We start from the raw sequence: 60,663 nt of genomic DNA on the forward strand, positions 1-60,663 counted from the left end.
CTGGTGCTTTCATTTTTCAAAGCAATTCTTTGGTGAAAACATTTTGATTTTCAGATTTCATTTTTGAAGGCAAGGAATATGTAACTTGCTCTACCACAGCCCACCCTGCAATGGAGATGTTCTGCTAATTCTTTGGATTTGATTTTGGTTTCTGAGAATTGCCTCTGAACAGTGAACTGTACTAGGCTACTCGCGTTATTTTAGTGAGCAAGTTCTATTGTGTAGACCCAGATTGTAGCCTTCCTCACTTGAAGTTTACTTCTGTTTTGCCGGCCGTAGGCTACACATTCTGTCAAATGTTTCGGATTATATTTAGATCAAAGGAAACATTTGCTGCTTTCTTTTGTGGACTTCTGCGTCTCCCACTATTTTAGCAATGCATGGGTGATATAACCATTATTCAATAAAAGTGAATCCCTTTTTTTCCTCACTGAAGAATCATGTGTTAAGCCTCGTTAAATCGACCCTTCATCTTGACACCTGTGAGGAAGCAAGGAAGGCTTTGTCATTTAAGACCCTCCAGGTGACCACCGCAGCCATTGCATGACTACACCGCTGACGCATCTGCAGAGGGACACGGCTGCTACAATGGAAAGTATATCAAATGAAAGTGACTTTTGGCAATTCAACGAATCCTGGCGGAACTCAAGCCTCGGTAACGGGACCGGTGGGTTGAATCAGACGAACCCCCTGAAGCGGAATGAGGAGGTGGCGAAGGTGGAGGTGACTGTGCTCGCCCTGGTGCTGTTTCTGGCACTGGCGGGGAACCTGTGCGTCCTGCTGGCCATCCACACCACCAAGCACAGCCAGTCCCGAATGTATTACTTCATGAAGCACCTCAGCATCGCCGATCTGGTTGTGGCGATATTTCAAGTTCTCCCTCAGCTCATCTGGGACATTACATTTCGCTTCTATGGGCCGGACATTCTGTGCAGGTTGGTGAAATACCTACAGGTCGTTGGGATGTTCGCCTCCACGTACATGCTAGTTCTGATGTCCGTGGACAGGTGCTTGGCGATTTGTCAGCCGCTCCGCTCTCTGCACAAGAGAAAAGACCGTTTTTATGTCATATTCTCCTGGGTTCTGAGCTTGTTGTTCAGTACCCCGCAGATGTACATCTTTTCCCTGAGGGAGGTCGGGTCAGTTGGATCTGGAGTGTATGACTGCTGGGGAGACTTCGTGCAGCCTTGGGGAGCCAAAGCTTATATCACTTGGATCAGTCTCACCATATATATCATTCCAGTGGCCATACTGAGTATTTGTTATGGATTAATAAGCTTCAAAATATGGCAAAACTTTAAACTGAAAACTAAGCGAGAGCAGTGTATAAGCCTCACGCCCAAGACCTCCAAGGGTAATACTCTGGCCCGCGTGAGCAGCGTTAAGCTCATCTCCAAGGCGAAAATAACCACAGTGAAAATGACATTTGTGATCGTCTTGGCTTACATCGTCTGCTGGACCCCCTTTTTCTCCGTTCAGATGTGGTCGGCGTGGGATCCAGCAGCGCCCCGTGAAGGTAGGTTGAATTTTAAAGTTTATTATTTACCGCCAATGCATGCGCACATGCTAAGGTGCCCTGACACCTTTTAAACACCTAAACACTGTGGTATGTATGAACTCACACGACATTCCACGGACAAAATTTCCACGTGAAAATGCTTGATTGAATGATTTATTGTCTGCCGCATCCTTCTTGGTGCGCGTCATTGCTCGCTTTACGCACGACATTTGCGAAGATGAAAGTAAGCAGTACGCAGGCTGAGCAAACAGACTACATAAACTGATGCAACAAAAGCAGTATTTTGGGCACTGCTATTCTGTTTGCCTCATTCATGCGCGTTGGACACTTGGGTTTTACGCTTGAGATGTCGTGGCCAACTTGAGGAGAATCTGGTTCTACTGGTTTATGGATTTAGTATCAGAGAATGTAGACTATCCGACCAATGATGGGGTGCAGTGCGGACTGATAGTGAGGTTACAGATGATTGAGCCATTCAAGCTCAGAACGCCAATAGGCCAACTGTACAGGAGGCTGCACCAGAGTACCAAAGCAGGATTTCATGTAGCTTCTAAAACACAAATGCATGGTGCGAGCAAATAGAACTCATTAGATCACATTAGACAATTTTAAAGCGAAAACTCGAATTCCTAAATTACCCACGATTATTTTCATGAATGAAAACTGGATACAGAAATTTCCAAGTGTCCTCTAACACCTCACAGGCTTCAGCGAACCCCGTGTGATGGCTAATCATTAATCAAATTAGTGTGCGCAACAGCGCGCCAAGCAGGTTTATTTGTGCCTGTGAGGCAGGTTGGAGTGTGTCTTTGACATTTAGCCACGATAGGCTCCTAAGTAGACATGAATGTGTTCCCTATATCTATTGATCTCTATACTGGGCTATGGCCACACCCGTATAACAATACAGCATTTAACACGGCAATTTCAATTTAAATTCTATTTACACATTTCGGAGATTGAGCCTCTGTGCTCCTTCCATTCTTCCATGTAGGTAGGTCTAATTAAAAGGCACAAAAGGCTTTACTTGCCCTTGGTAAAGGGGAGGTTGAACTTGTGTTAGCCAAATTATTTTATGCTTTTTTATTCTAATTTTATTTGTTTGTTTGTTTGTTGGAAGGACCATTGTTTTATTGGAAAAGTGAACTCAAGGGCAAATGTAATTCTGTCCATTCTTTGGAGGACTTTGCAGAATAATATAATGTCTGCATCTCCTTGTGAAAGAAAATATAAACTTTTACCACAAAGAAAGAATAATGACAGTATGTTTTACAAATAAACTTTCTACCGTTTTCAGCTTTCCTTGTTGTTCCTCAGACAAATACTTTTTGGGGAAGTTGGAAGCTGGTAAGTCCCCCCACATACAGGAAGAATAAAGGGAAGCAAAACAAAACGTAGTTGAGAGGAAGAATATGAACAATAATGCAGAAGCACTAAAATAACACAGTAATCTCAGGATGGCTGTCGATGAGGGGAGAGTAAACATACTTTGGTATTGCAGGCCTTTGTCTTGCTTCTCTGGGTTTGTGTGCGAGGTTCCACCAGACTGCTTCTGTGTCGTTGTCATCTTCCTCGAGCAGCACTGCCTCGCCTGTTGCCCTGGGATGACAAACTCTTTGGAGCTGAACAGTCTCATAATACGCATAACTCCTCTAAAATTGAGGGCAACACCTCAACATTGAATTAGTGAAGTATTACAAGAGGAGCTGTGTAGCAAGATGCAATAATGCAATAAGGATTGGCTCTGATGGCAGAAATGATGTAACATGGCTCAAAGCGGCTCTGTTTTGTTCTAAGATAGTAACCCAGAGAAAAGGGCCAATAATACTTTGTCCTTTGTATGGAAAAAAAGGATTCATCCATTTTATTTTGCAGAGCCTCGATCAGTGCAGTGGAACATGATGATGAGGCCAGCGCTCTGATGGCTTCTCTACACGTGAACAGTGATCAGAGAGAAAGGCTAGAATTGGCAGTTACACGTGCAAGTGTTTGTGTACAATAGATAGGCTGAGTGTCACCTGTGTGTGTGGAGATAAAGTGTCCATTAGACTCAGCAGAGTGAGCCCAGCCCAGACAGCCTATAACAGAAAGCTGTTTCCAAACAGAGTATCAATACTTTGTGATATGCTCCTTAATAAATAATCAGTGTGATATCACCCTGATTACAGGTGATTACTGCTTATTACAGACATTACATTCAGATTACATCCCTCACATACAGATTATATTAATTGGGTGCTTCTGTATCAGACCACATGATTTATTCTATTGTGGATTATTTCCTTAACCTTTTTATGAAACCGAAGTGAAATGCAACCTTAGTTAAAATGTTTAGATTCATGAACACTGATTATTTACTTTTTTTTTTTTTTGCCATGGTGCAGGACAAAAATGTCCATTGTTCCAACATGTTTATGATTGATTGTTTCCACCATGGAAAGTTATTACCGTGTGTTCCCTTGAGATCATATCCAATAAAGATATCTTTTTGTTCCACTTTCACCATGAATCACACTGACAGATTAACATAAGTTGAAGTCTCCTACTTTCAGCCTCTGTCTTTCCTGCAAAGGGCACTCTCAGCAGAAACAGGCTGCACAAACAGCAGCACACAGCAGTATCCATGACTGAAGCTGTATGTGGAATTCCTCCACCTCGATACATTACACTACAATAGCTCCTATAGTCATGGGATTTCATGATTGTACTGGCACGGATAATAAAATTTATACAAGTAAATATATCAAAATCGGATCAGTGGTACAGCAGTTATGGCCTTTCAAAGTTTGAAATTATGACCATTAATTACAGCATCCGCATCAGGCCAGTCAGTGTAATCAAAGCCAGCCCTAGGCTTTTGGTGGCCCTAAATAAGAAGTGTTTGTGGTCCCAAAACACTCCAAGCATAACCACCAAATTACTCCCACCATTAACAATAATGATAATTCCATTATGTGGCCCTTCTTAGCGGTTGGGGCCCTAAATGACGGCATAGAATGTATAATAATAATACGGTCCGGCTCTGAAAGTCATTTTTTAAACGCCAGAACACAGTGTCAAAATATATCATCCCTCCAAGTTTTGTCAGACCAGTGGAGTCTGAGTTATCACCTGAGATGTCACATTTGATGGATGGATGGACGGACGGATTTCATCGCGTGGGGGACAAAACACCCTGAATCAGACATTCATACAATCTCCCAAATCTCCAAATACAAACATTTCTCCCCTGCTAAGCCTTGTGCCCTCGGCCTCGGATGCTGACTCACCCTCTGTGCGGTATTGATTTGCATTAAGTACTTAATGGACACTAAGCCCAGTTTCCAGTCTCCAGGTCTTAAATATTGTTATAGACCAGATCATATCTCTGTAAACGATTTTATTTGTAAATATTACTCAATATTTATGATGTAGAAATCATGTAAAACAGTCTTAATATTAAATTGAGATGATCATAAGTACTAATAAGCAGAATCAGCTTGATGTGTTCTCATTAATGAATTGCTAAGGAGCCTACTTTGTCTTTGGTAGCCATTTGTCATCAGCTCCGACAGTCAGGCAGATTGACCAGCCAGCGCATGGTTATTCTGTCTTCCTTTATGCTGTATGATTTATCATTCCCTTGTGAAAGGCACCATGAGCTAATTGAGTAAAGATTTTTCCTCATAATTCCCCCTCATAATTCAAATTAGATCCAGGCTCTTCTCTGCTCTCGTCCACCCTGATAAGAATGCTTGATAGTCACTAGTTAGTCTGGTGTTTGGAGACCTTTCGCAGTTTCCTCAGTGGTGTATTTAGCATTTTGTTAGTGCCACATATGTCATCCAGCATTATACCCTGTAGTACAGCAAGTCGATGCATGGATAAAAGTTTATTATAATATTAATTTTGCAATTCTGCAGTTTTGTGTTTTTAGAGAACTGAGGTCGTTATCCGGCGAAGTCACACAGCAATGAATTCTTTTGGCTTGACTTGCTGTGGGACATTTGATAAATTTGTGTTTTCTTGCTCAGATAAAAATACTCGCAGTATTTGCTGTGTACTCTTGGCTTTTACTTTTGTGCATCTGAAAGGATAAAATGCAGCGTGCTTAGTCAAAAGCAGATTATAACACCTATGACACTGTAATAGAGTAATGAGTTACACTGAATTAAATTCCTCTTGTAGGCTCATAAATCAAAACCTTAATGGCTGATGATCAATTCTTATCAATTATGCGTGCGAGCTTTGTGCCCTTCCAGAGACCGTTTACACTGAGCAGTTTTCATCAGAGCACAGGGACAGTCATTAGAGACATTGTGAGAACGAGCATAAGCACAGACAGGGAGAGAGAGATTATCAATCAGCAAGAAGAGGTTAAATACGGGATATGAGCCAATTACATTAATCCGAAAGTCATTTGCCAAATGTCAGTTGGATGGTGGAGTCGACGTCGCGTAAATGTCACCCAACGCGCCACTGCAGGTCGCACTGAGTGATGTACATAGCATTTACTCTTCTCTCATTTTAACATTTAGAAGTGTATTCTGGGTATTAACTTTGTTTTTGAAAGTGTGGAATTTTATTTTGTTGCTTGTTTCAACTGGTCTACCTTTGTTTGTTTGATTTATACCTGACCAATTTAGTCAGTGCTATATTTTATAGGTAGATGAGAGAGAAGGTAACCATTTAGGAATAAAACAGATTCCTTATATGTGGTATTATCACAAAATGAAATATATATATGTATATATATTGTATATGGAAATGGAATGGAAATACAATAATAGATGTTTGCTCACAGTGTTTTTTGGTCCTTGGTTTTTGCCTAGATCAATGGTGACTAAGAAAGAAAGTATGTGAGCTTTCAAAGTAATTCAATGGATTTTGTTGCCTGAAGAGTAAGTATTTAAAAAGTGTCGGTACGTGTAAGTTTGGCTTAATAGTATGAATAAGGTTAAAAGCCTGAGTAAGTTGACGTGAGGATTGAGTCTGAAGTAATACATTTATACATTTCAGGAATGTGTGAGGGAGAAACAACTACTTGAGAATCCTTTCAGACAACAGTGCATTTTGGAGTGCTATAGACTTGAATACATTTTATACTCATTCATTCACTGAGAGCGGCAGCTAAATGTCTAAAATTTATTTTTCTTAAAAAAGTAAATGACTTAGTTAGAAATTCAAAGGATGTTGTGAGGCTTGCTGGAAGTTGTGAGAATTGCAGTACTTGCAGAACACCACACATGACATTTTGTAATGTGAATGCTGTTTGACTGACCTACAAGTGCAATGGATGTTAGGAGAAGATAGTAAGTGGGTAGAAAAGGAGGCATAAATTTAAATAAACTTATACATTAATAGGAATAAAAACACTTAAATATGGGTGTGCATAACAGCAGTGCGTTACCTTTCAGCTACAATAATAATTTTGTCATATTCATGATGGGAATAGCAGTGGATCCCAGCTTTCAGCTACCCACTAACATCCTCATTTGTTCGAATCAAAGCTTTCAGGAGATGCGTCTGGTCACACCCAGACTGGGTATAACTCTTAAGTCTTGTGTTAGCAGTGTATCAGCACAGTAAACCTTGTCTCTCTCCTCTCCCTCAGCCATGCCCTTCATCATCTCCATGCTGCTGGCCAGCCTCAACAGCTGCTGCAACCCTTGGATCTACATGTGCTTCGCTGGGCACCTGTTCCAGGACCTTAGGCAGAACTTTCTGTGCTGTTCAGCGCGCTACCTCAAGTCCTCCCAGTGCCACTGTGAGCATGACTTTGACTCCAGCCACAAGAGCAACTCCTCCACCTATGTCATCAAGAGCACTAGCAGTCAGAGAAGCATCACACAAACCTCCACCACATAAGCAACCCCCCCCCATCCCTCCCTCCCTCCCTCTGCCCTCCTTGTCCCACTGCCCATACAATACCCAGCAGTGACAACTCCATCAGATACCTCTCTCCCTGAGGCTTGCTATTCACACCCAAACGGGGAAAGACACCAGTCTTGTATCTTCAATTTGCAGTACTTTCTTATGGTGGGTTAAAGTGGAGTTGTGAAATGGATTACTGTTGTATATATTTGGTGGCATTCTTTTGTTATTTTACTCTCACCAGTCAATTAGTTTCTCATGGACCATGCTGAGCAGTCGATTGAATGTCTGCTTTTTTCAGATGTATATTTACATGTTTGATCCGAAGAGGAAGGAAAAGCATGGAGAATAATGGAATGAATTTATATGCACGGTCAACCTTGGCCACCCACACTATTGATTCAGTTGTTGGTGTCAACCAGGTGAGAGATTGTGGATAACGAGAAACCTTATGAATCCAGTTTGTCGGTGTTACAATGAAATTGCTCACCTGTTATAAATATTGTGTGCCATGTTGTTCACTTTTGTTGTATTTGCAGTGGATCGGCTACATTTAAACTGTTACATACTTGAGATGATGTGAGATGTTATGGCTTCATGACGACAAAATAAAGTGTCCTACAGAGCTTGTCACAACTGGTAACGATAGAAAAAAGCTTAAAAATATAAACAGCAAAAATACACTCAGTGACCACTTTATTATGCTCTTAGTTAGTGTTAGGTAGGACCCCCTTTTGCCTCCAGAACAGCCTGAATTTCTCGAGGCACGGATCCAGCAAGGTGCTGGAAATGATCCACAGGGATGTTTGTCCATGCTGATTCAATAGCGTCACTCAGTTCCTGCTTGTTGATTTTTTGGCAGCACATTCATTCTGCGAACATCCTGTTCCACCTTATCCCAAAATTGCTTTACGGGTTGAGATCTGGGGACTGTGCAGGCATATGGAGTAAACAAAAGTGACTGTCATGTTTCTAGAACCATCTTGAGGCGATGCGTGCCGCGTGACATGACATATTTCCTGCAGAAATTAACAATAAGGGTAACCTGTGGCCATGAATTAATTCTAGCATCCTTTGTTGCAAAGCTAATTAAGGCTGAGTTTGTTGTTTGGCCAGTTTTATTTCTATTCACTTTCAAGAGCCATCAAGGTTGTGAAGCATCTGATATTCATTATTTTCAGATTATAAAGCATCAATTGCCTTTGCGAACTATTTACCCTGGTATAGTGTGGATAACATGTTTAACTAATAAAATGTCAAGGTATTGATACTTGGGCAAAGTTAAATTTGCCTAGAACCATAATTGTACCACATTATATTAAGATTATATTATTTCGACTTATCAAGTTTTTGCTCGCTTACAGCCTTGATACCGTGACATTTCATCAGAATAATGTAGTTTGTGCTATTCCAGGGTTAAATTAATAATATCAGGAGAATTCTTTAAAAATATAAATCTTTCAATGTAACAGCTGGCAGTGAAGGCTTGCCAGACCATATCAAAGATGTATGCTATGAATTTCATGATCTAGGTGGGTTGTATTTGTACAGGTTATCTTGAATTTTATGTGAAACAACAAACTTCAAACATCACCGTGTCAATAACCGAAGCAATGTTCTATTTTTTTCTGGGTTGTTTTAGTATTACGGTTACAGCTGTTTACTTGTGAGCTGTTTTCCATTCTTCATTGGCTTATCTTTACCAAGGATGCCAATTGGTAATGTAATGGAGGGTAATGTATTTGTCTGTTAATTGTAAAAGTTTACTCATCTTTTACAGAAAGCCCACAGTTTCTCTTGAGGAAACAAATAAAAACAATCATAAGATGTGTATCTGTTGAGAATGTGTTGTATTTTGGTAACACCAAACATATTTACATATTCTACAAATTCACTGTCTCTGTGCAGGTTTTGAATGCTAGGTCAGCCTCTTCAAACCATTCGTTCCGAGATACTGTAATAAGATCGTCGCTGCTTAGTCTGAAAACATCTTTCGGGAGGTAAAATATGAATACCTTGATTCATCATCTATGTGCAGTATATGTGTTTCAACCTGCCTTAAAGATCACTCTACTTGAAACAGTTCCTTGTAAAAAATCACAAACATCAGCATAAAGACAGGATTTTTCTACAAAACTGGTTTCTCCTTTTATGGTCAATATTTTTCCCCTTAAGGCTACTGACGGCATCTTAGAAAACACTGATAACATATTTGCATTTAGAGTGTTGTATTTTGGAAATATACATATGTATCTCTTATTTATTTGAAATAAATTGTGCATCATATCAAGAGAGATTTTTTTTTTCATTTCTATGGAAGATCAAAACATTAAAAACCTCTGATTGTATCCACATTCTACTGAAGTGAAAGTGATTGAAGCTCTTGCTGTAGTTTTTATGGAATTTTAGAATATACCCTGGCAAAGAAAACATATACTCAGTAATTACACTGTGCAGCACTGTACTTAGTTCATTAATGACATAATACAATGACAGTGTACTGCATTGGCAAAAGCATATGCTTATTTTCCAGCACTAGATGAAGGATTTGAATAACTGCTGTGGAGCGGCCTGAATCAAGGCACACAATGAGGGCACACAGAAAAAAGGTGCGATGACACTAGACCACCAATAATGGATGTGAGACACTGAAGAGCTGCATATATGAAACACACACAATAGCAACCTCTAGTGGGTCACAGTGCCTATAGGTCACTGCTGCCCAGCTGATTGAAATCAATATCATAAAAGTAAGGTGAAGATGGTTGTTAAATCTTCATAATGAGAATCACTTGAAGAATAAAAGGGCCACAGAGTAATATTAACTTTCTCAAGAATGCTTTGAAATAATACACTTTTTTTCTAATCTAATCGAATACACCCTATTAATGCCATATACTAATTATAAGTACAATCTCATAAATTGTAAAGTGTCTTTAAATTAATTTCAGCTTACATTTAATTTGCCCTACTACACCATATAACAGCAAAAAGTAGTTTTCTTTTCTACCTAGATCAGAATAGAAACAAATTTCATGGGTCTCATTGAGAGGTTTGCACACTTTACTCCAGCAATAGGTAGACCTGTACTTGTTCACGCATACTTGGCTGAAATATCCAAACATTCCACTCATCACCCTCTGTTAAAAGAAAAATAGATCATCTGCATATTTCTTACAGCTGCAAATCTCCAAGAAGTCTGTTGGTTACTGTAGAGCCATCAGAAATTAAGAGGAAAAGCTATCGGAATAGGCTTTTAAAATATATAAAGAAAGTAGATCCATAGGCTGAAAACATTCCTAATGTTTAATCAAAATGATTCAGTAGAGAAAACATATTTCCAATTTCTTTGTTCTGTAAAAGAGTTTCCAATCATGATAAATCTCTGTGATTATCTATCTCCATCGTACAATATAAACTAAAACAATATCGCACACAGCAACATACAGTATCAATATAAATTGGAAATAAGCCAAATATAATGCATACAGGCAGTATTGTCCACAGGTGCAGCAATGGTGGGGAGTTCGTTTCATGTCATGTGAAGGGAGGAGCCATTGTCTGAGCATTTTGTGATAGTGGTAGACGAGGCCAGACAGATCCTCCTGATGGCAGGCAGCCCTCGGTTCCCTCCGCGAGCAGCACTGAGCCCTCCGTGAGTGCCAGAGCTGTCACACAACCACGCCGCATACTGCAGCTGTCACAGAGCTTCTGGTGGCAAAAAGGCACACTGGGCATGTCAGGACTAGAGGGGTGGAGGGGCAGAGCTCTGAGCTTGAGGATGGGAGGGTGGGGGATGGCAGGCGATGAAAGACAGGGGGTGTTTTGGGAAATAAGGATGATGATCCACTGGTGTATAAAAAAGATACCACATTTTACGCAATCACATTGTGAAAACTACTGTGCGAGTTTTTAGACTTCTTTGCGCAAGGCCACGCGCACGCTGCTGAAGATCTTGCCCAAGGCCTCGAAGAAGGGGTCGCAGAAGGTCTGGATGCAGAGGGAGTAGATGCGGCTGATGCACTGCGACTCGATCAGGCAGCTCTTGATGCAGGGAACCACAGCCCAGATGTGGCAGAAAGAGATGCAGGCGAACAGGAAGCCCCACAGCAGAGCCACGGGAATACCGAAGACGGCGGACAGGACGCGGTAGCACCAGTACTTGGACACAGTGAAGGTGGTGTAGCTGAGCTTCCACACCCCATCCAGACTGTGTGTACCATCAGGCTCTGCAATCACATCCTCAAACTCCACCTAGTGAGAGATTCAACAGAGGCTATCACTACAATGCATCATGGATTCTATCCTTCTACCAATACCAGTACTGCAAATCTCCACCCTTAAGGGAACATTTAAGAAGATTTAAGAAGTAAGATGATACCTGCAGAGTGATAGGAACAAATTTATGCAGAGAAACCAATTTTCTGCTGTAATTCATAGGATGAAAAATACACCTGCAGAGAGTGGCTCTTGATGTATATGTTGGGTCCAAACCTTTCTACTCGCTCCATTCTGACACACTTTTCAGTAACCGAAATTACCTTCATGTAAAATGCATGAGAGCGACTGTACAATGATCCGATTGTGTATTTGCATAGTGCGTTCAGTATCTGGCACCTGGGCTTATTCGAAAAAGCTGGCTGTTGCCTAGTCAGCTTAAACTCAGTTGTAAAATGTTAATTAACTCAGTGATCATGGCAGGTGGATGTTACATTGACGAGATGCATTGCAGAACTAAAAGTTTTTTTCAAGAACACTGGATAGGATCAGTATGGGAAGCAGCCACTCTCCATCCATTTCCAATATAGATAACAGCCTGGAAACCTTCCTCTGAATGAATGGCTAGACATGCATCATTTTAAAATGTCTGGCTTCTCTGAATTCTTAGGCGATTGCTAGAGTGAAATTCTGAAATGGACGATCAATGTTCTTTCAGAAACAATAGATGGAAACCGATATGGCCCAAAGCTGGTCAGCCTCATTGTTCAGCAGCTGAGATTCCCTGGCTGATTAAGAACAATGCCTTATATTTGCGGCAAATCAAAATTTAAATTAATTAAAGAGGAAACATTAACAGAAAATGAAAAGCATGGAATAGAATTGGGAATGTTAATTTGTCAGACCAGACTGTTGTAACCAAACTTAACAACCTTTACAGTTTAAAAATATATCAACCATTAATTTTTATCGGCTTCTTGTTAACTTTCTGAACATAAACAGGAGTATAAATCATTCCAAATTGAAGTGTTACCTCTAAACAAATGCTGTATACATAAATCACAATTTACTGCAGCCTTCATTGAAAATGTTTATATGAACCTCCATTTAGTCAAACAGTCATTAATCCAGTTGTATATGCTGTCCTGTCCTTAGAGTAAATATTTTGTGATGATATGTACACATGGCAACAATCACAGGATAAACAGTGGCCAAACCTAAATAAGACATGATGATACACTATATCAGTTTCACACCCTTCTACCCCATTCCATAAATAAACATTGTGTTGAGCTCAGGCAGCAGGAATAGCTCTTGGACTATTTAGGGACCTTCCCAACAGTATAGTAGTAACCTGTTCTTCTGTCTTTGCACCTAGCAACCAGTTTATTTATTTTCTCTACATGTTTCCATACATGCTAACATAGGGGTTACACTCTTAAACCTGTCTGTGAGAGAGCGGGGTCTCCATGCTGCACAAACCTTCACCACGTCCTCATTGATCTGCTTGGGGTCTCTGTTGATCAGGTCAATCTCTTTGGTGTGGCTGTCCTTTAGGATCTTCTCTTCATTGGTGTTATACTGGTACTGGTCCGCCATGGTGGGGCTGCTAGTCCTGGCTGGGGCAGAGGCAGGGAGAGTGGGGCGTTAAGGGCCGGGCAGGAGACAGTGAGAGTCAAGCCTCCTGGAGCAAACTGCAGGCAGCCGCCTCAGGACTTCTGAAGCCCCTCTGACATGCCAGTGGACAGCTGCTGCAGACGTCCTGTTGAAAATGAATGCCTGGCACGCGCACGCACACACGCACACACACACACACACACACGCACACACACACACACACACACACATGCATGCATGAACGCACACACATGCGCACACACACACGCACACAATGTGATGCACGCAGACAGAGAAGGCATGCCTTAAAGGGGAACCCAGGGCTGTGTCACATTTCACACAGGGTTGTGGGGTTAGCTGGGCAGGGTTTGCATGGTGGCACGAATTTCCACCGCAGAGTGAGGCAGTAAGTAAAAACTCACCCTCCTACTCTGACTCTAGTTCGGCCACACAAGTCAAATTCCACCACTGAATTCAGTCTACAGAAAGGAGGATATTCGATATGAATATGTTTTTACAATGGAATTGCACAATGGAAACAAAAGTCATGGCAAAATCAAGTCAGTGGTTTACAGGGTTTACATTGTTACTTCAGTAACAATTGTAACATTGAGTAATGTGGATGTGTACTATGCCTATTATTCATTAAAAAGTGAATGCAATCCACATTAAAATACATTTCATTGAAGTGGAACTCATCAACTCCTTCATAACACATGGTAGGTCAGCAGGTTTAGTGGCCCAGGTGTAAATGTTAAGGTCCACACCTCTTTGAATAATGAGTTATTAAATCTAATATAAAAATGAACATCTTTAGAAGATTTTGCCTAATTTCTGCAGGGACAGGCTGGTTTGAGAATCAATAAGTTCATTTTTAATAGTTAATGTTGATCTACTGTATCTCTACTGACACTGAAAAGCTACAGTTAGCAAGCACTCTGTAAGGTAAAAATAATGTGCTCACTCTGCTGAATTGCAGTCAACTTAGCTATTAAATGGTTCGGTTTGATTTATCAGCCAACATCTACAGGCATCACAATATTGTTTTGCAAATGTCACCATGTCAAACAGATCCTCTGTTATGTTTTCTTTTATCTATATTGCATGGTAAGTATATTTGCAAAAGTGGTAATGTTTCTTGGGAGAAACAATGCCATAAAGCATATGAAAGTGTAGACATGCTAAGTAGATTACATGCAATCTAGTCAGAGGGAGAAAAATGAAAATATAATTTATTATTCTATTCTCATCAAATGTTTACTCTTTCAATGGAGGTGAAATTGAATAATTCAATGGCTTACGCTGTGTGAATGTTTCACAGTCTTAATACTACACAGTAGTGAAATTTCATACAGGGTGGGTCTTAAGGCTCTTCAGGCATTTCTGATTTTAGCAAGGCCTAATACTATAAAATTCAATACTTGCTCAAAATAAAACTCTGATTCAGTCTTCCTTAAGCTGTGCAGTTGTTCCTATCAGTCATAGCTTTCTATATCAGCATGTTGCATAAACAAACTCATAGCGTGTGGTGCTGCCAAAGTGAGGGGGGAGAGGAAGAGGAGTAGAGAGAGAGAGAGTCCCTATACGAAAATTAGTACGAGGACTAATAGCACCTCCAGCTCTCTGTTGCTATTTATCTGGATCACTGCTCAGCGGGGTGTAAAAACGGTTCACTTGGAGGATGTGTGACTTTCGGGCATGGCTTGGTGTTCCTGGGTTTGGTTCCCTGGTGGCAGACACAGGGGGAAGGAGGGAGTGGTGGAATGGGATCAGAGTGCATGTGACCAGGAGCCAACGCAATTAGAGGAGTATTCTTGGAGTGGTGGTGGAGAGAGGAGAGGCCGGTTAGGCGTGGAGGGAGAGCGACAGAAATAGCTCTGCAGAGAGTCATGGTGGGCATGCCTGTGTCTCTATGGGTGTCATACATTCAACTGAGGCTGCACCGGCTCCGCTCTTCCATGTCATGGAGAGAGACGCATGCATACAAGGCTCACTCAAGGCAGACTACCTGCATTTAGAGTCCGGAAGAATGTAATATTACAAATAGGTATCAGTTACACCTAATTTGAAGGATAAATGTTTTCATATGTTTTCAGTTGGGGATGAAACATCTCCAATGTCTTCATTATCTTTCACAGGGACCAAAACATCTGTTGATGGACCTGTGGCAGTTTCTCCTGTTTTTCAGAAACAATGTTGTATTCCCAACTTAAAACTCATATCACTTTTGAATTCCTTTTTTTTTTTTTTACTTTTGTAGACTTGTAACTCAAAAATATGCAAATTTGCTTATTACTTGTTACTCATTTAAAAAAAAAGATTCTAAGTAGTGGGAATACTTCCAACCAGACAGTATTTTTTCTCATCCATTCCATTCCACTTCTCATCTAAACTAGCTTAGTGTTTGCACAAATTTCAATCAGATATGTTGAGGATGATAAAAGTAAAACCTTTTTTCTTTGGTAACTGTTCTTGGATTCACGCACTATTTCTGAAATTCAAAAAGTAATTTGTTACACCACTCATAAAAATATGGATAATATTGATGCATTACTGATTAACACATCACCACCCAACATTGCAAACAACTATAAAGACAAATGAAAGGTATGGTATTATAAACACAGCCCTCTCACTTGACTCTCAGCTGTTCCTTTGCAAGGTTTTGTCAAAATATCTGTAGAAATTTTAATTGTAGTTTTACCATAGCAGTCATCATCTAACAACAGCTACAATAGCTAATGTAAAGTACATTTTTAACCTTGAAAGTTACTGAGGAGAATTACTATTCCAGTGACCATGGAAACACTTACTTGAATCCTGAGTAGTATATTACTGTACTATAATTCCAATGCAGGGAAAAGTATACAAATCCTTTACTTGTGTGGAAATATCATGATAATTTAGTACTCTGGTAACAGTAAAAAAATTCTATTAATTTAAATTTACTGTATTTAAAATTCTTTCAAATTTGAAATGTAAAAGCATAACACTACAATAACCCGGCCCCCTGAGGCATTTGAAAACAAGATCATTTACAAATGGACCATAGAGTATTAAGACTTAACCAAAAATACTTGTAAACAATTTATAAGCAACTTATGAGACATTTATAATCTGTCTATGAATTATTAACAAAAAGTTAATCAAACTTTACATGTAGACCTTGTAGACCTTGAATATTGTTATTGCTGCTGTTATTTTTATGACAGGTCTGTGGTTCTTGATGATTTTCTTTAACATGTGGCATCTTTTAAACCCTGACTACAAACAAATGTGTCAGTCTTTAATGTGGGACAGTAGAGGTTTCAGTTGAACTGGACATCAATGACAGACAAACAAACTTGTAAATTCATTAATGCAGTTTTATTCAACATATTTACAATATCATTACAGATTCTGTTATTTCCTTAGACCAGGAGAATGTTGCCAGTGTTTTGCCAGATATTAGGAACAGTCAGTGCTTTGGTGTCCTCCACCTAGCTTACATGTACTAGAACTTCTTCCACCTTCCCCATAGATACACACTGGTCCATCCAGGTACTTGTGGGGCACAGTTAACTTGCTAGCAATACCATTAGCCTCTCTCAGTGCCTGTTAGCCATGCCTGCATTACCAATCAGCCATGCAAGGCACACACCCTGGGGCCCCAGGCCACCAAGAGACCCTACAGCCCTGGGTTCACCCGTAGCTAATTTTGTAATTTAATTGCAAATTTGTACTCTCATACAAATTTGCATACTATCTTGGCTATCTTCAATAGTTGTGCACTGAACAATTTTTAGGATTGTTTGCCTCATCTAACTGTTCAGAACATGCTTGCTCTGGGACATCATCACTATTTCCTACAATTTTTCACAACAGGGACAACTGGGTTTCTAAAAGTCAACATGGCTATATCATGTCAATATCATGACAGGTGAGAAAAGATACAAAATAGATCAACAAGCATGATTTAGATGGAAATCTACTTGTTAGGGATTAACAGGGTCATCCCTATGTTCCCTCAGCCCTATGTGTTTAGGCAAGGAGCTCATATGGTTGAGGTTAGGGGTTCCAGGGCAGATGAGGTGGTTGGGTTGAGGCATGAGGTCACTGAGGTTAAGGTTAGAGCAAGCTTGCGGTCAAGGCTGTCAGAAGGTAAATTGGGATAGGGTTGAGGGAACATAGGGCTGAGGGAACATAGACACGCTCCCGGATTAACATGTACCCTGTTACAATTTTTTTTTACCTGTTTTATTTTTCACTTAAACCCTCTCTATGTGTATCTCTAATTCTCGATTCATTCCCAACCCAGCTAAGTGACTGTTGCAGTTGGGTGGCAGGCTGCCAGGCCGGGACAGCCTGGATTAGTCTCTAGCCAAACGGATGGTGATGCTACCACAGCACTTTCCAACACTGGTAAAGAGGGGCCCGATGGCAATGTTCAGCATGCTGCCCCACACAGTCTGGACCCAGTGCATGTTGATGAGGCAGAGCTGCACACAGGGCATGATCAACCTGGGGAAATACAGGGAAGTGGATACAAAATGAGCTCACTTCATTAGTAATCAATGGTAATTGTTCAATTCCACCGCATATACTGTTAAAAGTATCTTGTTAAAATCTTGTGGCAGACAAAAGGTAGTGTTCTAGTTCATCATTGTCTACCAAGTGATCCTTTGATCTTGTGTTTGCCAGCCACAACAATACACAACACATTAAACTATTCATTCTAGCCTAAGTCTATATCCCTCGTCTTCACTGTAACAATAACCCTACCAGATGTGAAGGCAGCTGAGGACAGCGAAGAGGAGTCCTGCTGCCAGCGACACTGGCACTGCCAGCAGGAGGGAAATGAGGCGGTAGCACCACAGTCTGGACACCTCAAACAGGGCGTGGCTCCACAGCCACACCTTATCAAAGCTCCGCACCGAAGGAGGCTCTGCTATCACATCCTCAAAGGTAACCTCAAGAGACACAAAGGGACACCTTAAGTGAATGGTTGACTGGGACTATTTTTCTAAAGTGTGTAAAAATATAGCAGTGAGAAATAGGAACTTTGATGTATAGGTATGGGAGCTATAAAATATAATATTATTACATACAGAATGTGAAGGATGTGTGAGGCACATGAATCTATTGCATTGACAGAAGGGTTTCCATCACAAACAGTGGTACTTTCACATTAGTTGATACACTTGGTGTTGTATAGTATAGGCTCAATTGCAGTGGAACAAAAAATATAAGTGTGATTATGTCCACATGAGGTCAGTATTGTGCAGCATGTTAACATTCAACTGATACCACAATGCCTTACTGTCTTTCTACTGGAGAACAAACGTCATGAGCTGTAAGGTACTGCAGACATAAGCTTTTACTTACGCAACTCCTTCACAAATGACAAGTTGAATTTTTAAGTTATATTTATCATCAATATGATGATGACCAAAATTCCTCTCCCATAAACTCAGCCTTTTAAAAAATCAAAGCATGGCTGTAACCAGATAGATTTAGGCTTCGGTTCAATTTTGCATTCCATATATGTTATCTGGAATTCAATGAAGACAGGAGGAGTGGTATGTAGAGTATGTGCATTTATTTCACTGACCTTTCACTCGCTCTCCAAACTAACACTTTATACCACTGTTTGTGGCCTGTGTTGTGTCTTCTATGTTAACGTTTGTGTGTGTTTTGTGTTGGGTGCCTCACGTGTGAGTGTGCTTGTTAGTTACCCTCAGACACTTGTTGACTCCTCTGGGATCCCTGTCCTGAACCAGAGGCCTTGTGTCACTGTGGGTGGAATCCAGATCTTCAGATTGTATTTCCACCTCTACTTCCATCTGTTCCCCTGCTGCTTTCTTGTGTGGCGCTCCCAGCGAAGACCACAGAGTGCTCTCTTCCTGCTCCTCCATGTCCTCCAAGTTGAGCTGTGTCTCGGCTAGCTTGCCCTCCGTGGTCATGGTGTTTGTGCCTCAGAGCGATGGAAGAATGGAGGATGAGCAGGACATAACTGGAGGATGGCCACAGACCAGTCCTACTGCTCTGGCCTCTGCAGGCCTGTCACTGACACCTTGGTGGAACATAGTGGACTGCTGACTGCCTTGCCCCTTGTTGAGGAATGCCTTTATTGGCTTTTAGAGGCCCATCATTCATGACATTCTCCATGTGTCAGGCTAAATGAAAGGGCTCATTTAGACCTGTGTGAGAAATGTCCAAAAGCACGGCAAGAGCTGGCAATTACTAACGGGGGGAAATTATCCTGTCACTTTCTGTGTTGTAGGTACAAATATCAGAGGCGTGATGACGATCTGTGAAAGTATTTTGAAAACTTCATGATGATATTGATAATGCTCTCTCATCAGGAAGACGCTGTCAACAGTGTTGGTCCATTAATAACAGGACTACTCGCCACATTAACAGCTTCTTCCCAAGAGCTGTCACCCTAATCCTCCATCCCAGCTGGAGCTCTACGCCTGTACACCGACACAATCTGCCCCACCGCCTCCTCCCCCTGTAGGAAGTGACTGCAGTCCCACTCCTGTTGTATTCAGCCCATCCTGTTACTGTCTAGTCCATTCTGTTTATTGTTACCTTGTGTTGTTTGCACAACTTGCACTACACATAATGCCTGCATACATTCTGTGCACACTGTACATATTATCATTACCTAGTGCTGTTTGCATAACTTGAACTAATGCCAACACAAACCATTCTACACTCTGATACAATATGCTCCACAATGCTTGGAACTATTTCATGCATCCCCAACCTACCCAGAACAAGTGTCTTTCAGTATGTTGGTCCTCTGCATTGTCGGACTCTTACCTGTGTGCCACACTGTCTGAATGCACATAGTGATAGAATGTACACATGTATACATGTATATCTGATATAGTGATATACTGTATATAGTCTACTGTCTGTTGTATGCCATGCACTGTCCTTATGCACTGAATGTTAGGTCCTGTTGTCTCCATGTGTGCCAGTATGAACTGATGTCACTACATGAGTTGTCATTATGTTTCTGCACAAATGTCACCATGAGGAATTCTTGTGCATTTGTGCATTATATTACTTATATTATATTACATTAATTATTACTAAGTGTTTTTGGTTCTGATTCAAACTGTTTTTATAGTGTGATGAACTGATCTATTTTGCAGATGCAAAATTAAGTAAAAACCACAAACATGCACAAATATTGTTCTTTATAAAATTGACTCCCTAATGCTTTGGATCACGGCATGTTTGCTACCAGTTTTCAAGGTACAAATGTTGCCTCATCAAATTGTTCAATACATGCACCATGGCAGCAGGACGGATTCTTTCCCAACACTGTGATCGTCACTAACCAGCCACCAGCCTGACCGCCCCCTATACACACAAGCACACAGTAAACATGCTCCCCTCACCCATCAATTACGTCTGCCCTACCTCATCGACAAGTCTGCTACCGAACCTTTACATTTTACTGCTGATATCTGCATCACAGTACAACAGTATGTTCATGCACACTGCACATCTTTGGATTGTGTATATTGCGTAAAATCATTTGTCTCCTACTATGTACAGTGTATGCAATTTACAAAATTCACCAAGTCAAATTCTTAGTGCATTAAGATGTACCTGGCCATTAAGCAGACCTTCCACACCTACTATCTACAACTATCTGCCTCAAATATCTCATGTGCCTCCTTTGAGACGTCATTCACATATTGAAAAGAACATGAATAGACATTTAGCAGACAAGTATTTCTCTGTTTTTTGACAGTTCCTAGAAGATGCCTGTGCAGAGATGTTTAAACCAAGGGGAGGGAAGGGAATTCATTGGTGTATAGCGCACTCTGTCGGCCATAGTTTGTCTCTCTGGACATTCTGTATAAATTCTCTGTATTTATCTCTCTTTATTTTCTCGTGCCTACTGGCATGAGAAAATCAGGTCAATTGGCCACGCACAAATAGCCTAAATTCAATTTCTCCAAATGCTTGCAATGATGCCTGATTTTCTAGGGCTCCCAATAGGAATGGTACTGTTGCGGTAGTGGAGTGGTGGCAGGGTCTGAATTGCTGTGATGATTAATGATGTCGGTGGAAACCATGGTGATGGAGAGACCCAGTGATTGTATCTGAGCTTGACAGACCCTCTATTTAAATGATGCTAGTTTAGTTACATCTGACATATCTTCTGGCTAAACAAAATCACATTTAAACATTGAACATTCAATATTATTATTATTTATAATTTACATAGAATGTAATAAAAAATCACCAAAACAATTGATTCTTTATTGACATTTTACAAATCGTACAATTTAAAAGGGATCTTTAGGTGATGATGGCGACATAAAAAATATCTCAAACAAATTAAAAGCTCTGAATGTTTGCTTTCTCCAAATTTGGTGGCGTCAGTGCAGGCAGCCTGGCTTTTTGAATCAGCAGACTGACTTGGACACAGCAGTCTGCCCACCAACAATGTAAGCATCAGTGCTCTCCTAACAGCCAGTGTTCCATCCACTGGAAACTGTTTGTACTCTACAGTATACAAAAAGTGATGAAAGTGTTAGCTCCACACAACACTCTGTTGTAATACTTACAAAATCAATAGCTTTCACTGGGGTGAGAGCTTAAATTATTGTATTGACAGCAAAGCTTTACTTGTCACAATGAAATGCGTCACTCTGGAAAATGGCATTGCTGAATTCCAAATCTTTAACAAATTATATAATGAAAGGAGCAGACCACACTACCCTGCAGTAAAATTCATGAAAGTATTTATTATGTTTTTATTTTAGTTTTATTTATCCTGAGAAAGTCAGCTGAGCATGCATGCTCGTTTCCGACAAAGCCCTGCTTCACATTTGCACAGCTAAACACATTCACACCCGGGAGCTGCCTGGTACAACCACAGTCTTCCACTGTTGGCCACTGATCAGCTTCACTAGAGCAGCCCTTGCTCAAGGGCACATTGATGGTAGTTGTTGAGGGGGGGGAGAGCATTACGCATTCATTTTCCCCAAACAGATTTCGCGAAACTGGCCTCTGACCAACTGGCGACCCTCTGGCCACACGCCTGCTTTTTTATTCTCTAGGCTACCATTGTTGTAATGTTTACAAAAAAATGTGAACTATGAATAAAGTAAAAGCTGAACAGAGAGACATGACTGTAAAACACTTTCACGTGTGCGTGTGTGTGTGTTTGTGTGTGTGTGTGTGTGTGTGTGTGTGTACTGTAGAGTCTAAATAATTAAAAACTTGTAAAATGTGTCCCAGATTAGGCCTTTGACACCTCTTGACGTTAGAGAGCATTCTCTCCAGTGCTGTTAGTCAGCCTGATGAGATTTTGATAGTTGTGTAACAACACTCTGCAGCTGACTATCAGAAATATCTGGCTCAGTAAGTGATCTTTGGATCCCATGCCTGCTGCTATCCTCTATAGCCTCTATGGCCTGTACTGTGTATAAACCGCAATCAGGTCGCAGACATCTGGAATTATATTTCCAGACTGAGACCGAGTAGAATTATGCATTATGCATGTCTGCAAAGAGGCAGGCAAATCCTTGCTCTAAACTAACACACACCATGCAAAAAAGATACTGGAAAAAAAAACCTCTCTGCCCTTTCCATTTACCCATACACAGCTTAGTTGGATTTGAGTGGAGAAATCAGAGCACTGTGTTCTGACAGTCACACCTGCCCTTCCAGATGTTCCTGAGAGAACATACTCCTCTCTTCTCCGTCTGTCTAATCTGCTTTTATTAGACATTCTGTCTGGACTCTGGGTGAGAATACAGAGGTGACAGTGTTCTGAATGTCTTCCTCTTGGGCGAAAATGGATGAAAACTCCACCAGACCGAGTCATGGGAGGAGACGTGGTGGTGATCTAGACTGTGCACAATCTGTACTCACTGCTGTTTTAATCTTCATCATATTTTATCTAAATCCACTCGATTCTAGATCCAATGCTGTTCAGATCATTGCATGGACAGTACAGTTTATGAATTTCAAATCTCAACATGCAAGCTTGAGAAATAGTTTAGACTCTTTAAGAGTCTATTCCCTGGTTGTTTGTTTTATTTAGTCTGACCATAAGTATGTAGTGGTTTGCCGTGCATTAGGCAGTCAGTACCTATTGTCTTTGGAATCCTAAAACACCAGATTAATAATGAGAATTGTTTTGCTTTTGGTGTATGGAATTTCATTAATTTAATGGCTAGAAATTGGGAAGTCTGATAATTAAATGAGGACAGAGAGAGAGAAAGAGAGAGAGACGGATAGACAGACGGACATACAGTACATACATACAGTTGTGGGGGTTAGAGATTAGTAATCCAGGATGACAGGGATGGGTTTTGTCTCATTGTATTTATGTGGATGAGAAAATCCCACAGCAAGCATGTTACTGTGCTGTGTGCATTTGTGCAGCATCTATGTACATCCTCCTTGTGAGGTAACCAATGCATCTGGTAGCTATATATGCAGATGCTCAAAGTATTAGATATACTGTATGACCACAGTTACGTAAGAGTGGTATACACTCCAGTGAGATGATGATATGCATATAGCAAAATGTAATTTGCCATTATTTGCTGTAACCACCCTATTCTGACCAATACAAACAGCAGTTGGTCATAAAATGGCACTTTGTTATCACTCTCAGAGCATTAACAATGCCCAGTAATGATTTCCATTGTAAATTCACTATCTCTGCCTCACTGTAACCATGTCACCATAGCAGTCCATATTCTCAGGGTCAGAACAGAAAGGAGCATTGCACCCACCGCCTCTATTCGCATGTTAATGAGTGTCTATCTCAACATGTAGGCCATGTGTAATCAGCCCTCAGGTGAAGAGCAGGCCTGTGCCTGATTCAGTATTCTCCAACAAGGATCTAAAGCTAAGCATGCATCCAGCCGAAAGGGCCTTGTTGCTATGTCGTCAATTTCCATGACGACAGGAACAGACGACATACACTGTCTACCAGCGTATCTCTGTTGCACACGGGGACTCAGGCATTGTCCCTCAGATTCATGGTAGTTTCTCACACTGCTGAGGCCTTCATGTTAGTTGCTCTGATGAGGTATTTTAGTGACCTATGTCGAAGTTGTGGAAGTTACAGTATGCTGCTGTTTCTCAAGTTATTCCTTGCTTTGAGTAATGTACTTCTCATGTAATAGCAGACCGTAGTCTAGCAACATCTAGAATATTCAAGATTTTACAATGGTCAACAGTGTTAGAGTCACCAACATAACCTTTATTTAAATATGTATTGTTATTGAAATGAAAAAAGAGACACTGTAAACTAAACCAGCTCATATTCATATGGCATACAAATTGTTCCTAGTTGGATACAGCAAACTATTTACAAACACGTCCATCCACCCACGTCCACGTTATTTTAGTCATATTCCAGAATGCACAAATTTATAGAACATACAAAACACATTTCTACAAATATAATTTTTAAATCAGGCCAATCATAAACTAAGTGGGGGAAAGAAGACACTAGAGAATTCTCTTTCATTAATTCAATATTTTACATTACGGCCATACCACCTTGACCTGAAGTGACAAACCATACCTGAATGGAGCCTATGCAAATAAACAATACAAGGCACTGGGCACTGAGTCAAAAGGCATTTAGGGAACATAGCTTATGAAAACAGAAAGCTGACATGGCCCATATTAGCACTGTAGTCCATAACTTGTGTTGGCCAATGTCTAGGCATGTTCCTCAGGTATTTGTCCAGGGATCTTAACTCCCTGGTCCATAGTGTTTCTGGGACTGGAGTTGGCACAGCTGGAGCGGGTTTCAGTTGTGTTGCTGGTCCTCTGGATGAACTGGAGGAAGTTCTCCTGAAGGGAGCCCTCATGGCTGGATGCCCCAAACTCCACAGGCTGGGTCAAGCAGCAGCGTCGGAACTTTACCAGCTCCTCTCTGATCTGCCTGTTCAACAGGCCATAGAAGAATGGGTTAACTGCAAAGGAGGAGTAGGCCAGCCAGGTGACTGCCTCCTCTAAGTTCCCAGGGCTCTGCATGGAAGCACTAAGAGACATTTGCAGGTGGAAGATGAAGTAGGGCAACCAACAGAGCAAGAACTGGCCCACAATGAGCACCAAGGTAAGGGCAGCCTTGCCTCCACTGAAGGCCCTTTCTGGGGATAGTCTTTGGGGTAGGCTGCGGTTGGTAATGATCATGGTGGTCTGGCTGTTGATGGAGTCAGAGCGATTCTTGGCGGGGTTTGCATTTGCCCATGTTGGCACGGCAGGGACTTGCTGGAGGGCTGCTGAACGTGCTACCTTGTACACGGCACAGTAAACAGCAAAGATAACCATGGCTGGCACCAGGAAACAAATCACGCTGAAGAGCACAGCGAACACTCTTCTCAGACGACTGTGGCTCCAGTGGAGAGAACAGTGGGCTGCTGCAATAGAGCTCTGGTTACCGTAAGCTGGCCACCCAAACAGTGTGACCAAAGCCAACAGCACTGATTTAACCCAGATGAAGAACATAACACCAATAGCGAGGTTGATGCTCATCTTGACCTCATAACGCATGGGGTGTACAATATAGAAGTAACGCTCCACACTGATGGCTGTGATCGTGAGAATGGACAGACAGATGAGGAACACATTGAGAAAGATGTAAACCTGACACTCCAGAACAGTAAACACCACAGTGCCAAAAAACGGTGAGCTGGATATGATGCCCAGAGGCATAAGGAGGATGGCACATAGCAGGTCCACTGCACAGAGATGACACACAAAGGCAAACCTCTTCAGGTGAGGGGCACGAGCAATGGCCACCATTACTCCAGTGTTGGCCAATAAAGCAATGAGGTTAAGGGTCACCATGCAGAACAACCCAATTAGGTCTTGGATCTGTGACTGGGAGCTTGTGACCACACCCACATCGGCAGGAACTGTAGGATTGGGTCCCCATAGGGCAGTTGTGAGATTTGGCACTGTGTGATTTGGCACAGAGGCTATCATCGGACCAGACTTATCCTCCATTATTCATTTACAACTTGCCAGTCCACTTTCCTCCATTCTTATCTTAGATGTCATCAATCTGGATGTCCTATGTTGAGGAGATAGAAAAAAAATATTTCTGAATGTAAGACAGTAAGCATTGTTATGGCAATAATGCATTTTAAAAGAAAAACTAAGTGCTTCCAAAGCTTTTTACATCTGTGTGAAATTTATCCTGTCATCACCTCCACCAGTGTAATGGTATATGAGGAAGTGGTTTGTATATGATGATATGTAAAGCCATTTGAGACTATATACATAAACAAGACTAATATACTTTAAAAGTATGCTGCAGTCTGAGGGAGTCTTAGCAGAAAAATGCCTGAGAAGGTTGAATACAGATGTTGCTGTTGCCCTGGTAATTTAATATGATGCATATTAATTGAAAAATATATTGTAGTCAGATTTTTGCTGACTACCAAGTTCTGATAAAGCATGTGGTCCTTCATGTTTCCTAAACAGGTAGATTTTAAACCATTTACTATATAATACAGTAATGAATAGCCTTGTTTATGTGAAAGCAGCGTTATCTCAGCTTCAGAGTCTGAGCTGTTCACTACTAGCAATCTTGGCTGGGGTTTTCCAAACTGCTTTTGTTCTAGGCCCAAAATCTGTCCAATAAATTCTGTTTGATTCATCTAACAAAGCTGTCATATGATTGCCAATTCCAATTTTTTTTTATTATTATTTTTTTTTTTAGACATTCTGAGATGTCATTTCATGAAAGAATATCTAATAGGGAAAAGATGATCCATGAACCAGGAGTAAAATAGAATGCATAAATTATATTTACTCATAACTGATGTGAATTAGATAATATCACATATAGACTCGGCCCCTCAGCAGACCTTAAGAAAATGGTTGCTATCATCTGAAAGCCCAAATAACTTTGGGCCACATTTGAACAAAGCCTAACCAAAATTGAGTTCTGATCATTTGCAATAGTGCATGATATAACCAAGGGACAACTGTTATAAGAAAATAAAAGCAAATGAGCATGTTAGGTGGTGTAGGGCATGAGGCCAAAAGTAAAGTGTTGTGTTTTATAACCATTAATATGGTATATGCAATTATCCAAGTCTATTGTTCTGTCACAGTATCAAGCCACTGTCAAACTCAAAAGCAATCAAAGCTATCACCTATTCCACCGTAAAAAGTTTTGCACAGACTATTTACGCAAACTGTATAATTACTGTCTCTTTGTTTGTACTTAACACTGGGAGGGAAATAATGTTCAAAGCCTGTATGCTTCTTGCAGAACAAGATTTTCACCACCTTGTTTTAGAATAACCTGACATGATTTTAATGATATATTGATGATATAAAGGTTCATATCACCATGGTCTCTTCTAGTCCCACTACACACTTGATCTACTGTAATACTGAAGAAGAGGGAATAAAAGTTAAGTTCCAAAATGTTATATATCAGTTTTGGGAAATATCATCACCTGAAGTTGATTATATATAATGGTCTGCTAATAGTAAAATATTAATTGATTGTTTGACTGATTGATTGAAAGAAAAAATATTTTTGGGCACCTTTCAAGTGTTCAGTGTCTAGGTTTTCATCACCAAAAATGAAACATTAACAGCATAAAAAGTCAATGAGGCTCATTATGCGTAAAGGATTACCTACCCATGGTCCACTGTCTGTGTATCTGGCACAGTCCAGAGAAGTCAGGTTATTTTTCTGACTTGACAAAGTTCATGTTAAAATTCCACATATGCTTTTTGCAGCCCCAAACCAGAGGTCGCCAAGGTTCAAGTTTTCTCCATTTAAAACGTTCAGTAGCCCAGCTGGATATCCGTGTCACCAAGTCCAGTTAGCCCAGTGGATGAGGATTAGATCTTTTGCAGAGGTACTCTCCAAGGTCCAGACTATGCTGATCACACACGTACAGCACCAATTAAAGAACTGCTGATCACTGCTCCCATGATCATTTTGGATGCAGAGACGATGCTTCCTCTCTCTCTCCCCACCCCTCCTCCTGCATCTCTCTCATTGCTGTCCTGCGCTGTGTATGGCAGTGACTGTCACACATTGTGTAGTGTGTGATTTTTTTTTTTTCTTCTTTCAAATAGACACACACTCCACTGTCCCCTTCCAGAGCCCAGGCATCCCTGGGTCCTAATTCCCACCAGTTTAAAATCTCACTTTTACCCTGGAGCAGCCAGCTCAGTATCTTTGAACACAGTTACACTGAATAAGGCACTGAATGTGGATACATAGGATGTTTATTGGAGCTTTCACACCCAAGTGACCTGTATTTCATAGCAGGGGTTCTCAAGGACCCCAAAATAGATACCCATTAGACCCAACCCCCAAGATTTGCATCCCAATGAACCCAACCCGAAAAGATGCTTGTTGTTAAATATGACTTGGTAACTGTTTATACTGTAAGTGAGGAGATAATAACAGGGAGGAGAGTGACACCTTGGGTCAAAATAGGTCCTTATCTCACTATGCTAACTTCGGAGTGAAACAATAGTGAAATTAAACTGTTCCTCATTTGTTCTCAGGACGCCCCGGAACCCTAATTCCATTTTGTGGGCCACTGTTCTATAGTGGTCATACCACTGGAGCCAGAAAATCCTGTGCTATCATGCTTAATACTGTCACAGCCATGTTGTCATTTTTTTCAAGTTCATTGTCTCTGGAGCTGTACATCAGTATCTACCTCAGCATCTGTACTTGTCTGTGTATTTGTTTCTGTACAAACAAGCAGAGCAATTCAAAGTGAGTCCTCTTTCTGTTTTGGTTGAGGCTCTATCTCCATCTAGAATAAACACAGAGAGCGACACATAGAATTAATCAATTTTCACCACAATGGTCTCATTCTTCTACAGCCATTATGCTATGCTATTAAAATTAATTTGAGAAAGATATGAGGTAAATATTCTACACGTAGGGGCTGTAAGTATGGATAGCACGCAAGGTAACACCTCACATACTGCACCACCTGCTGGGCCAGTCAAAGAACATATGTGCACATTCTTTGGCTGGGCTGAAGTTGCTAAATCTATGTAAAATGAAAGAAAGAATCAATGAAATATCTTAGTTACAAGACAGAACTATCGCGAAAACATTCATAGGTTTAGTATTTATTCAGTTTTGGAAAGCCCACAAGTTGACTAGGCAAACCATCTTTCCACATTGAAATACATTACAATAGTTTAAGTATAGTTTGTGTGAGTGAACAGTAAGGAGAAGTCCCTTAAGCATTTGAAAAATATTTCAATGTTGAAATTCAGTGGCACTCCCCTTTAAAAGAGCCATTGTTTACCTATCTTACCATACACCACATACCATTATTTTCACTCAAATGTAGGTCAATTTGCTCCTGAAATGGCAGCTTTTTAACCAATAATATTTTGCCAATCAAATAACACGAATCAGCAAGGTGTTTGGGCAGCTAGCTTAAAATGTGACACATACCATCAAGTAAATGTGAACACATAGTCCTATTTCAGGAACCAGATACAATTTGTGTCCGTTGTACAAAGGTAGCCTACATAATCAATTCTGAACTTTCATCTGTATTGATTTTGCACCTCGTGTTTCCAGGTTCCAGGTTGCTATGATGTAAGCTAAGTGTGAACACTCAAAATTCATCTTTTTGCTTGCTCTCCTCCACAGGGGGGTCAGAGCCACAACAGCAGCCCTGGACACAGTAGGGATTCAATGTCTTGCTCAAGAATACTTCAACAAGGTGATGCTTGCTGTTACACAGGCTTAAACCCAGGCTGTCAAATCACCTGTCTTAATAACTGTGTGTACTGTCTCCATCCATGCAGAATTTTTGGTATATTAAATATAATTATTTTAGTTGTTGATTTGGTAGTAGTTTTCACAATTGTCTCAAGGGAGGTATTTCAAAAAACAGGATTATTAGATCATGTGAATAGCCGATGATGCACATCCTGCACATTTGCTTAAATGCCTGAAATATTTTGAAATCTTAGCAAATTTTGTCCATCAGTATACAGAACATGTCATTTAGTAAGCAATGAATGCCATATTACCTCAAAACAGTGGAAAAACACAAAGCAAATACACAAAAAATAGGTAGAAGCCCTCAAGCTTACTCTCAAAAACTGAAATCATTTCAAGCAAGGATCACTTTTCTTTATTGTCTTATCATTGGTTCAAGTAATGTTATGGTGCAAAAATGCTGAAGCAATTACACTCAAAATGGACTCTTCACTCATTACTGACACCATATGGCAGCATTTGTAATTTATCTGGGAGATCTGCTGGGCAATCTGCTTGGGATGTTGCCCAAGTTATTCATGATTTACATATGACTTTGCATTACAGAGGCACTTTCAGAGTCTTGCTAAGCAACTTAGGTTTGTAACAGTGCTTGAGGCTCACCCACAAATTAGCATTTTCTACATCCTCCTGTAAACATTTCTGTGCACATCCAGTGTACAATATATTTCTTCTTCTTATAGCATTATTCCAAACTTATATATAATTGCAAAGGCATGCTGTCAATTCCTTCTAAATATCAAAGATAGGGAGGGAAAGGTTTATTTTTGCATCAACGCTTGCATTAGGTAATGCAATATGTAAAAGGCTTGCTTCGCAAAGCAGTCTGAAGAGGCAAGATAGTGAACAAGGTGCTGTATGTAAGCCTCAAACTGTGCAAAAAGCATTGAGAAGTGTCTGCTCTCACAAAATTGTCAGTGGCTTTGTACAAATGTTTAGAGGCCTTTCAGACATTTCAAAAAAACGAAGTACAGTAAAGCTACAGTATCAAAATTAAAGATGCCATCTTTTTCATTATAAGGGAAAAAGTAAATCTGCTAGTGATAAAACATTGAAACACAAGAAATAAATCAGAGCAGTATTTACAGGGTGCAAAATATAGCTAAGGCACAGAGAAGTATGAGTCATTTATGTAACTCTGTAGGGGCGTCTAAGCACAACAATGACTTTAAGAATAGAGACAATAACCGTATGAATATAATAAAACAGTGCAGCCAAGCTTTTTAATATCCCCCTTATATAGAGGGAATGAGGGAGTTCTCTCTTCATACGGACCTGCCTCATTCCTCGTCTTAAATTAGTACTTCATCTTCAGCTCCAGCAGGTAACGCATGCGACACTGGCTCTCTTTGTAGACGAGATACTCGCTGTTGCTGAAGTGGCTTCCCGCAAACTGGCTCTGGTCTACGGGCTTACCTTGAGGCACTGCAACCTTCTTGCCATCCAGAGTGATGAAGGTATCCTTGGAGGGGTCTGAAAAAACAATAGTGAACAACAGCATCAAACGGACGATGCTGCATGATATCCTGTAACAGAATAGCATCCTTGACAATTATCAAAGATTCTTGGACCAAGCCTCGTATGAGGAAATACTGTACCTGGTTCCACTGTTCCTCGAGCCACCACACTATCGTAGCCTGCAGGAGCCTTCTTCAAGGAACTGTTGTCTCTGGTGATGGTGTGTTCTTTGCCCAGGGCTACCTCGTTCAGAAACATCACTCCAGTGTTTTTAGAGGTACGCACTGCAAATGAATGTGATTTGACAAGCCCAGCATCAGCACTATGATTGCAATCAACATCACCTTCTTTAATCAGTTTCTCTTGATAAACTACAGCCTCACCATAACCCGCAGACTTGCTGTTTTCAGACGCAAAGTAGATGCCACGACCAACACGACCTCCTGAATGGGGCATGATGCGTAAACCGCTCTTCAAAATGGCTGCTACCACCGCTATGTTAGTACCATGCCACAGCAGACGACGGTTCTCCAGGCTATCATTCTCGCTAAACCGCTCTCCCTGTAATGTGCAAAAATGTGTTAGCTCACAGGACTCCAGTTAAGTGTATTACATTAGGGGCTGGTTTCGCAGACAGGGATTAGGCCTAGTCCTAGACTAATGACAAAATTCAATGGAGATATCCATTGAAAAGGTCCTTAGTCTATGACTAGGCTGAATCCCTGTCCGCGAAACCAGCCCTAGATGAGTTTTGCTCTTTGCAGTTCCTACCTCTGTCTCTCTGTCGACTTCCCAGACATTGACAATTTTTGGATCTCTATAGTTATCTGAAGTTGCTTTCAGGTATTTTTCTATGATCTTCAAATGAAAACAAAAAGAAACGGGGTTGAGATTATTGGTGGACAAGAGGAAAAAAAATGAATGGAAGTTGATTTGAAATATTGGCAATAGACAGCAAAGTTGAAATGAGTCATGACAGAAAAAGTGCTTTAGTGTAGTTACCTTATTATCACTTATGATACAGTACCTTGAATTCATCTGTACCTTTCCCCAGTATACTGAGCTTGCATTTCAGAGATGTGTAGTCCTGGTCCAGAGGGTGAGGAACTGTCTCTACCATCTCTTCCTGAGCCTTTTCTGTCTCCGACTTCAGTGTTTGGGCGAGCTCAATGTCAGCCAGCACCTATAAAAGGGCATTTGAGAGGAGAGTGAACTCAGGACTGGGAAAACATCAAAGGCAGCTCATTTCAAGACACAGTTTGTCTATGAAAATGTCACCATAAGCATCTCTTTCTTCTTCTCCACAATCTCTGTAGTGTCGATGGTTGGTGGTCTGTTCCGGCCAAAGTTGTGTGGGATTGTGGTGAAGAACTTTGAGGAAAGTTCTTCCAGACTTGTTCTCCCGCTTTTTCGGTTCATGGCCGCCTCGATCTCCTCCAGGACCTCAAAGCCCTTTGCGATCTGCAGCTTACTAAGCTTGCCCAGAGGCATCTTCTTAATGTCTGCATCACACCCACACACATACAAAAACACAGATTACACACATGCTAGTTTTGTTTTGTTTTTTTCCAATCATACATCTAAGCAAGGACACAGGACACAATACAATACACTCTCACATAGCCTTTTTCCTGACTGAAAATAGATTGCATAGCAGATTGTTACTTCAACCGCTACACAAATGAACAATAACAAGCAATAACAATGGTCTTGCTGACAAAGTCCAAGACACTGATCAGTCAGGGTCTCAATGCTCAGACAAGGTGATCTCCTGTGTAAATGCAGACTTTACCCTCTGTCCAGTAGCAATGGTCAATGATTTACAGTCAGATTCTATACTCTTTGATCTCCAGGTTTGTTGCTTTTCTAAGCACTACAAAGAGTCAAGCTAGAAGCACAATAAAAGGCTCAGTGATCATTGTCAGGTTACCACCCCGCCCAATGCAACAGGCTCTCTAGCCCAACAGGCATGCTACATAACAGGATCTATACACATACACCTTTCCCAGGCTGTGCTAAGGAAGGGCTGGTGGACTGAGACACACCCACCTAAGTTCATACATTCCATTGCCTCCTTGAACATGTCATTGCTGAAGATGAGCTCGATGAGTTTCTGTGTGGGATTATTAAGGGTGCATGGTAGGGTGTTTTTGGTGACTTTGACACTCTTCCCATCAACACTGTCCACCTGCAATATCAATGAGTACAGTTAGTTTTGCCAAGGCTGATTATGGATCTGACCTGGGATGAGAAAAATGTACCCCAAGTGTGGTTGATTTAAGTAGCAAGACAAGCTGAATCAAAGGTCCTAAATATTTTAAACATTTTCAACAATTACTTTGATGAAGTCTGTCTGGATAGTGGTAATTGATTCTATGAGATGCCGCTGTTAAGGCTTCACATTCAACATCCCTTGCTCTACTGAGACAGACATTTACAAAACATTACCTTGACCTCAGCGTCCTGTTCTCCATCCACCTCTATTAAGGTGTACTTCCCAGAGTGAGACACGAAATTCATACGATCGCTCCAGTTGTTCTTTGTCTTGTCTTTGAACTTTTTCTCAAAGTCCTTGACAGCATTTTCAGGCTTATCAAAACTGGCTGAAAGTTTGGATTGTCCCACTTCCCCCTGAATTTAGATTAGAGATCACAGAAACATTAATATCTCCACAGAGGCCATTTGCTTCATAGCACATGATAAAACACATTTAACAAGAGGCACTTGAGCTGCCTAATGGCCCGCCATAATCACCATGATATATTAAACATAACTGGTTATGTTAATGAGATCATTAATTAAGCTAATAAATGCATTAATTCGCACATATTTCTATGTCAACATACTTGTCTTTACATAACACGAGTGGTATTAATGTGAGCTCTGTATCTTAAAGAATTAAGGAGTTCTAGTAGTTTCAAAAATATCTGTTTTTCCTCATTGATATGCAAATATATGCAGCTAGGTGCTCCAAAATTGGATCAGATCATCTACTCTATAGGGGGAACCTGTGGTGTCAGTATGAAGTTTCTATCATGTATTGTTCTTGAGTTATTGTGTTAAGTAGCTACTAATAATTAAGATGAACAGCTGAAAACACATAACAAGAGCAAAATCTAAGAATATGAAAAACGTAGTGAAATCTAGTTGCTTGAAATCAAAACAAACTTACCACTCTGCCCCATCTGTTCCAACAATAGTAGTGTTTTTTGTCTTTAATAACTTGAATGACATAAAACTTGTTATTGTTATGTCCAATGTTTGTCTGATTGAGCATGCAGTCATAATCCTCATACACCTGTGGGAGACAATAAGAAACACTCTTCAAAATGTATTTTCTTTTTACCATCTACGCCTATAAATCCCAGTCATTTTGGCTGATGTAAGTGAATACACAATATATATCTCTTACCTCTCCAGACTGGCTGCAGTGCTCATCAACCTTCCTCTTGCCTTTCACCTGTGGCCCAGCGGCCATGAGGGCCTCTTTGGCACTGGTGAAGGCATCCTTGGGCTTCGTCGTCTCTGGCTCCTCCTTCACCTTCTTACCGCCTGCCTTGGTGGAAGAAGCAGCTCGTCTCTTTGGTGCCATAGTCCTCGCTCAAATCCCTACACAGAAACACTGACATTTAGCACAGTTATAGTTAAGAAACATTTAAAGTATTTCAGATTCAACTGGCATGAAGCTATGAGAAGCATGTGCTGTGCAGGCTACTACTTGTTCACCATGCTACAGTACAGCACATCACATAGCCTTTAATTGTGCATCTGCCCTATCAGGTATCCACTTGGTTAGACAAAGGCACAGGTATAAAAAATAAAATAAAAAAAAAACACAGCTCAGACAGTATATACATTTGAATGAGAGTCTAAACTTGAAATAAAATGACATATCTGTATACATGCAAACCCGGGGCATCCAGGGCCCCAGAGCATTTTCCTTATTCCTGCCATGTAATCCGGGCATCATGGGCATGGACAAGCTCGGGCATGCCTAGACTGCACAGAGGCAGGCAGCTCTCTATGTTTATTATCCATTATTAGCCCGAAAAAATCTATTGCTTGAAGACTAGCCACTCAGCTACTGCAAATTGCTACATTTAATAGCCGTTCACTGATACGCAGCGGTAGTTTTGATGTGTTTTAGAACAAGGCTGCCAGATAGCCTCCGCCCTCTCCGTGTGATCTGCCTCGCAAAACGAAGACGATTGACCTGGATTTTGTAAACTGGGAACTCACCTTTTAACTTTCTTTAGTGCCAGACAGACCGACAGACCGAGAGACGGTCAGAGACGCAGAATGGGACTTGGCGCTGCTCAAACTGTCACCGGGCTGATGGCTCAAGGCGCTCACCTCTCTCCAGCTGATCTGTGGCCTTTGGTTTTCGGGAAGTTTACACACACTTTCACAGTCAGAGCAGGCGGAGCTGACTGTAATCCTCCTCCTTCTCTTCCTTCTTCTTCTTAGTTTTATAGCGACTCACAAACCAATAAATATGCCTTATACCGCCACCTATTTCACCGGAGTGTGTATCGTTCTCTAACCGAAAACATTATTAATGACAATCAGACATAGCTAAAGGTCTTATCCTTATCATCACGAATAGCCTATCCACTAAATACTAATCGCCCATCCCATCATTCATACATAGCCTACAAATAATTTCCCGGTGCTACCAGCCACATTATTTGCCTGCGACGACGAAAATCTGATCCTCTCTTGTATCAGTAACATCCAGTAATGTTCTGGCAGCATCTTCCCACTTTTTGGAAAGACCTCTGTAAATTCATGATCGACCATCTATACACACATTTTCCTCCTTTGTATAAAGACATATTGTTTAGTTTCTATCATACTATTAAAGGAAAAGAAAATGAATACTATTTGATCAATTTTCTTATCTTACCAACAAAAAATCATATTCACAATGTAAATTAACCTCAATAAACCAAAACCTGTCTTTGTTGTATTTGAAAATAAGAAGATTTTTATTTAATCTTTATAATGCCTTGTATTATCAGTTTATTCAGTATATACTTTTTCAACATATTGCCCATGCAACATGCTCATATAGGCCCACTGCTGATATCTGACACACTTATGGGTTCCCAACATTTAGCATGTAAAACAGAGATGCTTTGGGCCACAGACCCTCATTAAGATTTTTTCCTCAGGATCCTTATCTGTAAAGATTTTTGTAAGTTTATTTAGAAATTATACTACAGTGGAGACAGTGAAATGATAAAACATTCACTCATTGTACTAACTTACAGCATGAAATAAATGTAACAGTGAAATTAAAATAGCTTTCATTTTGCCAAGGACCCTCTGGAACCTTTTCAAGGACTCCTAGGAGACCAGGATCCCACTTTGGGAACTATGGGAATAGACTATACGCTCATACAGTCCCACTCTCTTGCCGACAATACTTTAACCATCTCCGGTATCTCTCTTTTATTTCCCTTCCAGGAAGTTGTCTTTTTACAGAATCATGACAATCTCCTGGTTCAAAAACACCTACAGCTTCTCTGAAACCTTACTATTAACCTTTCTGTGGAGCGTTTGGGTGAAGTGGAAAGCAAGGCATCCTGCTATAATCCACAACCCTCAATGTCCGCTGCAATCACTAAAACTCAGAGAAGAAACTGATGTAGAACAAATACATGGGTAAGTCTGGGTAGCACCTGGGGTAGAAGTGTGTCGTTAGGCCTGAGCCACGTGTGTAGGATAGTTGCACTTGATAGATTAAAACTTAATATTCAACTCAGGCAATTTGCCTTAAATTACTCAACTTTAAGAGTCATTTTGCACTACACTACTGCTATATATAGTTAATGCTAAATTATGCCACCAGCGAAAGAAAGAGGATATTACTTGTATCAGACAAGGCTATCATATTAGGTGGCAGAGAGTGCTTTGTTCGTTATATCTTGGTCCTCCTTTAGGAAATGACAATCAGATGTACTCTGGATTTGCCTGATGTAAGTAAGGATGAAGATCTCCATGAAGAAGTTAATGTACTGCCAGCAACTGGGGAATCCTCCCAGATAATGAAATAAAGCGTGTTGGTCAAAAACATTTCCTGAAAAGAATATCTCATTATGATTATGTCTGTTAAGTGTAACCATTAAAGAGAACTTTCTTTATTTAACCCTTACTTAACCGGACAAGTTGACATTCTTGTTCTTATTCTTACAGCATTGGGCTGTGAAAATAATAATTAAGAAGAAATAATAATTGGGCTTGCAGGGGAAGTTTACACACAGTAAACTTCACAGTGCCTGGTTGATGGCCACTGATAAGTACTGATAAAGTACGGCTCAAAGGCACTGCTCTACTCATTTTAGCTCACTCCCTCAATGCCAATATTTCCATTAAGTCCCATGTTACAATATCCAGGCTTACATCAAACACCTTGGACACAAGGTGGCAGTGTTAAATCACAGATATAGACATGTTTCCAAAGCTTCTGCCTCACATTCACAGGAGTCCTCTGCTGTTTGTGTTCTTGTGTATTCCTGGGACAGCGTCAGTGGATTTTATCCTGTATAAGCAGATGATGATGTTTGTGCTAGTAATTTTCATGTACAGACTGTTTGGTCTGCAGACTTGGCAGATGGTGCAGAATGAAGTTGATAAATATTAGACAGCTCATACATTTCAACAGGCATTTCTAATTTAATCTACATTTAATTTGCACTGCCTGAAATCACCATACATTTGAAATAGTCTAGCAAATTGCCTACTTCAGTTGCAGTATCTCTCACTTCTTCCAAAGAAGTCGTATGTTTACATGCTTCACTCCTGTAAGACGGGCAAAAGTGATCTTTAGAGTAAGCTGTTTGCATTGGCAGGTGAAGGTGTAACCTGCCATTGAAACATTGTCTGAGCATGTGCCAATGTAGCATGACTGGATGGCTTTGGCTTGTTTCTGCTGATTACTAACAATATGAAGTTAATTACATTTTCCTAAATGTTTACAGTAAGTTAAGCTAAGCAAATCAGTGTCTCAAAGCAACAGAAATGACTGCATTTTTGCATGTCTGATCCTCTGGATGTTGTGCAAAGGAATAGTCTGACCATAAGTAATTTTGATATTAATAAAAAACACATTTTTATTTACATAAATTACAAGAAAGCACAAACTGGTTCACCAAAATCTACATTAAAAACACCTCGTATATATTACATTTAACAGATTTACTATAATTTACTCCATGTTGCAAGTAGAATCCTTAATAAAAAGAAGGGCTATACGCAATTTTATTGGCATCTCATTTAAAACCGCTACTAGTCAAAGAACAAAAAAAAAAAGAATTGGGACATTGTACTCACAGCACTTTGAGGACAACAAAATCAGGACGATCATCTTTGTGACCTCTTTAATATCTGAAACACCTGATTCAGGACTAGTGATTAAATAACTCTGTTTACAATGCTTGGCAGAGGAACTCGGTCTTCAGCTCGTTCTTCACAAGGAGGACGTTGTGGAATCCACCACCTCTCGTCCGTTACACACTGTAGGAACAACATTGGAGGCTGATGCTGCAAAACACAAACCACCTAGTTTCAAACAAAGCTAAACAGATATGTAACATATAACACATTTTTAACATGGGTGGTCCCAGTGGGGTAACTGAGAACCAAACCCCCTAACCCACACAGTGTTGGTGCCATGCGCTCTCCACTGAGCTATAGCCTAGAGGACCACATGCTTACAGATGAATGGTAGTGTGATAATTCAATATAGTAATGAATTTATATTTAATGCAATTTGATGTTTCGCAGTTATGCTATAATCAATGCTGGGTGGTAATGCATTACTCAGTGATGTTATTAATAGGAAATGTCATTAGTTTTCCCATTTACAAGCAATGCAATGAATTACTGTTTCATTTCAAGTAATAATACTACAGTTTTCTGTCTTCACACCCTATAAATAGCAGATTTACGATGAACTATCCAAAACCTATATTCTACCCCCCGTAGATTTTGTCTGAATTTGTCATGGCCCTTGTTGACATGAACGCACACCAAACTTACATGAGAAATGGCAGAAAAGTTTACTTGCTCCTGGTGGAAGTATTCCCTCTACTTTGATATTATGGAGCAAAAGAACATTGGTCATCAAGCCTTTTTAGTTTCCCTGACCATTCACAAGATTGAGATATGCTGATTTTTAAAAAGGTGAGAGAATGCAACCGTCAATTTTAGGGGTGTAATGAAAAGGTAGCCTCATACAACTAATAGTGTAACGAATTACTGCTCCCAGGGAGTTATAACTAAAATAATAACATTGCTTTTGAAGTGATGAGTTATGAGTAATGCCTTACGTTTTGGAGTAACAAACCCAAAACTGTAATGATGATGTTTTTGTTCTTCAGGTGGTACCTTGAGAGAAACTGGAGCCAGGACCAGTGGTGACACTGAAGCGGGTGGTGGCCACCCGGAGCGTGCTGACATTCTTCTGGGGCTGGAACAGGATGATGTGGACCTTGGGGGCGAAGAGGCAGCCCAGAACCACAGACCCACTCAGACTGACAGAGATACACATGGTGGTGGTCTGAACCTGGAAGAGGAGAAAGAGGTGATTAATATGGAGCGTTCGTCATCAATAACCAAACCTGTGGTTAGCTATTAGGCAGGCTGAGAACAGGTGGGATATGCAGTAGCTGCTTGTAATCTGTCCATGAGTGTGCATATATATTGTATGTTTCTTACACTCCTTGTACCTACTTATATTTACATTTCACAGAGATTACTTACAATGACAGGAGAATAAGCTTAAAGTTCTAGATTGCCAACATTATAAGAAATCAGAAATGAGAAATGAGAGAAGTGCTCGGGAGTCAGTGCACAAATGATAAAGACGGAATGTTTTTTACAAGACAGAATCAATGCCAGGTGCAAATAGCGGAGGAAGGAGGAAGTTATCAGCTAGGATTGCTAGGAGAGGTGTAAACGAGCTGTTTATTTGCCTGTCAATCCACAGCTTAACACTCACTGCTTTTTCCATTCTGCCCGCCCACATCTTGCTGTGTGTCATCGGTCTGGTCCTTCATTTCCAATTCTCTTGCAGCTTTGATTTTGTTTTTTCCTGGATAACTGCACAGGATGTACAACCCAGCATTGTGTGGTGTGTGGCAGGTGCATTTGCCAGCCATCCAATTTTAACAAGGCACAGCAGGTGTCTGTCATTACCCTGAATGCTAATGTTGGTATTAAAGTAATGTGGGCACCAAGCGTTAGGCTGTGCACACACTGTTCTAAAACAACGATAGCACTATAATATACAGCATTCATTAATATAGGCAGGGATGTAGTGGAGAGTAAACCCACCTAAACTCAGTTTACCCACTTTTTTAGCCTGACATATCTTGTTGACCTAATTTCATAGTATACGTCAAAGTAATTAGTATCAAACTTAAGTACATTATATGAGGATAGGGTGTCTTAAGGAAAAATAACTAAAAATTAATGTTTTTCGGAAAGTATAATTGAATTTTGTTTATACTGGTGATTGTTTTCCACATGATGGTCACTGACTCGAAGTCATCGTTTACCCACCTTTTCATTTAGCACTACATCACTGAATTTGGGTCAGTATCTTGAGTTGTATTGTGGGTTCCCATGTGCCATGAATTCCAAATTAAGATTCAACTCGTGATTCCATGAAATACACACTGACAGGCTCAGTTCCTAGGTTGAGATAAAAATTCACAAGAACCTAAAGTGCACAGAGTGGTGAAATTTAATCAAAACGGTGTTTTGTCTGTACTGTATATTGTTGTGCGTGGAGTTAGGATAAGATAAAAAGGCAAAGATGTTTATACTTGTCGAACCTGAGCAACACCATGGTGCACACAGATTATATGTCCTACACTTAATTCAAAAATAGTTTTGAATAAAACTGAGATGAGGACAGTACTGCTTAAGAATGAACCGTTAAGTGGTTTTAATAATTCACAAGATGTTGCTTAGGAAGAGCAGAGGACAAGGAATCTGCCTTTGCAGGAAGATTTTTCCAGATGTCTTCTGCTGGAGGGTCGAGAACAGGATGAGCATGGCTACTATGGTTCTACTTGTCTCTGTTCACTGTTGTATTTATGTGGCTTATGGAGTTTTACAGTCATTATTGTATTTCAACAACACAGCAATGATGCTTCAGGTATAAGTTATATCTTCTGTGTTCAGATAGCTTTATTCCTCCAGAGATCCTCACAGCGGAGATGATATTCTCCTTTTTATTGGGCTCCGTGCTATAAGTTTATTGGAAAGCTTTATTGGATGAACCTGCTAGCTAGTCTAGATAGGCTCGCGTGAACCTTGATTCGACAAAACCCACTGGTAATCCACTGGTGTAAACCAATGAGTGCTTTGTTCAGATTTCACAAGGGGAATTGTGGGGAGGGAAACTGTTGTTTTGTTACCTCATATAACTTAATTTCTATAGTTAGGTTGGGGTGCATTTAAAAATGTATTTGTGCTAGAAAAAGGCATGACATAACTGATCCCTACTCAATTCACCCCATGATACTGTTTGTTGCAATTGTATTTCCTCTACTACTGCTGCGTTGCTTGATTTATTCCTGGATTTGCTCTCACATACTGATTTAACTCTCCTGATGAGTCCGAAGGTGGCATGATGAGAGCTGATGTTTGGAAGGATGCTGTGTCCAGTAAGTGAAAGACAACACCAGCACTGGGCTACAGCATTGTGACAACATAATCTGGTGTTGAACAGACGTGACCTCAGTAGAAGAAGCTTTGCTGACAAAAATCAGACATCACTTGGGAAAGGTCAGTTTCAAGACAGATCTTGAAAGGAACATACCATGTTGATGGGCAGCTTAAAGATCACAGGCAATACTTTTCTGTCTTCCAATGCTTTCTGTACCCCTTAGTGTTTTTACAGAAGCGCTGGGAACCTTTGGCTGCAGTGGTTGTTTAATCAGTTGTGTTTGCTGCTGAGATGAGATGACCAGCACTGGCATATGAGAGCCTTCTCCCTCAGGGTGCAGAGAATATCTTCAATATTTTATAACGTAATCAAATGTGTTATTCATGGCTCAGTAGATCATATTTAGTTCACTTTAACATTTCATGAAAGATCACAATAAAATTTGTATTTGATTATTCAACTGGAGATTTGCATCAGGCTGTGACAACAATTTAAAAAGGAGTGTAAAACTAGGGGAACACTAGTAATATGTCCCTGCCTGTGAAAAACTGGAGGCATTGTGCCAATTCAGTTGCTTCAGTAATTATTCATCGGTCAAAGGGGAGTTTTGTGTCTATCTGATGAGTCCGTTCTGGCTGTCTGTCTCTCGCTTCGCCTGGGGGCCTGGAGGAAGGGTCCCTCTGAGCCATATTGCAGTCCCAGGACAGGGGGCACAGCTGGGACTCAGCATCCTACTCTTTCACACTCCATTCCACACAGCTACGCACAGGGACACACACAGGGACGTTCAGTTCCCATTCAGGCCCTCATGCTCTCGCCTGCCCACTCTGTGTTTCTGTAGAGGCAGCTGTGTCAGGGGATTCTTCTGTCTGTTTCTCCTTTCTGCCGCTCTCTCTCCCAACACTCTGTTCAGATCCCCAAGGGATGAAACCCCAAGACTCAGACCGCCCTCTTCTCTGAATTTCTTTTGATTCTCTGTATGGTCCTGTGTGTGCAGATGACTGGCAGAAATCAACAGTATATCTAACTTCTAATAACATACAGTAACAGAAACTCTATATCTATCTATCTATTTGCCAGTCTATATATGGAATGTTTTTTTGCTGTAAATAGCAAAGTTTTTGGTCAAATGAGTCCACACTAATAGCTACTGAGATGGGTTAGTTTTTGTTGGCATGTTAAAATGTGTCAGAAAAATTGAAAATCCGTATTTCTCAATACAGGACTACATGTGCACAGTCATGAAGAAGGTTTTCTGTATATCCTAACTTAACTCACCCTGTAGTCGCTGGCAGTAACGTAGAAAATGGGCTGGAAAGCGAGCCAGATGATGCAGGTGGTATACATGGTGAACCCTATGAACTTGGCCTCATTGAAGTTCTCAGGACACTTGCGGGTCTTGAAGGCGTAGACGGTGCAGAGGATGATGAGGATGCAGTTGTAGGTGAGAGACACGAGCATGCTGGAGTCCTTGCTGTTACACTTGAGGGTGACCACGTCTCTCCTCTCTGGGCTCACTTCCTTTCTGATCCCCGGGGTTTCCACCAGCAGCCAGACCACCACCACTACCAGCTGGCAGGAGATCAGAGCGCCGCAGATAGCGACCTGGGAGGCTGGGCTGATGAATCGAGGCCGCTGGGCTCCGTCCTTCACCCCACTGAAGATCCGAGCAATACGGTTGGTCTTAGTTAGCAGGGCTGAGTAGCACACAGCAAAGGAGGTGCCTAAGCCGAGCCGGCGCAGCGTACACACTGCCGTGGAAGGCTTGGCGATGTAGATGAAAGTCATGCTATAACACATCAGCACGCCCAGCAGGAGGATGTAGGAGAGCTCACGTCCACTGGCCTTCACTACAGGGGTCTCGTTATGTTTAAGGAAGAGGCCAATTATGAAGAGTGTGCACATCATACCAAGACAGGAGATGGTAACAGGCCCGATGGCCCAGGCATCCTCCCACCGGATGTACTCTTCAGGCAGGTCGTAGCAGCCTGTCAGGTTAGCCAGGGGCCACTGGCCAAAGCTGCAGTCAGCACAGGTGAACTCATCGTGCAGGTACTGGTAGGACTGACAGGGGATACAGATCCAGCAACACACGTCTCCAGGCTGCATGCTCTTTACCTCATTCTTCCTGCAGGGGTCGCTACACTGGGAGGTGGGCGCAGCCTGGCCAGTCCAGGGGATCAGGCTGGTGTTGAGGGTCAGGCTCTGGGCCCAGTAGCCCACGTTACGGTAGACGTAGCGTCCACCTTCTTTGTGGTAGTGGAAAATGTTGTAGCGACCAAGGCTGTCTCCAAAGGTATCAAAGCGGACTACATTGTCTGTTTCTGCTGGACGAAAGGGTGCTAAAGGTGAAAAGAAAGAGAGAAAATGAGTGAGAGAAAAAAAACAGAGGATAAGGGGGTCATCTTATGGCAAGTGCAGCTATAGTGAAGTAAAACTGTCAAAATGGTAGCCAAGCATAAATAGATCAACATTTATGTATTGACTTTGTCTGACAGTTTGAATCAATTGCAAAACAGTGTTATTTGGACCACAAACTCAAGTATTATAGAGCAATTTTTTTTCATAGGATAGGCTCATCATTGATTCATCTCTTTGCATATTTATATGTCTCTCCTGACATTCCATTTGTCTTGCACTATGGAATGAACAGTGAGTGACAGGGGATGCAGGTGCAAATTAACTATTTACATGACTGAAGCCAAAGATTTTGAGTCTGTGTTTTTTTGATAGAATGTTATTGGATTATACACTGGAATGAGAGAGATGGCATGTTATCCAAGTCCAATTTCTAAATGAATAATCATTGTTTGTAATTGAAGTAAACCTGTGCCAATTTTCAACTGAATTTTTGAAATTACTTACCATCCTTTTCATTATCATGTTATAATTGTACATGTATTTATATACATAGAGATAGCAGTGCATGATTTGTGAATACCTTGTCATTAAGATAATAATATTGAGATAAATATTAAGATAATGTACTATACTGTATTGTATAATAAGTAAATTATTCTGTTGCTGTTTCATTATATTATAAAAGTTAGTTAAGTTTGAAACTATGGACAGTATATTCATCAACCATTATGCATTTTAGCTCATATATTTTGGAAAATATAATTAGCATTCCCTTTATCCAGCATTTTCTATATACATCTAAGGATTTTAAAATGTATTACAAGATTTGTGGCCAAACCTTTCTCTATGTGCTTTCTCCCTAAAGATGTTGTATGCCCCTGTGGGGACTGGCTCATTTTAGGCCTGTAAACCAATCTGATTTCTTTGGATAGTAAAGTCCTTTGGGTATTCATTTTAAAATTGTGGAGAGCAGAAAAGGATAGATTGACGAGAGCGGGCTGATTTAAACCCAGCCACCTCTATCTCTCAGCAATAAAAATGTCCCAGCTATTACTCTATCGGTACTTTAAATCTAAGGATGAGACAATACAGCTCAGTCAAGGAGGTGAGCATTTGACTTGGTGGGTCTGCTATCTGTGACGTGGAGATATGTTGATGCAAAAAGGGTTATGCATTTTGTGTTGCAGCTTTGTGTAGACAAGTAATAAGCAGATAATGGCTCTCTGCTTGCTGAAAAGTGCTGATGTTTATGTGATCTGTATCTGCAGTATCCAGATTTAAGAACCCTCTCGTTATTCACACTTTAGTTAAGATGCATGACAAAATTAACCTCCAAGCGTGAGGCTGTAGGAATTGTTTCATCTTTGCAAATTAGAATAATTACTAGAGCTTATCTTGTTGCAATGTAAAAACCTCTGGGGTTGCTCTTGCACTCTTTCCACATTTTATTTGAATTGGTACAATGAATCTAAATTGATATAACCAAATTTGTCAGCATGCATGCAGGGCACACTTGGGGAGATTACATGATATCATATTGAGGTTTATTTAAAGGGATCAGATGAGGAAAAAAAAAAACTCAGAAAAAAAGAAGCTGCTATAAAACATGAAAAATTCATATCTTCAAGCTACTCTTGTGAAAACATATGTCCATCAAGATTTTACTCACCATCAAACTTGACCTTGAGAATGTAGTCCCTGTAAAACTTCCTGCCATTGCCTGGTTTGAGAGCGTCACAGACCTTGGTGGAGTTGGGACATAGGGCCTGCCTCATATTGTGTAAGGCATTAGCCATTGCATAGACAGCATTCACTACAAACATGATCTTGGATTCTGGCTCAAATGGGGCCTCCCGGAGCAAGTGCTTGCCACAGCCTAGATCGTGGAGACTGCACTGGAACTGGTTCTCCCAAAACTCTCTGAACCAGGGATTCCTTGTGTTGTTGTATGGGTGCAGGCCAGTGAAGTAGTCATTAAACTGGGGGATTGGGTAGGAAGCCAGTTCGATAGTGAACGCCCCGTCTGCCACAGCCTCACTGCCCCTCACCACACTTTCCTGTGCCCCCCAGCCATCGCTGGCCACCCAGATGAAAGTGACGTTCATGCGGTTGGCTGCCACCAGCAGCTCCCGGGCGTCCTCGCTGCGTGTGAACAGGATGACCACCTTGGCGTTGGACTTCTGCTGCAGGGAGCGGATCACATTCTCATAACTCCAGCGGCTCATGGAGCGGCTCACCTTTGCTGAGGTGGCAATGCAGATCTGGCGAGCACGGGCCTCCTGCTGGAAGGCATCAATGCCTGTCTCACCATAGTCACCCTCTGATGCTACTGTCGATACGTAGGTCCAGTTGAAGTAACGCAGGATCTCAGCCATGGCCTTGGCCTGGTAGAAGTCAGGGGGCACGGTGCGGGCGAAGTAGTCGTAGCGGGTCTTGTCGCTGAGCTTGGCACTGGTGGAGGCGTAGCTGATCTGAGGGATCTGGAAGAGGCGGAGCAGGTTGGCCACCTGGAATGAGAGAAAGACAGGATGATTAGATTTAAGTCACAGTTACTTACATCAATTAACGCTCATCAAGACTATATATAAATATGCATATAATTTTTCAGTTAGAAAACTGCTAATTAACGCAATACAGTACATGCAGCAAACAATACAGTACACCTGCCAACTGTGGATTTAATCATTTTAATTGCTCATCATTAAATAAGTGAATGAAATGGGCTACACTACACTACACATTTTTCCCCTGCAGATGCAATTAGTCTCACCTCATTCAGCCTCTCATCTCTTTACTGGCTCCCTGCTGGGCCTTTCACAACTTAACTCTCCTGCTGATTCTGTGACGAGATCTTGGATTTACCAGGAATTCTGGGGAAAGCCCATCTACCTACTCATCCTATCTGATCTGCGAGTGGCTAGATATGTATATGTTATTCACATTGGATGGCATTTACCGTACTATGAAAATAAAACACATATTTTACGATGTGGAATGTTCTTGCTCTCTCTTTTGGAGAGAGGAGAGAAATAAGAAAACAAGGGAGGGAGGGAGAGACAGAGAGAGAGAGAGAGAGAGAGAGAGAGAGAGAGGGAAGAAGAGAGAGAGAGAGGATAGGGGCAGGGATGGGGGAGTGGGAGAGAGTCAAAGTATCAAAGAATTCTGAAACTTTGCTTTTTCTGTGTAATAGCTTTTGTCAGCATCGTGACACTGTGCACAGTGTGCAGAAGCAGCTACTGACTGGCTTTTGCTTCAGGCACTTCTCTGGAAGCCTAAGGGGAGCCGGTCTGATCACTCTAAAGAATGCCAACCTAAATCTAGTCGACTTTAATGCAGGCTCTCACGCCACCACACTCACAGCACAACATCTTGAATGCCAATAAATCATGTCTTGAGAAAGTCAGAATGGAAATTAAAATGCAAAAACTCTAAGTTTCACTGATATTGTTGCTATAGCAACAACGACCTGTTTTACATTACAAAGTCCCGAATAGTGTATTTTTACCTGTGAAGCAACAGTTTCGTATGTATGACAGAGGAATCTGTGACAGTTCCATCTCATCCTCTTGCCAACCATCATATTACTATACCTAAAGATTGCTTGAAATGATGTGATTGTTCTAATTTAGAGAACAGTCCCTACACAACCTTATCACAAGCTGCCTTTACAGTTGCAAGTTTTTTGGCAAAATCAACACTTCTAGGAAAATATTACAAGGCCTTCTAACTTTGACTATCACTGAAATGAAGGTGAGGGGTCGATCTGTCTTGGTTAGTAAGGATGGAGGAGGTTGGGTGAGAGTGTAATGTTCTAATCCATGAAATATATCGACTGCCAAACCCAAATTTCTCTAATATACTATGTAACTTCCATGGCTTCCCCAATCACCAGATCCAAACATCACTGAACCTTTACAGGATGTTCTGAACTGCAGAGTGCAAAGAAGATTTCCACCTCCTTCATCTCTCAAAGAACTGGAGGCTTTTCTTTCTTGATGTGTGGTTCAGTTCAGGACTTGTATGACATCATTCTAAGGAGGAGGAGTGAAGCTGATCTGACTGCAAAGGGTGGCCCTAGTCCTTATTAGGCACTTGGTATTCATATATTGTCTGGTGTTTCATTATTTTGTCCACCTCAGACTTCACAGAATCCAGCATACATGGTTTGCAATATATTCTGTTTTGACATTTTCGGTACCAAATCAGGTGATGTCACTTCTCATTCAAGGCTTTCAAATCTTAAGATAATGTTGTCCTGCTCTACTCCAGCAGGAACCAATGTAGAATAAATGTGGTCTTCTATGGGAGCCATAGGTGGAGGGCAAACATTACACTTTTGTTCCACAAGTGAGTTTCTTGACTTCTAAAACCCAGTCTGAGTACAAATTGCTACAATACGCTTAAATAAACAATAGTGACTGATATTCCCTGAATCAACAAACAATGAAATGACCAAAAACACTGGTCTAAGGTTCGTTTAAAGATCACTTCATTTTTACATAGAATGTAGCTTAATTGGAAATGATGGCAGTCCACTGACAGACATTACAATAAATCTAATGTGATGTGCCTCAATGGATTTTAATCATGAGAATCTTTGTTATTCTGCAAGATCAGAGGGATGAATATTAGATGAGCCAATGGCAGTGATTTCCAGACCACTAGATTTATTGGAATTAATGAGAAAACATTTCAAACAAAAATAAAATGTAACAGCAAAGACAAGAGCGACCGGACTTGATTTAATGTGTAGTGTTAGCGTTCTATTTTTTAGTGAGATATATAAAGTGAGAAACATAATCAAAATCTATATTGTTTAAACACGTGAGGGAGTAGCTACTTGTTATCAGTTATAAACTTGGTTTCCCCTGAGGTTTCCAGGACAGTTGGAAAAAAACCCTGATTATGCAGATAGGCTAATAATCATATTTCCACATAAATTCATCCAAACTGTCTCCTTAACCCGCCTTGACAGCCTCCTTCAACATGTGGTCCGACAGCTGGCGGCAGCGTGTTTGCTCTCTTTGGAAGGAAGCAGACTAGATCTAAAGTGGCAACTGACAGATACATAAAGCACAAACCTTAATCTTTAAGTAAAAATAAAACTAAAAATAGAATCCAGATTTGTACTGCAGAAACAGTAACTTATACTTTGCATAACTGTGCTGCAACAGAAAGGCCACAGGATGATTTTTAGTGGGGCTTGGGGGATGCATACAAGAGACAATGCATACAGAGATAAAGCCTATGTACATGTCATGATCAGTCTCATTCAGGGTTGGGACCAATTCGTTTTCAGTTCATTCAATTCATGGTATAATTTCAAACTGCACAAATTCTCATGATTTCATTCTCAGCAATTTCTTCATGATTTAATATGAGCACAAAAGGCAAAAGATTTACAGTTTTTGAACACTGAAGAAAATCCGCTTGAACAAATTAAATTGACCCAAACCCTGGTTTCAATCCCCACAAAAATATCACGAACCACTCAAGGACTGTCATCTGTATTCCCAGTCCTCCTCAAAACATTGCAGTCAGTTACTGACCCATGGATGCTCTCCAAATATGAACATGTGACTCTTGCCTAATGTGTATATCTGCACTCCAGACACTGCAACAGAAGAATGGGTGAGATTATTTTTGAACTCTACTGAGGGAAAGTGTTCCCAATCCGGACCCTGCATGTGTTCCAAATATGAGATGTGACTGCATGGTCCAGAGCATGTTATCTGTATTTCATCATATTTGCATCATATTCTGAAATGTCAGGGCAGTAGCCTAATACTCTTTGAAGTCTGGATGCAGGAACTTAAGTAAAGTATATTAAATCAAATTGTAAATTGTTTCAGTCTAACTGGCTAGACTAAATATTAGAGTATGTTTAAAATAAAAAATCCCCTGAGGTTTCCACACTCAAAAAAGAAAAAATCCCCGACAATGGAGTATAATAACCATGTAACATCATCCATGTAACCATGTAACCATGTAACATCATCCACAAAACGTTATTTCCTTAACTCGTCTCTACAGGCTCATTCCACATGTGTTGAGGCAGTAAGAAGCAGTATGTTTGAGGACAGCCGCCTAGAACTAGGTGGTTAAGAGAAATACATAGTAATACAAGTAAGAATCTCATATTGTAGCCAAAAATAGACCTTACCAGATTAATATTAAAAATCAATTTATATGTGTGTGCTTACATGCAACCCTGATACAAAGTCCAAAATATATTCTGCACAAAAATATGATGGAACTAAAATGATAGTAAGAAACATAAGCTAACATATTAAGGGCATATTAAGTACATATTTAAGGATTTTTTGTCGCAAGGTATATTTGCTTGAGGATGCTTTGCTGGATGCTGAATGAACAGTAAGGGCTTTTGATAAATTAATAACTATTGGTAACTGGTTGTGACAGACATATTTTTTGTTCATATTTTTAATTTGAGGCTGAGAGGGATACTGTAGGGAAGACACCGTACAGAGGGTTCTGGTGGGAAATGAATTCAGGCCAACAGGAGTTCATGTGATTCTCAAGCTGAGGATCTTAACCACTACACTATCACTAGACAAAGCAGGCACAGAGCATGTGTAGGTCCATTAACATGTCAGCATACTGTATGTACATGTGTGAACACAGGCAGCACTTGGCATAACGTATTGAAACAAGGAAGGGAAGACAAAGGCATCCTTGCAACTACAAAAAAGTATGATGTTTTCTTTTTGTTTGTTTGTTTTTTTTTTTGGAGAGGAAACCAAGGTGAACTGGAGCAACCAGACTCTCTGGAGTCCACCATTGTTCTAATAATGCATTACCTGCTGCTTAGTATTACTAAGACTCATTCATCCAGTCACATTAAAAAAAACAAAGTGAAAGTGCAGTGCGGAACCTTTGACTGTACATTGACTTATACTGCACCTGTACTGTGTCTCTATTATAGCTCTGCTGATGTTGCAATTGTGTGAGAACTATTTCTAGACAGGTACGAGAGTCAAAAAAACAACCCTATTCATCCATTCTGCTGATATTTGGCTACTGTATGCTTGCAGTAGTGAATGCGTAATTTCATTACAGGGTATTAAAGGAAGCACTATGCCTGTTCAGTAATCCACTTACTGTACAGTTGGCCTAAGGAAGGTTTTGAAGCACAACGCCAGACACGTCACTGATATAGTGGGCTCATTGGAAATAGCTGTTCATCTGGCTTATATGAAATGCTGGGACCTTTCCACCTGTCAAAAGCTGTGAATACTGTCTGACACATTTGAATATGTGGTTACTTACTTACTGTAGAGACCTTTGTTTTTCCTTGACAGGAATATGAGTAGAAGTGGATTACAGCATATGGAGCATATCAGGGGAGAGAACATTTAGTACTTTTGGACCACGTTTGATCTTTGCATGGTGCTTTTATAGACTTTAATTGGTTTCGAGGCAGCGTCATATTTACTTTGAGTTGGGTGCAGGGATCTTGCTGTGTGGGATTTTACAATTGTCACCTGTTCCTGGTGTGATACACCTCTCCCTAGCTGGGGGGGAGGTGAGTCACTCCCCTACCAGCTGGCCACAATCAAGATTCTCAGTCAAGGATCTTCACTGTGATTGGCACAAGGTAGCATAAGAGTCCCGGAGCTGAAGATAGTGCGGGCTTTACAAAGGAGCGTGTGTAGGGACAAGATGAGTGGCAATGCCCAAAGGAGCTCTAAGCCAAGTGCATATCCCTCAGACTGTTGTCCAGGTGGAGATCCGCACTTGTACCTGCTGGAGTTCGGAAGGCTGTGAGGACGTCAGCAGGATTTCCCGGTCGGCAGGTTTCCCTGACTGGAGCACAGTGCAACTTGTAGAGACGGCATATGGCCCAAATTGACAAGCCTGGATGTCCCATCATCCTTTTTGAGTCAAAGGAAAAACTTTTATTTTTCCTTTTTGCTCCCTTTTCTCTTTACTTAAAAATACTTTAGAGACCTTGAACTGACGACGTGTCTGTGTACTGGGGAAATCAGAGATGAAAAGAACCTATTGTGTCTTTTATTCATCTTGTTAGAGGCCCTAGCCTTTCATTATTTCAGGTGATGTACCTCATACCTTAATCACCCCACTGCTCTATTGCATCCTGTAACGTCTGGCAAAGACAGCAGTGAGGGTTTTGGTATCAGTTACGCCATACCGATGTACGTATGAGGGTTTGTTGTATGTTGTTTTGGTTTGGGGTTTTTTTTGCTTGGTTTTATAGGGATTTTTGTGATGTTTTGACTGTTTTTTATGTTTATAGTATTTTAAGGAAAGTGAATGGTCAGCCTTTCTTGTGTCATTTACCTTTACACAGAAGGAAAGCAAAGAGGGGATTCATACATGGGTTTTAAAGTTGAACATCATCACTCTATAGTCTTAACCCTAGCTTGAATTGATTTTTGATTCTTTAGTGGGACTAAATCAAATGTATGTGTTTAACAGTTGCTCCTGATCACCATGATTTAATGTCTTTGCCTTAGATATTAGCCATACAATATAGCTGATAGTCTCACACACACAGCTGTAGGGATCATCCTATGTAAGACAGTACTGTATTTAATTAAGGAAATTAAGCAGCAGGCCAGAATGGATTTGTGTAAATCTGGTACTGAGCAGATTACTGTGAAAGGGGTTTCCTCCAGAGCAATGGGAGCATACAGGACCTGAGTGTGGAGGGATAATGGCATTAGACACAGAGACACTGGGTAACAAGAGTTTTAGGGTTAAGCTTTTCAGCTCGCATGTATTGTTTCCACACAGACAATACCAACACTTGCAACACCAAAAGCTAAAATAATACAGACTGCCTCAGTGCAGTGTCAAAACACAGCTGCATGGCATAGCAAAAAAAAACAACAACATGAACACAGTACTTCCTCAATCCTCAAACTGGTGTAGCCCAAGAAAATAAATGGAGGCAACAAGAACTCTGTAGTGTAATGTAGAAATAGCTAGGTGGGTTGAGGCTCGATGATACAAATGACTTAAAATATTTTCACCCTCACAAAGGACAAAATTATAGAATTTACTTTTGGTGGATTACTGAAATGCAAATTGCAATGCTGCTGTGCAATGTCTTTTAAAATAAACTTTTGACTAATATTTTGGAAATGGCAATGCGTACACTGCATCTGAAATATCTAATAATATATGTTAAAGACAATATATACCATTTTGTTTTTATTAATTCTAAACCAGAGCCAACCAAAATCTATTACATGATTGTAAGTGTATCATTAACCTTGACCTTTGAATCAGAGTAGTACATAGTACAACATAGTACATAATTCTTTCTGCACTTGTTTTGACTTGTGTCTTCCTGATGTACTGTTGAAGGGATCAGACAGAAAGAAAGAAAGAAAGAAAGAAAGAAAGAAAGAAAGGATGAAGGAAAGGAAGAAAGGAAGAAAGGAAGAAAGGAAGGCTGGATGAGACAGGCAGACAGTTTGAACGATAGTCAGATAGCCAAGATAGAGATTATAGAGGGACAGAGAAATAACGAGAGACTGAGAGAGTGTCCTGGTCCAGGCAGCATCAGGCCTGCTTCGTAGAGATGTCATGATTTTTTCTACACGAAAAGCCCATCTGCTCTTCCCAGAAGACTGTCTCAGTGTGCCTCTACAGCAATAACACTGTATTCCCAGAGCAGCGGTCCTTAGCTACACTCAATATCACACATATACAGCCCACTGCAGAACTCTGAAACACACATGTGCAAACACACATACATGGGGAGTGGACAGGCATGCAAACATGCACGCACACATGCGGACAGACATGCACACACACACGCACACACACATACTCACTTTATGTGCGGATTCAGAAAGCTAGTGTATTATATAGTTAGAGTATACTCTGGATCATCATCAGTTTATTTTTTAAGAGTTCAGTTGCTTGGCAACAGCTTTTAAAATGTTGCATCAAGTGGAAATATGAACTGTTAGATACCTAGAGGGGGGATGTTTTTTGATCAGGTCCTGCTCTCTCATCCTGCTGCGTAATGTGAATCTCATATAAACAAGCAATAGTCTTTCAAGGCCCCCAAAGTCCTCCAAACAATCAGACCTCACCACATGTTAAGGTATGGCTCTGCTGCCTGCCAGTCATTTGGAATGCAAGTAAGGGGTCTCATTAGAGCTGATATGTGTGCTGTCTTTCACTCTTTCATTTCATTCCTCTGTGACTCAATCCATCGTCATGTGTTGGTGAACTATCAGTTCTCTTCTATCATACACAGCTTGCATCAGTATCACAGAAGTGCTCAGGAAATCCTGCAGGAAACCTGCTAAAATTGAATTTGACTACAATACGGTCTCCCAAATATGGCTAACCAAATTGGGGTTCAGCTAAATTGACGCCATGTCAGTTGTAATACCCTTCATTCATATCTGATATGGGGAAACATTCATTGAGTTGTGCAGAGGATATGATATATATTGTGACTGCACAAATAGTGAGTTCTGCCAAGCCACTGAATAATCCAATCACACGTGAATTATTTATGATTTCAGGAGCACGTTCTTTACTTTTACCCATGAATAATGCATTTTCACTGCATGGCTTTACTGATACATTTCATCATTATTGCTCTTTCTGGCATGAATTCTGTCATGTGTGTATCCATGTTTAAATCCTTTGTATGACTCATGTATGCTCCAGAGTTTGGCACTGTCTACAAGCAGATGAAGAAAATTCTATAAATAGGATTGTTTGTGGCTGATAAAAAATGAGATTCTTCAGCTTGCTGAAAGCTCATGCTATTACCTTATTATTCTGCTCATACAGTTGAGAACTTTCCCTCAGTCTGTAAATGTCAGCCAGTGTGTTCATATCAATATCTCTGTCTATAAATCCCTGCATGCATCCTTGTGAGTCTGTCTCCTCCTGTCAGATGCTAATATTGCTCACCTCTAAATGACACCCTGTCTCATTAATTAGTGAATCGAACCACATCTCGGAGAACACGCTAACACATCCCACATAACAAGACGATTCCTGGAGTCACCATGGGACAATAACAGCTTTCATCCAAAGAACATGGAACAAGCTTTATTTCCACTTCCAAACAGTGATTTTGTGTGCTGCTCTGAAGGATCAGAGTAGGTCTGCTAAACAAGCCCATGTTTTCAAATGGGTTCCAGAAATGTCCTTTAAATGTGTTGCTGTGCCTGAGAGTAATTCTTAAGTGAGCGTTTGAGTATTTGACATTCCAGAGGTGTTGTTCTTCTAATGCGCCCTGGTGATTATGATGTGTTGCTACGGGGATGCTATGATACCAGTGAGTCATATTTAACGGCACAGACTGCTGTCGGGGTAACAAAAGTGGAGTCCCTTCCATGTATTAATTAGAAGCCAGCCCCGAGGCTAGATGTTCCTGGGCTGTAATTGTAGAATATTTTACATCTCTGATTAACTCACGTCTTCAGGACACTGAGGAGTAATAGGGCAAGTATTCCCTCCATAAAGCAACCACACCCGGGGAGATTCATGTAACAGCAGCCTAGGTGCAGACTGACAGTGTTTTGGAGGCATTTTATGAAGAAACCGTTTTTGTTTTCAGTTTTTGCATGCATCATTACTACTGAATGTTTCGCACACAAACATGTATCATGTCTATATGAGACGCTGCAGCTCTTCATGCATGAATGAAGCTGCTGAATGTGCTGAACATGTCATCACAAGGTCATTACTCACCTTTCATCAATAACATGGTGTCCAGATAGACCACGCAGAAGATGTTTCAAGGCTAAAGATTTAGAACCTCATACATATTTCTATGAGTTGATTCATTGTAACTGTCCAGATGGCACCACAGGCCTCCCCGAGCCTGTTTAAGATACAGTCTTCGATTGTCAAATGGCTTAATGCCACATGATGCCATGTGACTCAGCCCATCTTTCTATCGTTCACTCTTTCCTGCCATGATCATAGCTGCCTGTCATTGTCTCGGTGTCTCTGTGAAACATTATCTCTCATTTGACGCCCCCCTTACATCCTCTGTGCGCAGCAACACCTCTGCCAAGCCACCAGACAGCCCGGCTGCAACCACAGATGGGGAAGACAGAACCCAGTCGGCGATAGCATCACAGAACCTCGCCTCCACACTTCTCTCCACACTCCACACTTCTCTCAATCTGTGCCCATGGAATGCCATCATGGCTAGGCCTGCAGCCAGATCCGCCTCCATATCTGAGACGGTCTCACCACTACAACACCAGTAGCACACAGCGACGCGCTCGTTCATTGTGACAGATTTAGACAGCACTCGGCGTTCTCACCACCAGTCAGTTCACCATGTTCCACCATGTCACCATGGCAATGAGGGTCTTTAAACTGTGAGTTGTCCTGTAACTGGCTTGCCTTTAGGGGTGAAAATACACACATCTGACTTGCCCACCTGGCGCTCACACAGAGGGGCTGACATTGTAGCCTTTCACACAGCCATACTGGCTCAGGCAAAGGTCTGACAGGCTATAGATTATGTAGAGACCAGGCAGCCAGGCAGGAGAGCGACAGTATGAGGAGATGGTATCTGCAGAGCAACAACCAGTGGCAGTACAGAAATGCCACCCACACACTCTCCCCACCTGCATATCTCTGTCTAATAACATTGTCGCTGCGTATAATATGAAAGTACCCTGATCTATTTTCAAAGTCTCTTAGATGGCTTTTTAGCAGAACGGGAAGTCAGTGTTTTTACTGGAACATCAGTCAGACCTTTGCAGATGCAGATGCACCTCTTCCTATACTAGTACAGTGTTTTCAAATGGCATGTCCCATACGCCAAATGTTTTAAAAGTCATGGTGATTAAATAAGTTGCAACAGAAGCTTGTGTTAATAATTTAGGAATTGTTTTCTCAGCACACAAAAGTATGTGAACAAAAGTGCTTTTAAAAAGGCAGCAAGGGGTGAAGAAATAAAGGTGAGGACAGATTTACAGTTCCAGAGACTATAAACCAGAGTGTAGTTGTCTGGGATGGTTAGAAACCAACCAGCTAATAGAAAGAACAAGAGCTGTCACACCTTATGACTGAATTGCATTCCGATACAGAGGGCTATTCAGGGCTTGAAAGGGAACTTGAACCACACAGGTGGATGTCCAGTGTTTCACTGAAGAGGAAAGTCTAGGAGAAGCTAGGACAGACCCTGGACCTCAGGCTTGTAATAGTACATCCATAAATTACCACAAGACAAGGGCACTCTCCAAGGAGCCCCAGATGCAGGGTTTCACTAAAATTACAGCTCGTTTATCAAATCCTTTATTTCCAAACTGTCCTTTTCACTAGGAATCCCTTTATAGGTGCTCTGGATCCCCCTCTTTGCTACACCAGTTCCCAGGAGCACTCTACCTATATGATGTATCATTGTGTGTTTGGCATATAGCGTTTGGTCAGCAGGGAGACCCGAAACATTAGTGGGGAAGAACTTCACAGCATCATTTATTTATTATTTCTTGCCATCAAATAGTAATGCTAGCAGAGTTCCAGTAAGATTTGAATGGATATATTAAATGTTATCCTAGTCTTTACAGTAGCATTTATTCATTATAGTAAAAGCAGATTATGATTTTATTACAGACCAGATCAGATGTGCCATCTGATCTCTACCTATATGGTAGATGTGCCATCTGATCTGGTCTGTCCCACTTGAGGAAATAATTGTGCTGCTGGACACTGTAGCAATTATCCATTATAGCAAAAGTAGAGTGATCAGTTTATTACTGGCATATCAGAACTGGCATGTCTAATGCTAGCCAATGTTCTCTTCAAATTATGATTACTATGATGGAAGGACGCCACCACAGGCCTGTTGTCCCCTCGTACCCATGTGGAGAAAGCACTCATCTTTTGTTTATCAATTATCTGCACCCACTGTTTCTGGATGGCCAGGAGCTAATTCCTATCTTCAGACAAGCATCTTAGATAACCAGAATATGAGGCTGTCTGTCTCAAGTGTGGAGAACCATCTTCCTCAGGCTAGACACAGTCCTCTAGCTGACTGAGCCATGAGGATGTGTTAAAGTGAATGCTTGAACGCCTGTATATATTTGTGGATATTTACAAATTCTGTAACGTACTGCCTCTTTTCACAATAAGTGGGAATTACATTGATGTGGCAGTCATATTACGGGCTAAGATATGTAGGCCCAATTAGCAGGGCTTTCATCGCATCAGTTTGAGTGAGCCGAAGCAAGCGCTGCTGCTGAGAGTAATCATGCCGTCACTAGTCATCCTGTCAGCCCGTCCCGAGCACAACATCTGTAGCATGTCTGGCTCTGACAGGCCCACTGCTGAAGTGTGAATTACCAGGAAAGAGAAAGAGATCCTCTAAATTAGATCAGCCAAGCATATGGGCATACAGGTAAACAGATCCTCCTTGCGGAACCCATACTCATTAAGTCCCTGTGTTAACATCTTGCATGGGGTAATTGCACATGGTACTTAAGTCTAAATGGACAGTTATATGACCATCCATCACCCTCTCTCCCTTGCTCTTACTCTCTCTCTCTCTCTCTCTGTCTCTCTCTCTCTCAAATTCTCTGTGTATCAACTGAGCTAACTGAGATCACAACACACTGTGCATTTCTCATTACCATGCACATATTCTGTGCATGTGCATCAGTAACTGATGATAATTAAATGTAATTATTATAATTGCACTGTAAAATTGCACTTGTATCAGTATGTAGTCTTGGAGCAATTAAAAATAAACTCCTTTTATGACATCACGAGAGGATGAATTTCAATATCATATCGAGAATGAATTATTCTATTATACATTCAATATAAACAGCCATCCCACCTAGTCAGTGTGCTTTAGTGTGTTCCTACCTGGATGGAGACATCACTGTAGGAGCCTCCTATCACCCCAGAGATGGCCAGTGGGACGTCGTCATGGATGGCATAGGAACCGTCTGGGCATGTGTACTCACTGTCGTCCACTTTGGTGAGGGAGGCCCTGACAAACTCCAGAGACTGCTCTAGAGCATAGGTGTCCTTAGAGCAGGTGTCCAGTATATGAGCTCCCAGTCTGATCCCAGGAAGGATGCGGTCATCCTTGTTGATTTCATCTAGAGCCAGCAGCATGGCCTCCAGTCTCTGGATCCCTCTCTGAGCATTGATCTTCCCACAATCCTCTGCCCCCTCACCCTTCTGGTGCACAGGGAACAGACCACCAATCATCAAATCTCCTTCCACTGTGATCTCCCTCTTGGAGTCAGTGTTATACCCTACTACGGGCAAGCCCTGGGGAGCCTGGGCAAAGAGAGACACACATATGTACAGCAAGCTGAGGTGGGACAGCTGGAGGGGTCGGGGTATGGGGCGCACCCCCAACCCAGGGGATTTCCCCGATGACATGTCCCTGGGCAAGACAAGGTCACAGTCCTGCCTGTGCTTCTCTATTCCTGTTGCTCTTGATGACTGTCACACTGAAGAAAAGGACAGTAAGGCGCAGCAGCACCAGATCTCAAAGTGCCAGTGGTTTTATTCTGACGGAGGCCATTTACAGCGAAGCCATCCTCTTCTTCTTTCTCTACTTCAGGGTATTTGTAGATTGCAGCCTGCAGATCAAACAGAGAGAGATTCAGTCACAGCTTTCGAGCTCGAGTACAATGAGGCCTTTGTCTCGCATACACTGTGTCTGTTTACAAGCACAGTGCCAGGAGCTGACTCCCATCTCATAGAAATACTTGAGATCATCTGCATAAGGTTATTGATAACGGATGTGATAAAACTGAATTATTTAGTAAAGTAAAACACTCCTTTAGAACAAAAATTTACCAAATATTGTTAATTTTTAGCACACAGTACATGGGCTGCTACACAGCAGGAGTAAACCAATCAGTCTACTGTGTGGAGTCTACTCTGGCAAGAAGTTTTGTTTTACAGGATGACAAGGGGTTACATCACATCATGGTGTCCAATAACTGTATTTCCAAGGACTATAGCCATTTGAAAAGTTTTCCTTTAAATAATAAACACTATTGAACAATTGTATTGCTAAAGACAAACGTCTATTATTTTTTGTTGTTATGCATAAAGAATAAAAGAGTAGGTATATCGTATATGTTTAACCAATATATTCTTTGCAGAGGACAGAGTTGATTACATTCACAACCAGAGGAGTGTGTGCTGAGGTCAATAAATAGT

General features: G+C 41.0%; 5 protein-coding genes and 1 pseudogene across 6 annotated transcripts; 1 reads left to right on the forward strand and 5 right to left on the reverse strand.

Annotated features, from left to right (window-relative positions):
* The first annotated feature begins 588 nt into the window (after positions 1 to 588).
* oxtra (oxytocin receptor a) lies at positions 589 to 7,366 on the forward strand. The gene is made up of 2 exons (XM_071925847.1): positions 589 to 1,516; positions 7,113 to 7,366. The coding sequence occupies exons 1-2, from the start codon at positions 589 to 591 to the stop codon at positions 7,364 to 7,366; spliced, it is 1,182 nt and encodes a 393-aa protein (XP_071781948.1).
* Positions 7,367 to 10,664: 3,298 nt separating this feature from the next.
* Positions 10,665 to 13,279, reverse strand: cav3 (caveolin 3). The gene is made up of 2 exons (XM_071925926.2): positions 13,073 to 13,279; positions 10,665 to 11,626 (listed from the first exon to the last, which is right to left on the reverse strand). Exons 1-2 carry the CDS (start codon positions 13,187 to 13,189, stop codon positions 11,285 to 11,287), a joined length of 459 nt encoding a protein of 152 aa, XP_071782027.1. The 5' UTR covers positions 13,190 to 13,279; the 3' UTR covers positions 10,665 to 11,284.
* A 4,277-nt stretch (positions 13,280 to 17,556) lies between these two features.
* On the reverse strand, positions 17,557 to 19,149 carry LOC139932156 (caveolin-2 pseudogene; annotated as a pseudogene).
* A 5,758-nt stretch (positions 19,150 to 24,907) lies between these two features.
* On the reverse strand, positions 24,908 to 26,200 carry gpr61l (G protein-coupled receptor 61-like). The gene has a single exon (XM_071925957.2). The coding sequence runs from the start codon at positions 26,198 to 26,200 to the stop codon at positions 24,908 to 24,910; it is 1,293 nt and encodes a 430-aa protein (XP_071782058.1).
* Positions 26,201 to 30,322: 4,122 nt separating this feature from the next.
* On the reverse strand, positions 30,323 to 35,845 carry parp3 (poly (ADP-ribose) polymerase family, member 3). 2 transcript variants are annotated; one of them, XM_071925869.2, is made up of 11 exons: positions 35,688 to 35,845; positions 34,861 to 35,070; positions 34,621 to 34,746; positions 33,897 to 34,079; positions 33,498 to 33,636; positions 32,727 to 32,950; positions 32,476 to 32,631; positions 32,220 to 32,306; positions 31,832 to 32,009; positions 31,589 to 31,732; positions 30,323 to 31,463 (listed from the first exon to the last, which is right to left on the reverse strand). In XM_071925869.2, exons 2-11 carry the CDS (start codon positions 35,038 to 35,040, stop codon positions 31,288 to 31,290), a joined length of 1,593 nt encoding a protein of 530 aa, XP_071781970.1. In that variant the 5' UTR covers positions 35,041 to 35,070; positions 35,688 to 35,845; the 3' UTR covers positions 30,323 to 31,287. The 2 variants fall into 2 exon arrangements, with proteins under 2 accessions (XP_071781970.1, XP_071781971.1); XM_071925870.2 differs by having other exon boundaries at positions 34,861 to 35,057; positions 35,688 to 35,839.
* Positions 35,846 to 38,919: 3,074 nt separating this feature from the next.
* On the reverse strand, positions 38,920 to 59,871 carry grm2a (glutamate receptor, metabotropic 2a). Its single transcript, XM_071925835.2, has 5 exons — positions 59,344 to 59,871; positions 46,160 to 46,997; positions 43,408 to 44,471; positions 39,840 to 40,017; positions 38,920 to 38,993 (listed from the first exon to the last, which is right to left on the reverse strand). Exons 1-5 carry the CDS (start codon positions 59,869 to 59,871, stop codon positions 38,920 to 38,922), a joined length of 2,682 nt encoding a protein of 893 aa, XP_071781936.1.
* Positions 59,872 to 60,663: the final 792 nt, after the last annotated feature.

This window comes from Centroberyx gerrardi, chromosome 5, assembly GCF_048128805.1.
Source record: "Centroberyx gerrardi isolate f3 chromosome 5, fCenGer3.hap1.cur.20231027, whole genome shotgun sequence".
Taxonomy (NCBI): Eukaryota; Metazoa; Chordata; class Actinopteri; order Beryciformes; family Berycidae; genus Centroberyx; species Centroberyx gerrardi.

Coding starts and splice junctions, on each gene's coding strand:
- oxtra (XM_071925847.1), top strand. CDS start 589: ATGGAAAGTATATCAAATGAAAGTGACTTTTGGCAATTCAACGAATCC. Junction 1,517..7,112: donor TCCAGCAGCGCCCCGTGAAG/GTAGGTTGAATT, acceptor CCTCTCCCTCAG/CCATGCCCTTCATCATCTCC.
- gpr61l (XM_071925957.2), bottom strand. CDS start 26,200: ATGGAGGATAAGTCTGGTCCGATGATAGCCTCTGTGCCAAATCACACA.
- parp3 (XM_071925869.2), bottom strand. CDS start 35,040: ATGGCACCAAAGAGACGAGCTGCTTCTTCCACCAAGGCAGGCGGTAAG. Junction 34,080..34,620: donor GGAACAGATGGGGCAGAGTG/GTAAGTTTGTTT, acceptor ATCTAAATTCAG/GGGGAAGTGGGACAATCCAA. Junction 31,733..31,831: donor CAGCAAGTCTGCGGGTTATG/GTGAGGCTGTAG, acceptor ATTCATTTGCAG/TGCGTACCTCTAAAAACACT.
- grm2a (XM_071925835.2), bottom strand. CDS start 59,871: ATGTCATCGGGGAAATCCCCTGGGTTGGGGGTGCGCCCCATACCCCGA. Junction 46,998..59,343: donor ACAGTGATGTCTCCATCCAG/GTAGGAACACAC, acceptor CTCTCATTCCAG/GTGGCCAACCTGCTCCGCCT. Junction 38,994..39,839: donor TGGCTCCAGTTTCTCTCAAG/GTACCACCTGAA, acceptor TGTGTTTTGCAG/CATCAGCCTCCAATGTTGTT.
- cav3 (XM_071925926.2), bottom strand. CDS start 13,189: ATGGCGGACCAGTACCAGTATAACACCAATGAAGAGAAGATCCTAAAG. Junction 11,627..13,072: donor TCAATGAGGACGTGGTGAAG/GTTTGTGCAGCA, acceptor ATCTCTCACTAG/GTGGAGTTTGAGGATGTGAT.